The sequence below is a fragment of the Rhinolophus ferrumequinum genome, assembly GCF_004115265.2.
Source record: "Rhinolophus ferrumequinum isolate MPI-CBG mRhiFer1 chromosome 15 unlocalized genomic scaffold, mRhiFer1_v1.p scaffold_54_arrow_ctg1_1, whole genome shotgun sequence".
Lineage (NCBI taxonomy): Eukaryota > Metazoa > Chordata > Mammalia > Chiroptera > Rhinolophidae > Rhinolophus > Rhinolophus ferrumequinum.
Window position 1 is genome coordinate 1,980,573 of NW_022680357.1, and position 61,545 is coordinate 2,042,117.

The 61,545-nt window shown below is 49.8% G+C and overlaps 1 protein-coding gene and 1 long non-coding RNA gene across 3 annotated transcripts; one reads left to right on the forward strand and one right to left on the reverse strand.

The window, feature by feature from the left end:
• Positions 1–977: 977 nt before the first annotated feature.
• Positions 978–28,513, reverse strand: IL21R (interleukin 21 receptor). 2 transcript variants are annotated; one of them, XM_033100995.1, is made up of 10 exons: positions 28,460–28,513; positions 27,963–28,068; positions 14,111–14,178; positions 11,288–11,390; positions 9,747–9,946; positions 7,214–7,359; positions 6,038–6,215; positions 5,523–5,622; positions 4,434–4,515; positions 982–2,945 (listed from the first exon to the last, which is right to left on the reverse strand). In XM_033100995.1, exons 3-10 carry the CDS (start codon positions 14,160–14,162, stop codon positions 2,181–2,183), a joined length of 1,626 nt encoding a protein of 541 aa, XP_032956886.1. In that variant the 5' UTR covers positions 14,163–14,178; positions 27,963–28,068; positions 28,460–28,513; the 3' UTR covers positions 982–2,180. The 2 variants fall into 2 exon arrangements, with proteins under 2 accessions (XP_032956887.1, XP_032956886.1); XM_033100996.1 differs by lacking the exon at positions 9,747–9,946 and having other exon boundaries at positions 978–2,945.
• Positions 6,222–10,948, forward strand: LOC117019358 (uncharacterized). Its single transcript, XR_004422481.1, has 3 exons — positions 6,222–6,916; positions 7,217–7,392; positions 10,520–10,948. It is a non-coding gene; the product is annotated as an uncharacterized LOC117019358 (long non-coding RNA).
• Positions 28,514–61,545: the final 33,032 nt, after the last annotated feature.

The following is a 61,545-nucleotide window of genomic DNA, read 5'->3' on the forward strand; positions in this document are numbered from 1 at the left end:
GATTACAGTTACCAAGTGAGGCTGGTTGGCAGGCAAGAGAGGTGGACGGTGGGTTGCAGATCGCATGGTTCCTGCTTCCTGTGTCTCCAACCCAGCCGCCAGCCAGAATATAGTGGTCTGACTCCCCTATCTCTGGCTCTGTGGGTGTTCCTTTTTGGCCTCACCATGTCCTGCGTTCTTATGTGGGGAGTGGGACCAGAGACCCCACATGACACCCTGCTTGACATCATCCATCCTCCCACCAATGGATTCCCTCCTACGAATCCATCCTCCCAGGTACACGAGCTATCGTCTTCGTCTTGCACCCATAGTCATGAGCTGAGCCCTTTCAAAGATGGAGCCGGTCAAGAGCCACGTCTGGCCCAGGCCAGAGCCACCCCCTCCCCCCCGTGCAACCCTGGGCCTGGCACCGGCCAGTCTCCCAGGTGTACCCCTCCCCCTCCACCAGCACAGAGCTGTGTGTGGAGAGCTGAGCTGCTGCCCCTGGGAGCCTGCTGCCCCAGGTGGCACCTGGAAGCTGTTGCCCACAAGAGGGTGTGAAAACCACAACACACCTTGGCCCAAGTGTCTCCAGGGTGATGGAGGGGGGTGAGGGCTGTTCACACATGCGGAAGCTGTGGTTTCGTATTTGTGTTCCCATCTGAGCCTCACACAACCTGATGGAGGTGAAAAGTTCCACTATATGTTGTAGGATACAAGGACTCAGTGACTTTTCTCGATCACCCTGAGTCACAGAAATGCTTTCAGCTGGACCGACTTCTGCCGACTTCTAGCTCAGACGCGTCCAAAAGGAGGAACAAGCACCAGCTGTCTCCTGAGAGCACTGCCCTGCAACCCGGCCTCAGGGGAGCATGACAGACAGGGGGGTTCCAGGCGGGGTGGGGATTCCCCTCCGGCTCTGGGTGCGGGTGTCTGAATCAGTCTCCCCACCGCCTTCACTGGCCCGGTGGTCTTGAAAGGCCACTTCTAAAGGTCAGTACCCACTGGGGGAAAACAATCTATTTTCTTAAAAAAAAACAACCAGTGTGAGCTGTGTGCAGTGTGTAGCATTTATATCTGCCCTCATGCAAATCTGAAGTCCAGTAAGGTGCCTTCACAATATGGCAATTTTCTCGGCTTTTTATTCACATTTCAACAGACTATGACAAATGAACAAGAACTTGACTTCCCTCTAATTTCCCAAGATGAGTAAACAAGATGCCAGGGGAATGGGAGTGCCTGTGTCACAACTGCTGCGTCCTCTCTGCCCCCATCCCTACCGTAAGCACCAAGGGGGGGGTCTTGGGGGCCCTCACCCTGTCCCTCAACACTCGACACAATGCCCAGCCCATACCGTGCTCAATAAATATTTCTTGGGTATAAAAAGGGAATTTATAAATGGGCAGCAGGAGCCAGAGGAAAAAAAAAATCTTGGTTGGTGGGGGGCTGTCTTAAAAGATCACAGCTGCCTGATGTTAAGCCCGGAAACTCCTCCAGTGGCCTCCTGCAGGGTGGGGTCAGCCCGGCCCCCAGGCAGGCCGGGCTGTGGCTGTTTTCTCACCCCCACCCACCTGCAGCGCAAGCCCTGGTCCTGCCACAGAAGGAAGGAAGCTGACGTTTATTGAGGGTCTACTCTGGGCTGCACGCTACGTGGGTAAGCTCACTGATCTCCCCCAAACGGTGGTCATGCCATCCACATTGTCCACACAGGAAACCCCAGCCCAGAGACGGGGAGAGAGTTGGCCCAGCTGGGCTCAAGGTGGCCCAGCCAGGAGGCGTCAGACTTGGGACTCAGACCTAGGTCCACGGACCCCCTCCAATCTCCCCCCACCCAGGGTCACTGTGGGCTCACTCCATCCCCTGGATAAGGAACAGTATGGCTTCTTGTGGCTCCTGGGGACACAGGACCTGGAGTCTGTCACAGGCACTGCCCTGGTCCCAGGAAGCCCTGTGGGTAGAACTGGACCAGCTTCTCAGCACGTGACCCTGGAGCCACCCCATGTGCCAGGCAGGGAGGGAGGCGGCCACCGTGTGCACAGGCTCGCGTGATGCTGACACACGCAGACACCAGTGTGCACCTGAGCCGCACACACACGTCATATACTCCAGGCTTGGGGCCCGGACAAGGAGACCAAAGGCTGCAGACCTCTTCACACCGCAGCCCAGGGGCACGGCCCGCTCTGGACGGCCAGTCAGCCTCACTAGCTGGCCTGGGGTGCAGGTCCCTCAGGGGGAGGGGCCATGACCACCCACTGGCGGAGGTAGCTCCTGGGGGGCCCCTCGTCCCTGGGGCTGCTGAAGTCACACTCCACGGGGCTGCCGCAGTCTGAGCCTGCGAAACCGCTGTCAAACGTGTCCATGTCCAGGCCCGCGGGGGGCGAGCCCACCTCGCTGTCCGACACCCCTCGGGGCGGCCGGCCACCCCAGGGCGGCCCCGGCGCCCAACCCGCCTCTTCCTCAAGGGGCAGCTTTAGTCTGTCCAGGAAGCTGCCCAGCGGGTCCCCCAGCCCAGCAGGCCCATCAGCTGCCACGCAGCCACAGGACAGAACTGTGGCCCCCATGCCCAAGAGCGGGTCCTCGGTGCCCGGGCCCGGCTCCAGGCTGGCGTCCAGGTTCAGCGCTGGGTAGCCATCGTCCTCACAGGTGCAGGGCCACGTGCACGGCTCTTCTGCACCCCCCACCAGCACTGTGCTGATGGACACCACGCCGTACGGCCGATCTGGCTCCTGGCTGAAGGCTGAGCCGGCCAAGCTGCCCACAGTGGAGGGGGCCGGGCCCCAGGAGCCCGGCGGAGGCACCCCGTCTGATTCCACCAAATCCACAGGCCCTGGAAGTACCGTAAGCACCAGCCCCTTGGCTGCACTCAGTGGTGGGCAGCAGTTGTGCACCTCCAGGGCCGACAGCGCCCCTGGGCTCCAGGGGCCCAGCTCCAGGCTGGAGGCAGCAAAGGGAGTGCCCACCCATTTCTGTGAGAGAGAACAGGGAGAGTCATGAATGGGACAGCATCAGGTGGGCTGTAAACCCAGGTTATTGGTGGCTCTATGGCCTGGGGTCTGTGTGGGTGCAGTGCTGTGGGGACCGGGGTGCAGGCAAGTCTGGGGTCTGAGTGACAAAGCCCTTACCAGGTCCCCTGTGTCAGCTCCTCCAGACAGGTCTTGAAACCCAGCCTTCTACTGTTTGTGTCTGCACTGGAGTGGATATTGCCAGGGCAGAAGCCCCAGTTCTTCTGGTCACAGCTCTGTCCCCAGAGGCTCACGCTGTGCGTGGCACAAAGTTACTGCCCAATAAATGTTTGTTCACTAAATAAATAAGCAGAGTGAATCAACGACCAGCCACTTGAAACGGCCTCTGGGTGTGGGATGCAGAAGGGCTGTGGGGTCGTGATGGACCGAGGCAGTGAGCGGCCCCTAAGCTTTGAGGACCCCCCTCATGACACGGGGTCTTCATCCAAGCAGCAGAAAGAATCTCTGAGAACTGGAAGCTCCCAGATTGGAGCCTACCGCCCTTGGAAAGCTCATTTTAGCACCCTAACTTCTCAGCTGCGTGGCCCTCTGCCTGTGGTGTACCCTCTCTGTGCCTCAGTTTTCTCATCTGTAAAGTGGGCCGGCTAACACCCACTCACAGGGTTGGTGTGAGGATTCAATGAGTTGCCATCTGGGAAGCTCCTCGTGGAGTACCCCGTCATATGGCGAGGGTTCTCTGTGCATGCTGGGAAAACGAAACAGCTGTGAACTTTGAGCTTCCAGGAAGGTGCAGAGAAAAGAGTCAGCCCTGTGTGGGCCGGAGTCCAGGTCCCTCCCCTGCCCACTGAGGCCACTTTCCCCATCTGAGGGGGTCCCCTGCAGTTGGTGGCGCACCCACCCTGCAGGGGCTGTGTGAAATGAGGGGCCTGGAGGCACAGAGGGAGCTGGCAAAGCGTCAGACGGCAGGAGCTCAGCTGCTCTACTCCACATTTCCTGACTTCCAGGCTCAGCGGGGCAGGCGCCCCTCCCATTGTCACCACATCCTCTCTGTGGGTGTGTGGGGGGGTGCTCTCTCGCCACTGGGTGGGTGTCGAGCAGTAAATGGGCCCAGAGAACCCGTGGGTGCCAGCAGTGGTGGCTGTGGTTGGAGCTTGGCAGGGGGTGGTGTATTTTGCAGGCAGGTCCATACCCTTCCCCAGAACCTTCTCCCTCTCCACCCTCCTATCAAAGGCACCTAAGAAAGGACCAGGGGGCCCCACCTGGCTCACCCCCTCCCCTTCCTTGCGCTGGAAAAGGCTGCACGATCTTGTTTCATTCTTATGCCAGTTCTGCCTCCAGAATTACTTCCTGCACTTTGCAGAGATCAAGGGCACCTCCGGGCCTGGCTGGGCCTGTGGTCTAGGGTTGGGGCTTCTGAAGTGAGGGTGGAGGCGGCTCCAGAGAGGGTAAGAGGCTCCAAGGGGCTCGTCACAGGGTGGGGACAGCACTTACCTTGAAGTCTCCACTGTGGCCCTCATAGAGGGGTTGGAAGAATGGCTTTGGGCTGGGCACCTGCACCCACACCTTCCACAGCCTGGGGAGGCAGACATGAGGTAAGCCCCCCACCTCTCGATGAGGGCAGTCCGGCCTCCCCCTCAGATGCTCCCCAGCTTGGTCCTGCAGGAGACTCAGCACCTCCCGAGACACCCCCAGTTCCCTCCGTTCCACCCCGCCCCCCACCTGCCCTTGCCTCAAGGTCCACATCTGAAATTTGGGGCAGCACATTTCCTCCAGGCTCCGGAAGGGGCGTGGGGTGGGAGGGCTGGGCTGCCTGTTCTGTGCTGGGCCAGTGCAGCCCTGCTGAGACGGTCTCCTCTAGGGCGGGGTGGGCAAAGGGCCCACTTCCCCAGGGCTGTAGAGGACTCGGGCAGTGACCCAGCGCCCAGCACCGAGAGCCCATGACGGCCGTGCACCCCCCTCGCCCTCTCTCTCCTGAAGCGTCTCTGCCTCTGTGCGTCCCAGTCTCTGGGGGACGATGACCTGCCACTGGCAAGGGTTCAGCACACGGCAGCTGTGACCCTGCCGCCGCCAGCACGTGAACGGAGGCCACACGAGCTTCCATGTGCTTTTTAATCAGCAGCTCCCTTTCTCCCCATGGCCAGAGGCAGCAGAACCCAGTATATAAACGGATGAAAACAAAACCTCTAGTTGAGATGGAGGGGGCTGGGGGGGGTGGGTTATCACACCCACCCTTCACCCCACCTGGCAGACCCGCAATGCTTAAAATTCACTGGGTGCTGTTGAGAGCCCCGGGCTCAAAGCCCACCTCACTCGTTTCATAGCCACGAGACCCTGGGGCCACTTCCTGAATGGCTCTGTGCCTCAGTTTCCCCATTTGTCAGCGGAAGTCATGGCTGTGCCTCGAGCTCACAGGGCTGCCGTGAGGGCTAAGCGAGTGGGAACGGGAGCTGCTCGTCATCAATGTCATCACGACGTCACTTGTCCCGGTGACAAGTGCGCCCCCAGCCAGTGCACAGGCGGCTCATAGAGGGGCGGTGGCCCAGGCTGACCCCTCCCCCGTCCCTGACTCCCTGGTCTCACCTCCCAGGCAGGCAGGTCTTCAGGCCCAGGTAGACAAGCACGGTGAGTGTGAAGACCACGGGGAGATACCGCAGCACCGTGAACCAGCCTCCCTCTGTCTCTGGAAAAGAAGCCAACACAGGGTCAGATGGAACCTCCTCCCTCCAGGAGAGGCCACACAGGGTGGGAGTGAAGGGCTGGGGAAGGCCGCTGGTGCCTCGAAGTGAGATGGATCTGGGTGCAAATTCCACTCCCACCCCCACCCCAGGCAAGTGACTTCCTCTCTCAGAGCCTCAGTTTTCTCATCTGCAAAATGGAGAAATGACTTCTTCATCACAGAGCTATTAGGAGGATGGCACACCTTGCCAGGAGAACACCTGGCACCCCATGCAGGGCAAGCAGGGGTTCCAGAAATGTCAAATGGCTACAACTGGGGATCCACTGAGCGGCTTCCTTCCAGCCATGCTGGAAAGCTCATGGCAGGGTTTGGGATAAGATTTGGCACAGAGTGGTGTGTGCCCCAGCTCCACACCTACCTTCCGACTGGGTATGAAAGATGACTGGGACACTCCACTCGCTCCAGGTCCCCTGGAAAGAGGAGCCAGGCTGGGGCCCTGCCCGTACCTGCAGCTCATATTTGGAGTTTTTGTGGAACTCCAAGGGAAGGAGGGAGACACTTCTGGAATCCACCGAGATCAGCTTTCTGCCTGGACTCTGTCGGCACAGGGAAGGGACACAGTGGGCCCGGGGCAACCAGCACAGCCCCTGCCTCCAGCACAACCCCTGCACCAGCCCCCACGAAAGGGGCTGAGTTTCTCCTGCAAAGTCTCCAGCCTGAGTTCTGGCCACTCCAGAGCCACGGGCACTGTCTCCACCTTGCCTGTGGTACAAAGCTTTGTTCCGTTTCTCTGGGATCCCACAGGAGGGGGCCCTCCCAGTTGGGACTGGGAATGTCTCAGGAACAGCCCTGGCCACCTGGGAATCTTTAACTGGCAACATGCCAGACGGCGGACACTTGGAATGTTTCGACTGTGGCCCTTCTTGGTGGTGGGCATTTCACTGTCTTCAATTACAGGCACTTCAGCAATGGACACCTCTGGAAGCCTTCGGCCGGGGACATTTTAATCAATGGCATTAGGGAAAATCTTCAACTGGGACCGTTCTAAAGGATGGACGATTCTAGAACTCTTCAGCTGTGACTGTTCTAACGAGTGGGCCATTCTGGGACTTTCCACCGCGGAACAAAGGACACCACGGGAGCTTCACGCTGGAAGCAACGGTCCCTCCCACGCTGGACCTTTGGTTATTGGTACTTCTGAAACTCTCCCACTACGGCCATCCGGAGAAAGTATGAGAGTTCCAGAGGCGATCGCCCGATTTCTGAAATTTCTTCGACTGTCACTACTAGATGCCAGGTGGGACCTGGGGAAGTGCAAGTCCCTTCCTCTTTGGCCTGCTGATACGGGAGGGTCAGGGAGGGACAGGAAGGAAAGAATTTCAAGGGGTCTCCTACCCCAGGGAGGTACGAGGAGAGGGCAGCCCCACGTGAAAGAGTGTAAAGGGGAACTTCCATCCTTGGTGTGTCCTTGGTTTCCATTCCTGGCTGTGAATTACACGCTCACCTGCCTCTCAGACACTCCCCTCCCCCACCTGGATGTTCTGCACTCTCCCTCCCCTTCCCCACCCTCCTTGATTCTCCTTGATTCTCTTACCAGAGTCCAGGGGTCTCCCAGCCTCCTGTACTGCAGCTCATACTGAAGCTTGCCCTTGAGGGCGAAGGACTCATAATTGGAGCTCCAGGAGATGTTATAATGTCCCGAGAAGGTCACGGTCACGTTGAAAGGAGGAGATGGTTTGACTAAAAGGAAAAAGCCAGAAAGATAAGACGGAGGTGAGAAAGATTTGGTGATTCCTTCTTTATGAGATCAGGATTAATAACCCCGAGTGCCTTTGGGTGAAGCACCACCCACTGTCCCTGGCCTCAGTTTCTCCATCTGAAAAAATGAGAAATTTAGACTAGATGGGGGTTCCAAGCTCAAGGGTGGGCCAGTGACAGAAATGAGTGAGGCAGGTTTGGGGACTGAACTACAAAGAGGCCCCCAGGCTAAAGGGGGATGCATGAGGCAAGCCAGCCCCTGGTGTCCTGGCAGGAATGCAGACCAGGGTGGGCAGGAAGAAAAAAATCCCTCAGAATCCAGATTATTGTGGGAAATCTCTCAAATGTTAAAGTTCGCTACGAATCCAAAAACTTTCTAAGCTACCTGTTGGCCAGACCCATGGGTCCGCTAATTTCTGCTCTAAATATAGTGTCAATTCTTCGAGTCTGAATGACTTATAAGACTCGAATTAGCACAGGTGCTAATTAATTATGCTGTGCATAATTATACTCTAATTATACTATGCATTATGGTAATGAGGAAAGCCACCACTGCTGAGTACCAGCAGGGCTGCTCTGCTCTGAGCGCTTTGACACCCGCAGTGGCCCTGCGAGCGTCTGGTGTGACGGTCCTTGTGTCACAGACATTTTCTGGAAAAATGCAAGAGCAGGGATCTGGACCACAAACCCTCCAGGTGCCCCCCAGGCAAAGGTCAAAGTCAGGCTTCCCTTCCACGCCACGGGATGAAAATTCATGGGACCCAACTAAGTAGCAGAAGGTTGTGTTAGTGTAAAAGAGGGGACAGGTGCCTGCCACACCCCCGCCTCCCCCGAGCTCTATTTGCCACCATCTAACATTCTCTCTGTCTCCCTCTGTCACCAGCCACCTTCCATCTCTGGGACCTTAGCTCCTCGAGGTGGAGGTTTTGTTCTCCTGGGTCCGTGCTGTGCCCTCACACAGTAGGCCCTCCAGAGCTGTTTGTTAAATTCAGGGCTTCCAGAAGGAGCTCTGGTGATGCTTATAACTCTGCCCCAGGGCCTGAGGTGGGAGAAGGCACAGGGCCCCCAGGCCGTGGTGAGTGCTGCATTGTCGCTGCTATTTCAGTGACGGGTCCTTGTGGACTGGAATAGTCAGTCCCTCAGCCCTTCTCTCTCTTCCCCAGGCCGGTGGATGCCAGCTACTTGGCTTCCTTCTGTGGCCTCGGCTGGCTGGGGAGGACCACTTAGGGAGGAACTCAGGAGATGGGGGACCCCAGGGTCAAAGAGGGAGCTTAGCCCAGGGAGGCCCAGGGTTCAAGAGGAGAAAGAAGCGTGGGCGGGGGGGAAGTGGGCTGTGCAGGGGGCAGAATCCACTTCCTACCAAGTCTGGGCACAGGCCTGGCCTCAGACCCTGGCAGACAGGGCAGGAAGGAGGGGGGACAGAGAGAAATGTGGCTTGGAACCCCCGCAAGGCAGAGTGGCCGTCCTGCCCTGAGTGCTCGTCTGCTGCCTGCCCAGCTCTGTCAGGGAGGTAGGAGGCACCCTTGCTCGGTGAATTCACCTCAGCTAGAACCACAGGGCTGAGACGTGTGTGTGTGTGTGTGTGTGTGTGTGTGTGTGTGTGTGTGTGTGTGTGTGTGAAGCTGTGCTCACACCCTCTGGGGTGTGATACCCACTCAGCAGAGGGGTGCAAAGCTGGACCCCAGAGCACGAATAACAGATACTCTCTCGTCCTCTGGCCCCATCCCCTGGGGATCTAGAGACAAAAACTCCCAAACTCCAGTCCTTCCCAAGGGTAGGAGTCTCTTTGCAGTCTATGTTTCCCTGCCTCTGGGGCTGGCCCTTACCCCCTCCATGGACACCCCACTTTGGGCGCGCACACACACACCGTAAAAGCTGCCTCCTGTGCCCCTCCCTGTCCCCCCCTGCTTCTGGACCCACAAAGAAAACTGTTTCCACCAGCCAGACCCCTTCTGCCGCTTGGTCTCCTCCCTTCCTCCAGCCTGGAGGGAAATTCTAGGCTTCATTGGAGCTAATGGATGGGAGAAAACGGGGACGTTTTCTCTTGTGACTCAGTGTCCCCTACCTGCCTCATAATGGGACAGAATCCTAGAGGGGCAGGGTTAAAAGAGCCCTCATGCTACAGTCCAAGGTCACCGACAGGGAGAGGCTGGGCCAGAACCGAAACCCTACGTCCTGGTCCAGTCCCGCTCCTTTCCTACCTCTGCTGCCTCTCACTGGGTCGGGCCCAAGCCCCAGCTGTCACCCGTCACACCTTAGTCAACAGTCGTGCCTCTGAAGGGCACGTCAGTTTGGGTGGGGGGGGGAGGGCCATCCCAGGGAGCGTGGGACCCAGTGCCCCCGGGTTCTCCTCAGTGACGGGTACTCACTGCTCTCAGCCAGCATAAAGCTGCCGCACTCCTGGGAGTGGTTGCCAGACTGGTCTGTCATGTTGACACTGAAAATGTCGTCGCCCACGAAGGAAAACACATCCATGTGGCACGTGTACTTGGCATGTGTTGCATTGTGGCTGGACCGGCGGAGGCTGCAGGAGGTGACCTCATCCTTCAGGTCTTCTTCCGGGTCTTGCCTTCAAGGACAGAGCAGCCGGTCAAGGCTGGAGGCCGGCGGGGCTCCACGCACGGGATCAGAGCAGACGCCCAGAATCGTGGGAAGGAGGGACTTGAGGTGTGGCTGGGGATGCCCTAGTCCAACCAACCCTTTCCCAGGGAAGGACTCCCTCCCTGGAAGCATCGCTGATGGATTGTGTCCTGGCTCGGCTTGCTTGCCTCCAAGAAACCAGGAACTCACTACCTAACTGAGGGCAACAACTCTCAACTTTGGAAATTTGGGCCATTTTTGTCTGGACTGAGCCTAAATCTGCCCCTGTCAGTTCCATCTTCTGCCTCACTGTCCTCCTGGAAGGGTGCTAAGCATTTCAGGTCTCCTTCCCTCCCTCCTTCCGTCCAACACCCACTGAATACCTAACAAGTGCCTGGGCAGAGGGCCCAGATAAGAGCCAAATGAACCTCCTTCCCTGCTCTGGGTCCAGGGAGGCTGTTGACTGGGGGAAAAGCTCTGGCTTTATGACTCCCATTGGGCAGAAACAATGGGTTTTGCAGTACGTAGAGGAGTTCACCAGCATTTATTTTCCTACCTACAGATTCAGGCTTTGAACAAGACCACCCTCCAGGACGTGTGGATTCAGATCTCTGTTAAATATTTGTTGGCACAGAAACTTCTCCTGCGTGAATGCTCTCCAAGCCTCTGGCCTGGACCACTGGCTGTTTGGCGGCGCCCTGGCCTTGCCAGCCCTCCCTGCAATCCATCCCACTTGCACAGCAGCCAGAGGCATAGTTAAAAACCCCCTGTCCCTCCCCTGCCTGAAACCCTGCGATAGCTTCTCATCACCACACAACAGAATCGGGTCCCTGCCAAGCTCTCACCTCCTTTGCTTGTTATTCTCCCTCAGGCTGGCTCACTCCCGCCACGGCCACACAGACCTCCTCACCATTCCTCAAACTCACCATCACTTCCTGCCTCAGGGCCTTTGCATGTGCAGCGCCCGCTGCTTGGAATGCCCTTTCAGCAGCTCTCTCCTTCCCATCCCGAGAGGCCTGCCCTGACCCCCCTGGCTAAAATAGGCCCTCCCTCCCGTCACTCACTCTCTGCCCCTGGTCCAGCTTCCTGCTCTTGATAGCCCCGTTGTTACCAGAAAGCATCCTGTTGGCTGTTGAGTATTTATCGGTAGGTCTCCCCAGCCACTCCCCCTGCAGTGGGTCCCTTCCGGGACACCTGGAATCTCATCAGTTTTGGGGCTCTGCTGAGTCCCCAGTGCCTGCAAGGGAGTCCCCTAGCAGGAGGAGCTTAATAAATGTGTTCTGAATGAATGAATGAATAAATGAAAGGCTAGCGATGCTGGGCCACTTACCAGGTGAGGGTGAGCGTGCTGGGGTGGAGGTTCCATGTCTCCAGGATGCAGGTGATCGTCTGGAAGTAATCACTGTAGCAAACAAGGTCTGAGCAACCCCAGGCTGGAGGGTGAGGGAAGAGAGCAAGAGAGCTTGGTGGGGGTGGGGCTGTGGGGCTCCTCATTCCCTCACCGCCCCCAGGGCTGGACAACGAGTGGATGTGGGGGTCCCAGGGCCAGGATGAATATGGTGACACAGGGGGGGCGAGGGGGTCCCTGCCACCTTGGCTGGGGAGATTCCTTGTTTGAGACCCCAAAGTTTCAAGGCTGGCTATGGCGACAAGACCCTCCTAATGTGACACATGATAAAGTAAGCAGGTCCTCCCCTCAGCTCTCTCCCCACGAGCCCTGTGTCCAGCCACCAGGTCAGGGTCCTCCCTGGCCAGTGTCCCTCTCAGGGCGGGGCATCCCGAACTCCCCAGATACAGGGCAAACCCACACATCACTCGAGAGGCATTCACGAAGTCAAGGGAAGCGCTGATGAAAACGCCTCCGTCCCTGACAAAGGAGGAGCCCTCTGTCCACGGCAGCTGGTCCGAAGCCGGACACGGACCTCAGAGATGCCACAAACGCTTTGGAGAATACGGAGGCTTCAGAAAACTGAGAAACCTTCGAATGCTTTTGCCAAAATGTCTGTATTGCCCTGCTGACCAGACCAACACTGCTAGTGACACATGGACTGCCTGCTCTCACAGTTTCGGTGACAGATGTAACTCTCTCCCACCCCCATCATTCATTGCTTTACTTCATCCTAAAAATATAGGTGTGATCATAATCTAAATTTTGTGCAATGTTTGACAAAATGAATTTAATAGTTTTAGTTTTGTGAGATCAAATGCCAACACTGTTTTTTACCCCCACTATTGACTAGAAATGTGCTCCTCTTTTTAAATGGATTCAATAGGAAAATGGCTTTTTCCTATTTTCCCTTCCTGGGCCTCACTCTCTAGGTCAGAAGCTGGATGTGGAGCCAAGTACACTGCTGCTGGAACGTCCTTTAGTCCACTCCCACGCCCATTTTCCAGATGAGAACACTGAGGCTCCGAGACCACCTGACATCTCTCGTCTCTCTTGGTCTGGGCTGCTGAGACTCTCGCCCAGGAAATCTAATCTGTGCGTGTTCTTCCCATCACACACATGGCAGACATCGCTAATCGATCGTGACACTCCCTCCCCTGAGTGTGACCTCAGAATCCTTCTAAACACAGTTCTCCCAGCAGCCACTCCCATGGGACCTGAGTCATGGAAATGAATCCTGCTCTAGGAGGCAGCTTCCCTCAGGGAGGAGCCCAAGGCCAGTGTGTGTGTGTGGGGGGAATGGGGGGCCCAGGAGTGTTAGTCCAGCACTTAGTGGAGAAGGGAGGACTGATTTTGACAGGAGGCACTTAATACATGGCCTGGCTACATGCATGGCTGTGTCCCCCGAGTTTATGTCCTGCCAGTTCTCTCTCAGGGCTCCAGACTTTGGAGAGGATCTGCCATTTCTCGCTGGCTGAAGGCCACCAAGGGACAGGGTTTGTCCCAAACTTGGAATGAAACATTGGGGAGGGCACAGCAGCCCCTAAACCAGCATGGAGGCGGCATCTGGGACCAGAGGGAATGAAAACCCAGTCGCCTGGTCAGTATGCTGACCTTGGGCAGAGAGCCCTGGGGTCATCCGGTCTGGGGTTATCAAAGCATGGACATGTGACTCACAACTGCTCACGTCCCTATCTGCAAGCTGGGGATACTGGCCCCCTTGGAGGGTGTGGAGGCAGGTCTATGATATCACGCCAGCGCAGCCCATGCTGCCTGCATGTGGCACTCATGCAATAAGAGCAGCAAAGCCGGGTGGTAAAACCACAACCATCAGGCAGATTTGGGGGCCAAGCCCAGCTGTGCTGTTGTGGGTTGTGTGGACCTGTCCCTTCTCTCTGAGCTTTGGTTTCCTCAATGGAGAACGGGGCGTCATTGCAGCATGGACTTCACGCGTCTGTCGGGAGAATGGCATGACTGATACTCAGCTCCCCGTCCACAGCAGGGGTTGTTATTTGTGCCCACAGGGTGAACCCAAAGACCCACTGGAGCCAGGATGGAGGGCTGGTCACTCAGAAAGGGAAAATAGAGGAACCTGACATCTGTTTCCTGAAGGAACTATTCGAGGCTCTGGGCCTTTTGGTGAAAACCAGAGAGAAATGCCGATGGTCAGCAGAGTGGTGGTGGCTGAGGGCTCCCCAGCCCCATTCAAGCCTGTGTGCTGTGTCCACCTCCTCTGGGAAGGCTTCCTGGATTTCTCAGCCCTGGCTGTCTCTGACATCACCCCCTGACTGCTTCATCTCCTGGTCGTCCGAGGGCACCTTCCAAGGCTCTGGCAGCTTTTGTCTGCCCTGGGGAACATCAGTGCCTGCGGAGGGCCCAGTGATTGTTGAAGAACCTCCCCTAGGAAGGGCATTGCATGAGGAGACACTGAGGTTAGACCAAAGGCAGAACTTCCTCATTCTGAGGGCCGGAGCTGGCCAAGGCAGATGGCCATAGGAACGCAGGATGAAGTTCTGTCATCACCCCAGTGAGACCTGAAGACCCAAAGGGGGGGCTGGGGCTGGGCCTCTTGGGACGCACCTGAACCACTCTGGCTAGCGGAGCTCTCTGGTCAGAGGGGTTCTGGTTCATGGAGACCTGGCTGCTCCCCTTTGTCGGCCTCAAGTGAACAGACGCCAGAGACTCCAATGCTGGGGCCGCTCGCCACGCCTGGGGGCACACAGGCCAGCCTGGCCCTCCCCCCGCAGAGCCCGGGCAGCTACTCACCATCACCCTGGAGCATCAGTAGGAAGAGAGAGGTGGCCCACGCGAGCGGCATGCTGACTTCCGGGGGCCTGGAAGAGACACACAACAGAGGGTAGGCCCAGGCCTGGGGACCAAAGGACCCAAACAGCCTCCCGCTGGTCCTTGTCTGTCTCCCTTGGAAGACTTGCCTCAGGAGCTTGGATTTGTCTCCGCAAAAACAAGTTTGAGAAGTCCATGGACCCTCCCACGGGTTCCTGTCCCTTGGCTGACGTGCCCTGTGGCTCCTTCCCCACCTCTCCCACCTTCTTCCGTCCCCCTCACGCAGTCACAAAGGACAGGTGAATGCAAAGAGGGAGGGGCTCGCTGCTTCCCTCACCCCCACAGTTAGCCTATATTGTGAGTGGAATTAAATATGGGCATTTATACAGCTAAGAAAAGGAGGGAGGGAAGGGGAAAGAGGGAGGGACGGAAGGGGAGGGAGGGAGGGAGGTGTTGCTTGCCACCAAAGAAACGTGGTGGGATCAAGCAAAGGGCCCAGAATTTGAAGCCGGAGAATCTTGGAGCGTCTCTGGCCCTTCTACTCTTCGACCTCCGTTGACATCTCTAAAGTGGGGACAACAATACCCACAGCCCCTGGCAGTTAAGAAGAGTCCGTGGGACAGCAGAGGTGGCGGTGCTCTGTGAACTGTAAGTTACTGTACAGGGGTGCTGGATCCCTCCCCTTCCTGACCCATTGATTTTAATCAGCTCACCACCCCCCAGCCCCCCAGGCCCACCATGCCTCTCTGCCTTGGCACGGGGCAAATTCACGTGCTGCGTCTTCTCCTTGAACACACATTCCTCTCCCATCACGCTAGACTCAGTCTTCACGGCCCTCCTGCTCTATCCCTGCATCCGTGAAGCCACGTTGGAATGTTCCAGAATGCCTACCGCTCACTGCATTCGGGGTTTTCACCCCTGCTATGAATCTTTATTTCACCTCCCATTTTTCGCTCCAATACGCATGTCTCCAAAGAAAATAGGACGTCGCCACCATCAACAAGGTCACTAGTATGACATGGAGAGGCAGTATGGTGCCACAGTGGTGAAAATACAGACTTGCAGCCAGCCTGCCTCGGTTCAAATCCCCACACTGCCATTTACAGGCTGTGTGATCTTGGGAAGTTTACTCAACCTTTCTGGGCCTCAGAGTCCTCATCTGTGAAATGGAGACAATACTATTAATAACAGTACCAGCCTCATGGGGGTCTTTGGGCGAATTAAATTTCGTTAATATTTGTAAAGCATGTGGAACAGGGCCTGACATATAGTAGGTGTTATTTAAGGGGTTCCTGCACCAATCAACTTACCCTAATACTAAATACAGTGGGATGTAAAAACTAGATACAAGGTAAACAAAAGACAGTAAAGGAATATTAGGAAGATACTGTCCCCTGCCTGAGATACTTAGGATTTCAGACCTTGTTTGCCTTTGTTTAGAAAGCAGGATCAGAGTGTGAGAGGGGTGTTTAAGACATACGAGCACCAGTCTGAGAGTCTCACGCCCTCCCTCATCAGAGGATTGAAAGAAGGTTGAAAACGGTCCACGAAGGGCCCAGGGACATTTAACACCATCTAAACTAAGCGGGGGAAACATCAGCCTTGAAGAAACGCATCTATCTCGTCCTGCCTTCCACAGCGCGACGTGGGAACTCCTCCCCCACCCCCGTCCCACTGGGCTCCCTGCCCGGAATCCATTTCTTTATGGGTCTTCCCACTCAAGCGGACTCCTGAGAGCAATAGCAGCTTACTCACCGCGATGCACATGAGAGCACAAGGTGTGTTTTCTAAGTGAAGGACAGAGGGGGGCCCTACAGGGGGCTTCCTGCTCTGGGAAGCCCTGCAGCAGCACCCTACCTCTACAGTCTCCTAAGAGCAGGGAAAAGCACCTGGCCTGGAACCAGCCAGCTCCCAGCTGGGTGTCATTGGGCAAGTTCCTCACCCCTCTGATTCTGTCTTTTCTCATCTAGAAAATGGGAGTTCTGACTCTTTACTGCAGGTTCAGTGTAAGCACTAAACGCATCGTTGCATGGGAGGGATTCTAGCACAGTCCTGGATGGGATGGAGCCCTGGAGAGGTGTTTACACACCAGGCCCCATTGCTGAGAAATGACTTCCAGGCTTGTGGTAATTCAGAGGAAAAGTTGGCCAAATTTCAGGAGATTCTGGGGAAGCAGAGAAGCTTGGGGGTAGGAAATCAGATTGAAATAGGTGCTATGGAGACTAGAAAGGGCTTAACTGCACAGTCAACAGAGAAATGCAAATAAAAACCACAATGGCATGCCATTTTAATTTTATCAGATTGGCAAACACTAAGTCTAACATCACATGTGGCGGAGGACGTGGTGTGAAGGGTGAACGCAGCTCAACCGGGAAACAGCTTGGCATGAGCTAATCAACTGAGCAAGTGACGTGTTCTAAGACCCAGTGATTTCACCCTTATGTACACCACAAAAGAAACCGCCACCTATGTACTAGAAGCAGATAGCAGCATTGATTTTCATAGCCAAAAGCTGGAAACAACCTAAATATCCATCATCAAGAGAAGGGAAAGGTAAATTGTGAGGGAATCGCTCAAAGTGAAAGTGAATCATAGCATCACAGCCAAAGAGCGAATGACTCTCACTACAACACGTGAAAGAAACCCCCCCCAAAAAAAGTAAGTTAGAAAAGAAGACATGTGTAATAGTACTGTTTATGTCACACTTAACACCGTGTAAAACAGCTCTCTCTGTTGTTTAGGTGAACATACCTGTGTCCTAAAAGCATGGAGAAATTCAAGGGGGCAATAAACCTCAAACTTCAAATAGTGGAGAAACAGAGGGGGTGTCATGAACAGGGGGTGTTCATGGGTCTCAACAGGTTGGTAAAACTAAGTGACGTCACCGCTGGTGTTTGTTATAGTAGTCTTTATATCTTTTTTGTATGCCCCGACTATTTCATAACAGTTTAAATGTAAGTGAATCTTAAGTTTGTAAAATAAAATGTGGAAGGGGACTTTCACTCCTCTCCTGGCTCTGATGGAGTAGCTGGTAATCAGACTAATCCCCCTACTGGAACAACTACTAAGTAGGAAAAAAAAGACATGAGAGAGCATCCAAGTAAGATAGTACTTGGGAATCCAGAGTATCAGAGAGAAGGAAAATGCGTTGAAATTCTGTATGCAGTTTCCCCTCAAATACTTTGACAAGTCATTGCAAATGACTGGCCTATCAAGAAATCTAGCAGAACTCATCTGGCAATAGGCTAAAAAGCTAACAATGGATTTTGGCAGTTTCGCGATGCTGAGGAAGGAACTAGAGTTCCAGGGCTGGCAAGAAAAAATACCCAGTTGTTCAGGAGAGGCTACGCTTTAAGGATAAGGAAAAATGAGAAATAGTGTGGCCTTGACGGCATCGAGTTGATCTGCCTATATAAGTCTCTACATTTTTCATACACAGTGGTCAGCATTCACTTAAATTGACAAGGAAAACCAAGAAACAATACCAAATGACCAAAAATCAAAAGGAAAAGAGACAATGGAAACAGACACAGAGATGATTGAGAAAATGATATTATTAGACCTGATTTACAATAGCTATGATTAGTATGTTCAAGAATTCCACCAGCAATATAAAATCTATTTAAAAGTAGAAACCCTAGAAATGAAAAATACGATAATTGAAATTTATAAGAACTGAATTGGTGGATTTAGCAAATATTAGAAACATTACAAGAGAGGGTTGGTGAACTAGAAGACTGGCCAATAGAAAATACCAAGATTTAAAGATGCAGAGAAAAAAATGTTTTAAAATACAGAAAAAAAGAGACATATGAGATATTGTGAAAAGGTCCAACGTACATGTGTTTGGAGTTAAGAAAGAGAGAACTACTCAGAAGCAATAAGAGAGATACAAGTTAAGAAAAGCCCCCAAAAGACAAATACAAAGAAAACCACATCTAGACACATCATAGAAAAACTTTTCTAAAAATTACAGATAAATACATACTTAAAAGGCATCTTAAATTTTATATCCTGCAAAAATAGCCTTCCAAAAAAAAATAGAAGTCAAGCTCAGTATATGATAAAGGGATTGACTAAAATCCCATAGTTAATATCATACTTAATGGGGAAAAACCAAAAACTTTCCCTCTGAGATCATAAACAAGACAAGACTGTCCAATCTCGTAACTTCTATAAAACATTATCCTGAAGGTTCTAGTACAGGTGATAAGTCAACTAAAAGAAAAAAAGGCATCCATATGGGAAAAGAAGAAGTAAAGTGTTTCTGTTTGCAGATTATATAATTTTATATATACAACATCCTAAGGGATTCACACCAAAAGACAAAATGAAGCAAAACAAATAAAGAACCAAACAAAAACAACCAAACACAATAGTTTCTTAGATAGGACACCAAAAGCACAAGTAACCAAAGAAAAAAATAGATATATTGGACTATTTCAAATTTAAAACTTTTGTACTTCAATAGACACTATAAGAAAATGGAAAGATAATCTACAGAGTGAGAAAAATATTCGCAAATCATATATTTGTTAGGGGTCTAGGATTCAGAATACAAAGGTGTATCTGCTGTGGAAAACAATTTTGCAGTTACTCAAAAAATTAATACAGTATAGTATTATCACATGACCAAGCAAGTTGACTCTTAGTATGTAACAAAAAGAGTTGAAAACATATGTCCGCAGAAAAACTCTTGTACACAAAGGTTCATAGCAGCATTATTCATATTAGCCCCAAATTAGAAGCAACCCAAATGTCCATCAGTTGATGAATGGACAAAATGTAGGATGTTATTCAGCCATAAAAATGAATGCAGCAGTCACACATGCTACATCAAGGATGAGCCTTAAAAATTTATGCTAAGGTGAAGAAACCAGAAACAAAAAGCCACATATCGTATGATTCCATTTATATATGAAATGTCCAGAACAGGCAAGTCCATAGAGACAGGGAGTAGGTTAGTGGTTGCCAGGGGCTAGAGCTTTGGAGGGAGGAGAAATGGGGAGTGACTGGTAATTGATATGGGGGTTTTTGGGGTGATAAAAATGTGCTGCAGTTAGATAGGGGTGATGGTTGCACAACTCTGTGAATATACTAAAAACCACTTAATTATACACTTTAAAAGAGTGAATTTTATGTGTAAATGAATTTTTAATTAAAAATTGTTTAAATGAAAGCAAAATAAACATATTTTCAGACCAAAAAAAAAGCTGATAGAATTTGTCACTAATAGATCTGCATCAAAATATATACTGAGTGAGTTATCCAGGCAAAAGAAAAAGAATCCCAGATGGTACTACAGGAAGAAATGAAGAGCAATAGATAGTATTATAAATATAAATGAATATTAATTGCTTAAAAGAGAAATTATGATAATATCTTATGAAGTTTAAACTACCAAAGCAATGCCATTTACAATAACCTCAAAAAGAAGAACATATTTAGGAGTAAACTTAACCAAAGTGATGAAAGACTTATACACTGAAAACGACAAACCATTGCTGAAAGAAATTCAAGAAGACACAAATAAATGGAAAAACACTCCATGTTCATGGATTGGAAGACAATATTTTTTTAATGTCCAAAGCAATCTACTGATTCAATACAGTTTTTGTCAAAATCCCAGTGGCATTATTTGCAGAAACAGAAAAACAATCTTAAAATTCACATGGAATCTCAAAAAACCCCAAATAACCAAAGCAATCTTGAGAAAGAAAAACAAAGCTGGAGGCCTGACACTTCCTGATTTCAAAACATATTACCAAGCTGCAGTAATCAAAGTAGATATTGGCATAAAATCAGGCATAGACCAATGAAACAGAATAGGGAACCCAGAAATAAACACTTATGTGCCTGGTCAAATGATTTTTGACAAGACTACACAATGGGAAAAGGAAGGTCTCTTCAACAAATGGTGCTGGGAATACTGGATAGCCACGTGTCAAAGAATGAAGATGGACTCTTATCTTACATCGTACACAAAAATTAACTCAAAATGGATTAAAGACTTACATGTAAGACCCAAAACTATAAAACTCCTAAAAGAAAACATAAGAAAAAACTTCATGACATTGGGCTTGGCAGTTATTTCTTGGATGTGACACTTAAAGCACAAGCAACAAGCAAATACAGATAGAACAACATCAAACTTAAAAACTTTTGTGCAGCAGAGGAAACAACCAACAGAGTGAAAGAGCAACCTACAGAATGATAGAAAATGTTTACAAACCATATATTGGATATATTCAGAATTTATAAAGTAACAAACAAAAAACAAAAGCCTAATTGAAAAAAATGGGCAAAAGATTTGAGTAGATATGCGTCCAAGAGAAGATAAACGAATGGCCTACAGACACATGAGAAGATGCTCAATATCACTAGTTATCAGAGAAATGCAAATCAAAACCACAGTGAGTTATTGTTTCACACCTGTTAAGATGACTACTAGATTGGTGAGGATGTGGAAAAATTGGATTCCTTGTACCCTTTTGGTGGGCTTGTAAAACGGTGAAATGCTATAGAAAACAGGATGGAGTTTCCTGTTAAAATTAAAAATAGAACTACCATGTAATCCAGCAATATCACTTCTGGGTACATATCCAAAAGAATTGAAAACAAGATCTCAAAGAGATATTTGCACACCCGTCTTCATTTCGATACTCTCCTTACTCATAATACACCCATTACTGACAATAGTGGTTGATGAGAAAGCAATCTAAATTCATTACCTTGTGAATGGATAAAGGAAAGGTGGTATACATACAATAAAATATCATTTAGCCTTAAAAAAGAAAAAAAATTCTGCCAGATGCTACAACATGAATAATTTTTGAGGACATTATGCTAAAGGTGAATAAGCCAATCACAAAAGACAAATATTGCATGATTCCACTTATATGACATATCTAAAGTAATCAAACTCATAGAAATAGGACGTGAAATGGGTATTGCCAGGGGCTGCAGGGAAGGGAAATAATGGGGGTTGTTCCATGGGTATAGCGTTCCAGTCGTGCCTGATAAAAAAGTTTTAAAGATCTGTTGTCCAGCAATTTGCATCGAGTTCACAATCCTGGACTGTTCTGTATTGTACACTTAAAAATTGTTAAGAGGGTAAAAGAATATTTACTGGTTTATGAAGTCCCAGGCTCGGACGTGCTGCTTTCCACCACAAAACCCCTTCTCCTGGGATTAGCCGACGGAGAGGTCTACACACATTACAAAAGCAAAGGGAGGGAGGCGCCAGCTGGTGGTCGGTTGAAGTGGTCTGGGTTTCGCAGCTATTTCTTCTGGAACTCCAGCTTGAAAAAGTGTGTCCACAAAGTTAATAAAGTGTGTGTGTGGGGAAAAATCTATTGTATATACTAAGAACAAATATTCTAATCTATTTCTATATACTAAGAACAAACACGAAATTGAAAAAACGATCCAATTTACATTAGCATAAAAATCAAATACCCAAGAATGACTCGAATGAAAGATGCATAAGACCTCTGCACAGAAACCTACAAGATATTTGTACGATACACTTTAAAAAATATAAAGAAATGGAGGGACATACTATGCTCATGGATTGGAAAATTTAATATAGTTGGCCCTCCATATCTGTAGGTTTCACAAGGGATGGTGGGCTGCGCCCTCTGCAACTAACAACAGCAACTGGACCTGGAGCTGAGCTGCGCCCTCCACAACTAAGATTGAAAGGACAACAACTTGACTTCGAAAAGGCCCGCAAGTACACACTGTTCCCCAATAAAGTCCTGTTCCCCTTCCCCAATAAAATCTTTAAAACAAAAAAAATTGACAAAAAGCTTAAACAGACCCTTCAGGAAAGAAGACATCCAAATGGATAATAAGTATATTAAAAGGTGTTCAAAATCCTTATTCATCAAGAACATGCAAATTTATAGCCCAGTATGTTACCAATATCCATAATGGCTAAAATGAAAAAGACACACTATTCCAAGTGCAGGATAGGATCCAAAATAACTAGAACTCTCAGTCTTGACACAATTTTCTGGTAGGCGTGCACACTGGTGCACCAGGCTGGAAAAGTTCAGCTGAACAAGAGACCCAACTATTCCATTTCTAGGTCATGCGCCCAAGAGAAATGTGTACATATGTACACACGCAGACACACCAGAGTGTCCGTCGCATTATTTACAACCTCCCAAACTGGAAAGAACCCAAGTTCCTGGTTTCCCTCTATCGCCTTTCCCTCACAGATGATTCGGGAATGGGGTCCATTTAGTTCCTCAAGTCGGTCCTCCAATGTGACCCAGGTGGGGACCGAGGGGTGAAAGTGAAAGGTAGGGCGTGTGGTAAAGTAAAATGACCCGTTTCCCATAGGAACCAAGAAGAAATGGGGTGGGTGAAGAGGGACTCCCCAGAAAGGCCAGAACCAAGAGCCAGCAGGTCACCAGAAGGGGAAGTGTCAAAGACGGAGGGACTTCCCGAAAAGGAACACAGAAGAAAGGGCTCCGAGTTTATCCCTGGTCTTCAAGAAGTTTTGCCCACCTGTCCTACCGGCTGGCCTGCCTCCCTGGGGGGCCCCTCCAAACCAGTGCTCATTCCAACTATGGCATTCCGTGGCGCCCCATTGCTCTTCAGGGAAAACCCCAAATTCCTTAGCCCAGTGTCATGCAGGGTGTCATGCGGGGTCTCAGCTCCCGCTCCCCACATACTAACGCAGGACATGGGGAGGCCAAAAAGGAACACCCACGGAGCCATAGGTAGGGGAGTCAGACCACTGTACTCTCGCTGGCGGCTGGGTTGGAGACACAGGAAGCAGGAGCCACACGATCCGCAACCTCCCGTCCACTTCTCTGCCAACTGACCCCACTTGCCAACTGCAATCTGTAGTGCTGACTACAATCTTGCTAGTTCAGCCACAGCAGTTATATCCGTGCCTAATGGCTAACCGGTAACGGCTGATGGCCAACTAGTCACAGCTGACGGCCATCTACTGCCTGAGCCAGCACCTTCCCACGTGAGACCGAGAGCCTGGAACCTGCTCTCTGGGACTCTGTCCCCACACCCAGCATTCAAGACATTTCAGGATGTGCCCCCCAGTGTTCATCTTGGACTCCAGACACACCAGCTTCCTGACGGCTCCTCCCGCACCCCCATTCATCTGGTGTCCACGCCTTTGCACGTGCTGTTTCAGCCACCGGAACTCTCTGCCTACCTTGGCTGTCATGTCCCCTATAAATCTCTGACCTCTCCAAAGAGTATGAGTCACTCCTTCCTTTGGGGTCCATCCCTCCATCAAAGCACACTGCTCATGGTGCTTTCAGCGACATTCTGAGCAACCCCCAGGCAGGCACCATGTGTTTCTTGGTTTCTGCCAAATCCCCAGTGACTAACCAGTACCTGACACTTAGGTGCTAAAAAAACCATTGAGTGACTGAAAGAAAATGCTTTCTATCCTAATAGAGTTTGAAGCTTAACGTCAATGCTAAAACTTATGTAGACAGACCCTCCAAAGTGAAAGCTGCTTCTTTTTCACTCCTTATTAAATTCCGTGCATTGGGGATCTTTAGGAACTTGATAAGAATAAAAGCACCAATGCTCCAACTCTTTTTTTCCACCTCAGGACCTTTGCACATGCCATTCCCTCTGCCTAGGACACTTTTCCTCGTGCTTCATGTTTTCTCATCCTCAGGTTTGAACTACAATGTTGCCTCCTCAATGAGGCAATCTAGTCTGTCTGAAATGGGTCCCCCTGGCTGTTCTCTATGCCACGTATCCCTTTGTTCGTCTCCTTCACAATTGTAATACTAGGATTCGTTCAGTAAATGTTCCTGTTTTTGTGTTTATGACCTACTCGTATCTCAGTCCTGGAACAGACGCCCCCAGACACTGGGAAATTTCCCTGTGTTGTTCGCCACAGAATCCTCAGTGCCTAGAAGGAAGCCTGGGACACAGCAAGTGCTCAAAAAGTAGCTGAAGAAAAATGGGGGATGAATGAAGGAGGCTAAGAATTGCTGTGTCCAGTCATACAAAGAGCAGCCCGGAGGCAGCCCCCAAGAGGTCTCGGTTTCCCCATCAGCTTCATCACGGTCCCCAGGAACTTCCTCCCACCCTGGGCAACACCCAGGGTCTGAGCAATCACGTCTGCTGTCATCAGATTAGTAACTTTCAGAGGGGGGACAGTGGGCTGCTAGTTCTCACCTAAGCGGAGCTTTAGGCTGGGGGAGAACCAGCCTGGTGGCCCTGAATCAGAAAGAAGGCTCTGCCCCTCACTCCCAGTGAGACCCTTTCTCTGTACACTCCCAAGTTAAATCGTACTCAGTCTCACCCCTTCTCTGGCCTCAGTTTTCCTCATCTGTCAAATGGGGCAGTGCCCTGTGCCCTGAATTGGCTAAGGGAGTGTGAGGCAGGTGCTGGGAACACTGTAAGTGTTTGGGTAATGTTAGCTGCTTTTTGCTTTTTTGCCAGTGATGAGGGCGGCCTGTGGGTGTCTGAGGACACGTGTGCCAGGACTCTGGGCTTATTCCTTAGTCAGGAGGAGCTAACCATGAGGGGAAGGACCTGTCCCTTCTTCCCAGTCCCTCTGAGCCTGTGGAAACACTCAGTCTCTCTCTCTCTCTCCCAGGAGGGCCATGAATCCTCATCCACGAAACCTATCTTCACGAAACAACCTTTCCCTCCCGGAACTCCTCCCAGCCTGTGCAATCTCTACGTGCCCTGCCATCTCCACCAGGCTGGGCAACCTCGCCCAGACTGTACAACCTCTCTCGGCTCCCATCGCCACATCTCACTCCAGCTCCGTTGCCCCCAGCCCAGGAGGGGCTAGCGGTAAGGCAGAGAAAGAAAGGATGCTTTGAATCACAACTGCTTGAGGCCACGAGGTGGAAGGGGGACGGGGGTTGGGGCAACCTGCCTTTATTCCTTCCTTGCCCAGAAGGCCCCCACCAGCCTGCCCCGGCCCTGGACAAAGTAGCCAGAATGTTAATGATTCGCAGTGGAGAAAGTCTGCAGGCTCTGGTCCCGGTTTACATCATGGGCCCCCTGGCAGAGAAGGAAAGAAAAGCCCAGAGAAGTCCAGAGCCACGGCCATTGCTATATGGTGAGGAGGGGCCGTGGTCTGAGGGGGAGCCAGGCTGGGACCCTTGCCCCACCTCCGTGGGGACAATTTGCATAGCCAGATCCTCCCTAGGGGCTGTGGGACCAGCAGGCTGGCTGGGTCCCTGTTGCAGGTGTCCTGGCCTTTGGGGGGGCCCTCAGCGGGGCTCCTGCCCACACTCCGTGGAAGGGAATATTCTCAGGTTGTTTCAGAAGTTCCAAGTTTACTCAGAGCTCTCATTTGAGCTGTCATAAAAAGTCCCTTTGGCCGTGTGCCAGGCAGGGAGTGGGGGCGGTGGCACCTGTGAGCCTTGGGGTGGGGTGGGGCTTCTCCCATCTCCCCCTCCCCCTCCCCTCAGGTTTGGAGGGCACTGGGGGGCAGGAAAGGGAGAAACGTGAGGAAGGGGCCGTGAGGAAGTGCTTGTTCCCCTGTCTTCACAGCGTTTTCTTCTCTGTTTGTAAATGACTCCCTGGGTGACCCTAGATAACCCCACCCCTCCATGTGTCTCAGTTTCCCCATCTGTGAAAGTGGGGAGTAGAATCCTCTAAGAGCTGTCGTGCACTGAGGGCTTAGTATATATGCCACAAGCTATGCCAGATGTCCTAGCTAATAACACGACGATTATTACCAATAATATTGAAAGTCAAACATCGCCACTATTTCTTGTGAGTCATTGCTGTCCCCATTGCACTGGCTCTGTCTGTGCACCACTGCACCCCCAGGGCCCAGGACAGCGCCTGACACACAGTAGGTGCTCCATAAATACCTGTTGAACAAAACCTCACCACGAGACAGAGACAGGCCTTCTTATTTCCATGTAACAGATGAGGAAACCGAGGTTCACAGCTTATTCAAGGTCACGCAGGTACTAAGTGAGGGAGCTGGGACTCAAACCCAGGTCGGGCAGGTTCCAAAGCCCCACGGCCCCGTCAGCGGTGTGTTCGTAAACCAGACCCAGCGCCCCCACCTGACCACCAGGAACTGGCTCCTCTTCCTGGCTGAGGAAGGAATGACCTTCCTTCCTTGCATTCGTTTCTTTAGCAGGAACCAGGCAGGGAATGTGGTGCCTCTCAAAGCCTCTGGTGGCCTGCTTTCCTCTGTTCACCTCTCTTGAACTGGCCTCCCCTCCAACACGTCCCCACCCACTGCCCACAACCCCCACCTCCAGCTCCCCTCTCTTCCTCTCTGGATTGGTGCAAGCCTGCACGGCCAAGGGCTCAGCTCTCATCGTGTTTGCCCCCCTCTCCTGGCCCTGGATCTTGGCCACCTAGGGGTCTTAGCTTCCTCCACGCGGGGCTGTAAGGATCCAGACACCCTGCCAGGTGTGGGGAACAGGTGATCAGGGGCTCCCTGCTGGGGTCTGCCCAGCCCCTTTGATCAAAGCTTCTCCCTACTGAGCCTCAGTCTCCTCCTCTGTGAAATGGGATGAATGAGGCCAGCAACCTCACCTGGTGGTGTGAGGATTATGGGAGACCCTGAAGTGTTGGCAGCATGCTGAGCGCCTGTGTCAGGGGGACCAGGACTCAGGGGGCTGAGGGATGTGTCCCGGTACATTCTACTGCTCTTAGAAAGTGGCTCTTTTCCTCCCCAAGCTCCAGCTTCTTCACCATGCAAACTCCCTTCCTGGACAGACCTCCGGCCAGCAGCTTTCATATTTTTATGCCTTTGAATCCTCACAAACAGCCCCACGAGGATGGAGCTGCCTTTGTCCCCATTTTACAGATGAAAACACCGAGGCTCCACGTAGCTAGAAGAGGCAGAGACTCACCCAAGTTCACCCAGCTAGGAAATAGCATGGCTGGATCTTGAACCCCCAGGTTTTCCCCCACTCCACCATGTACTTCTATAACCCCCATACTTCCCCTAGGGGATTGCAGATGTCCTCCCAGGAGCAGCCCCTGACTGTGTAATGCCCTCTGCCCTGGTCCTCAGTTTCCGTGGACCAGCATCTTGCCCTTCCTTCTACAAATCCTAAGTTTCTACTCCGGGCCTTTAATTTCCCATCTCCTCTGCCAGGACCATGTCTGCCCGTTCCTTCCTTCCCCTCTATTTCACAAGTCAAAATTCAACCCATCTTTCCAGGCTGAGCCTCCCGCAGTCTCCCGCACGCCCCTCTCCTCCACACGTACACACAGAACCAGCCGGCCTCTCACCCTCAGCCCACCCCCGGGCTTTCACCAGCAAGATGAGGAGACAGCAGCGACCAAGTCACCTGCCCACCCTGCTACGTATTGGTTGAGTCACCTTAGGAAAATCACTCCACCTCTCAGAGCCTCAGTTTTTTTGTCTGTGAAATGGGCACACCAACTTGTTTTGAAGGATTCGATGAAATAAAGGAGATAAAACACAGAAGCTGGCACAACATTGATGCCTTTCTCCCACCCCCTAAGTGGCCCCCCTAGAAGTGTTATACATTCACACCCACGCCAGCCCTGCCCGGCTCAGCTGCCCAGAACCATAGTGACTGTGGAGTCATGCTCAGTCTGGAAGCACCTTTCTCTCCCCAGCCCCTGGCCTTTGGGGGGCTAGTTTCACAGACAGCTCACCGGGTCATCTCAGCCATGCCCGTGTCCTGAGCCTCTAGCAGACTCACACAAAGGCCCCCAGTCACCCCGAGTTGAGCTGAACAAGAGACTCTAACCCAACCCTGCTGGCCTCACTGTGCCCAGCTGTGATGAGGGCACAGGAGCCTCTGTCCCCTCCACCTTGGCCGGGGCAGAGAAATTGCCCGGTCCCCGCCGAGCTCAGTCGCTGGAGCCCAGTTACCTGCTCTTCCAGCTTCTCCCTCAGAAATCCATTCCGTGTGCTCGGAGCAATCCTGTGGGTTCCCACGGGTGGCAGCTGGGCTCAGCGAGGGCTGGGAGGTGAGGGTCTGGGAAAACAGTCAGGGACTCGGGGTGAGAATTCCACACGAACCGCTCTGAGTCCCCGGCACCGACGGCAGCTGGGCTCCAGGCAGGCAGGCCACACACCAGGAGCCAGCATGGCACTCAGGTAACCCAGAGAGGTCACACAGAGGCAGAAGACAGTCACTGTGGGGCGGGGAGTCATCCGCTGGGGATGGACAGACAGCAGACTAGGGCTGGGCAGGCAGGTAGCCGGACAGGGCAAGTCAATGAACAGGCAGGTAGCCAGTCAGGCAGACACACAGAGAGACAGACAGGCGGGCAGATAGGCTGTCAGTCACACTCAGGCAGAAGCAGACAGACATTCGGACCCCGAGCCCATCAGTCCCCTCGGCAGAGAGACACCAGTGGACGTACCAGAGGCAGTGGCTGCCATCCCTGCCCCAGCGCGTGTGCCGAGTTGGAAGAGGAGGATGTGGTGAGAGCACCCCGCCAGCCCCGCCCACAGCGCCGCTGGCTCCTCCCCGGAGAGAGTGAGAAAGAGGTGGGAGGGGGCCCCCGCCCCCTGACAGGGCCCACTGCTCCTGAAAGGTCACCTGCTAGGAATACATCGGGGCGCCAGGGTGACATCATCCCCACAGGCTTCAAGGTCATGACCCATGAGGCAGGCAGGACAGCTGTGAGCCGCTGCTTGTCACAGATGTGGAAACGGAAGCTCCGAGGGGTCGGGAAGAGCCATCACTGGACCGGGAAGCCCCTGGGGTCCTGAGAGTCCAACTCTCGGCTCAGAGAGAAGACAGAATCCAAGCCCAGAGCTTGCTCAAGGTCTCACGGAGACATGGTGGCAGTGACCCTCTTCCAGAGTTTGCAATCTGGTCTGTTTCATTCAGGCACACTGCCTGCCTGGCCCAGTAGAGGTTGGAGCTGGGGACTCCCTTCTAGACTCCTTGGCCCCCGTTTTCCTTTGAATCCAGCCTCCTGCTGCAGCACTGTGGGAAGTAGGACCCTGTCTCCACGCCCTTGAGAAGAGCATGTCATATTACGTCTCTGAATGCCCCGCTTTGTCCATCTGGCAAATGGGGACACTGAGCCAGGAGGGGAAGGGCAGCCGAAAACCCATGGGAACTCAGGAGGAAAACAGAGAAAAAATTCTCAAGAGAGTTTTCATCTTGCTGGCAAGCCAGGAGCCCATGAGAGGGTCAGATGTCTCTGGCAGACATTTAAGAAGCCAGGGGACAAAATTCAGCAGACTCACGCCCAGGAGCCTCAAAAGAAGAACAAGAGAAATGCTACTGCTGCGGCCACTATTACTCTCTTCCATTTTGTAGGCACCGAAGTGATCTCATTTTATCCTACAAACCCTGTGTGGCAGACAAGATTATTCCCATTTTACAGATGGAGAAACCAAGGCTCAGAGGGCTGAAATGTCACACAAGCTAAGAAGTATCCCAGCTGGGGTTTGAACCTGGGTGTATCTGATTCCTAAGCCTGCACCAGGGGCTGTGGAAATGGGCCCAAACCAGGATGAAAGGTGACCTACCAGGCAGATTGGGGGCTATTTGGTGTTGTTTTGGTGACACAGGTTGGCTCAAATGCACATGCCATCTCTCCCCAGCTGACTCATTTTGGGGAAACAATTTGCAGCTAACCCACATGACCGCTCCAAAGAAAAAGAGAAAGCATCTTGCTCTTTATTCCTTTTATTATTATTATTTTTTTTTTCTTTCTCTTGCTGTTTTTGAGGAACTTAGTACAAATTCCCCTGTGGCCAATTTGATGGATGTTTGCCCTATGGAAATTCTCTTCCCTACCAAGAAAATATCGGGTGTTCTCGGGAGAACAAATCTGGGAAGAAAGCCAGCTTTTCTTTTACTTTCTTTTGGCCCTCAGGGTGAGTGTTCTGACACCATGTATCCAATATTGGCAGTGATGGAAAAATCGAGAGAAGGAACAGTAAAACAGAGCTCCTGTTTGCGGAGAGCTGACTCTGTGCCCAGGTTTTCAGGATTTACAGGATGCAGCGTCTCCCTCAGAAGAATTCAAGAAAACGGTCATCACCATCATTCCTATTTTACAAGTAAGGAAACTGAGGCTCCGTGAGGTTAAGTGACATGTCCAAGGTCACACATCGGGTGAATGGCAGAGTTGGGATTGAACTCAGTCATTTGGGCTCCAGAGCTTACATTCTCGATCACTCACTACTCTGCTTCTGGACGTATGTCCACCCCAGAAGAGTCAGTCCCTCTGCCCTCCCACCTGCCCCCCCCGCCTACTTCCCTCCCTCCCCTTCTTCTCTCCACCCACCCCTGCACCCACCTACCCTCTCAGCCATTTTATGCACCCACCTGTCCAACCATCATTCTCTCCTTCCTGCCTCCTACCCACCAATACAGAGATGGCCCCTGCGTATGTCCTAGGGGTACCCCACAGGACAATACACAAGTGACAGCCCTCACAGAGCCTGTGAAGCCACAGACAAAAAGAAGCAATGGACAAACTAAACATACAGTACTAAGTGTCGTAGAAAACCAGGGAGAGGGCAAGGTAGTGACATTTAGGGGCACACTAGATGGTAAGAAGAAGCATCCAGCAGTCTGGGAAACTCATTTTATTTTATTTTATTTTATTGGGGAATATCGGGGAACAGAGAGTTTCTGGGAATTGAGCTGGCAACCTTGTTGTTGAGAGTTCGTGCTCCAACCAACGGAGCCATCGGCCACCCCCGGGGAAACATTTTACGCAGAAGTAACGACAAGTGCAAAGGCACTGAGGTGGGAGGGCACGTGGCTTGCTCCAGGAACTTGAGAACAGGGTGGCCCGATAGAGAGAACAAGCAAAGGGATACTAAGAATGATACTAGCTGCACCATTTATTTTATTACAGGGTCACAGAAGTCACACATGACGCACGCCACAGGGGACCTTGTAGGACCAGCAAGGAAGGTAGATTTGGTTCCAAGGGAATTGGGCAGTCTTCTGAGGTTTCCGTCAGAGGAGTGGCTTAGTCCAATTGACATTTTCAAAAGAATGCCCAGCTCAACAACTTAGAGAGTAGACGGCATGCAGCAGAGACCACTTAACCCCTTGTGTTTGAAAAGCAGATGCTTTTGAAGATGGACATTTAACAGCTACCGGGTCCGTTAGGATAAACATGAGGCCCCTCAGAATAGATTTGTGTTGAGGGAAGGGTCCCTTAAGCGGCCCCTTTGGGTCTATACATGTCTCAGGAGCGTGACCCCCAAGGTCTCGGAAAGAGGGTGTTACGGGATCTCTCAACACCCACCCAACACCCCTTAATGTTCAGAGCTGGTCAATAAGCAGGAAGTGGTTAAATTTGCATTTCAGCCAAGGGGCCTTAGAGGGAGTGGGGGGGGGGGAATAATTGAGACAACCCGTCCTGCAACCCATTTCCTCTTTATTTTTCATGGTTTGATCGAAGTATCATTTACATAGCATAAAATTCAGCCATTGCAAGCAACAATTCAATAAGTTGTAGAAAGTTGACTGAGTTGTGTAACCACCACCACAGTCTAATTACAGAACAGTTCCAGAAAGATCCCTCCTGCCTGTGTGCAGTCAGTCGTATTCCCACCCCCAGCCACAGGAACCAACTCTCTGTCTCTGCTGATTTTCCCTTTTCTTTGCTGGGCTCTTCGTATACACTGAGTCATCCAACATGGGGCCTTCTGTGTCTGGTATCTATTACTTAGCTTACTGCATTTGAGGTTCATTCCTGGTTATGGTTACATAATATTCCATTGCATGGATTCAGCGTGCCCTTCCACCAGCTGGTGGGCATTCCGCCCGTGTTCACGTCTTCTTTGTTATGGAAAACACTGTGATAAATACTGTCATGCACGTGATGGTGCAGACACGGGTTTTCAGATTGTTTGGGTCCATACCCCAGAGTGGATGGCTGAGTCATAAAGTAAGTCTATGTTTAACTTATGGAGGAGCTGACAAACTTTTCCACAGCAGCTGCACCATTTTATTCATTTTTAAAGATTTTTATTAAAATATAGCTAACATACAATATTATATGAGTTTCAGGGGTACCCCAGAGTTATTCAACATTTACATACCCAAAGAAGGGTAAGCCCAGCACCGTAAGCCCAGCACCGTAAGCCCAGCACCGGCTGACACCGTCCCACGCTGTCACAGTATTATTGACTGTATTCCCCAGGCTGTTCATTACATCCCCGTGACTTACTGTTTCATACCTGGAGATTTGGGCCTCTTATGCCCCTTCACCTTTTCTGTCCCTTCTACAATTTTTCAGTTCCAGTTGACATTCAATATTATTTCATATTAATGCTAGGTGTACAGCATAGTGGTTAGACGTTTATATAATTTAAGAAGTGATCCCCCGACTAGTGTAGGCCCCACCTGGCACTATACATGGTTATTACCATATTATTGACTATATTCCCTGTGCTTCACTTTACATTTACTTTACTTTGCTTTACATTACTTTATAATGACTATTTTGTAACTATTTATTTGTACTTCTTTTTTTTTTTTTTAAAGATTTTATTGGGGAAGGGGAACAGGACTTTATTGGGGAACAGTGTGTACTTCCAGGCCTGTTTTCCAAGTCAAGTTGTTGTCCTTTCAGTCTTAGTTGTGTCGGGCGCAGCTCAGCTCCAGCTCCGTTTTCTAGTTGCAGGGGGCACAGCCCACCATCCCTTGTGGGAGTTGAACCAGCAACCTTGTGGTTGAGAGGACGCACTCCAACCAACTGAGCCATCCGGGAGCTCAGCGGCAGCTCAGCCCAAGGTGCCGTGTTCAATCTTAGTTGCAGGGGGCGCTGCCCACCATCCCTTGCGGGACTCGAGGAATTGAACTGGCAACCTTGTGGTTGAGAGCCTACTGGCCCATGTGGGAATCGAACCGGCAGCCTTCGGAGTTAGGAGCATGGAGCTCTAACCACCTTAGCCACCGGGCCGGCCCTATTTGTACTTCTTAATGCCTTCACCTTTTTCACTGTCCCCCAACTCTCTCCCATCTATCACCCCAACAAATCTAGTCCCCATCTGACACCATAGTTATTACAATATTACTGACTATATTCCTTATGCTGTACCCTACATCCCCATGACTACTTTGTAACAACCAATTTGTACTTCTTCATCCCTTCCCCTTTTTCACCCACCCTCTCTGCCCCCCTCCCATCTGGCAACCATCAAAATGGTTTCTCTACCTACGAGTTTGTTTCTGTGTTGTTTGTGTGTTTGTTTTGTTCTTTAGATTCCACATATAAGTGAAATCACATTGCATCTGTCTTTCTCTGTCTGACCTACTCCACTCAGCACAGTGCCCTCCAGGTCCATCCATGTCACCACAGATGGTGAGAACCCATGCCCTTCCCTGGCCGAGCAATATTCCATTGTACATTGTACCACCTCCTCTTTATCCATTTATCCATCATCAGTGGACACCCAGGCTGCCTCCACATCTTGGCCATTGTAAACAAGGCTGCAATGAACATTTGGATGCTCACGTCCCCTCGAAGTACCATTTTGGGTTTTTTTGGATAAATACCCAGAAGTGGGATTACCGTGTCCTTCTTTGTCACTTCTTATAACCTTTTGTTTTAAAGTCTGTTTTGACTGGTATAAGTATTACTATCAGAACTTTGTTTGTTTGTTCGTTTCCATTTTCATGAAATATCTTTTTCCATCCCTTCACTTTCAGACTGCGTGTGTCTTTTGATCTGAAGTGAATCTCTTGTAGGCAGCATAGGTAAGGGTTTTGTTTTCTTATCCATTCAGCCACCCTATCTTTTGATTGGAGCATTTAATCCATTTATATTTAAAGCAGTTGTTGATAGATATGTAGTTATTGCTATTTACTATTCATTCATTCATTCATTCATTCATTCATTTATTTATTTGTAATACAGGTTTGGTGGTGGTGAACTTCCTTAGCATTTTCTTTTCTGGGAAGCTCCTTATCTGTCCTTTGATTCTAAATGATAGCTGTGCTGGGTAGAGTCATCTAGGTTGTAGGTCGTTGCTTTTCATCACTTTGAATATTTTGTGCCCATCCCTTCAGGCCTGCAAAGTTTCTATTGAGAAAATAGCTGACAATCTTATGGGAGCTCCCTTGTAGGTAACTAACTGCTTTTCTCTTGCTGCTTTTAAGATTCTCTCTTTGTCTTTAACGTTTGGCATTTTTCATTATGATGCATCTTGGTGTGGGCCTGTTTGGGTTCATCTTGTTTGGAACTCTCTGTGCTATCTGGGCTTGTATGTCTATTTCCTTTGCCAGGTTAGAGAAGTTTTCAGTCATTATTTCTTCAAATAGGTTTTCAATTCCTTGCTCTCTCTCTTCTCCTTCTGGTACCCCTGTGATGTGAATGTTGGCACGCTTAATGTTGTCCCAGAGACCCTTTAAACTCTCCTCACTTAAGGGGATTCTTTTTTCTTTTTGCTCTTCTGGTTGGGTGTTTTCTGCTACCTTCTCTTCTAAATCGCTGATTCGAACCTCTGCTTCAACTAATCTACTGTTGATTTCCTCTAATGTATTCTTCATTTCAGTTATCGTATTCTTCATTTCTGACTGATTCTTTTTTATGTTTTTTGATTTCCATTTTTATGTTTCCTTTGTTGAAGTTCTCCCTGAGATCATTCAGCATCCTTATAACTGGTGTTTGGAGCTCTGCACCTGGTAGATTTCTTGTCTCCATTTCCTTCAGTTCATTTTCTGGAGATTTGTTCTGTTTGTTTATTTGGGACATGTATCTTTGTCTCCCCATTTTAGCTGCCTCCCTGTGTTTGTCTTTAGGTATTAAGTAGAGCTGCTATGCCTTCTGGTCTCAGTAGAGTGGCCTTATGTAGTTGGTGTCCTGTGGGGCTCAGTGGCACAGTCTCCCTGGTCACCTGAGCTGGGTGCTCTAGGTGTGTCCCTTGTGTGGATTGTGTGTGCCCTCCTGTTGTAGTTGAGACTTGGTTGTTTGCACATTAGTGTGAGTGATTGACCAGCAGGCTAATTGGTTGTGAGGACTGCCTGTGACTACAGTGGAGGAGCTGTAGTGCAGGGACTGACCCTACAGAGCAGGATTCACTTTAGCGGGGCTCTGGTGCCTGCCCAGTGTGCCCTTTGGGTGTGTCATCGTTGGAGGTGGCCGGGTGATGCTCTGGCCCAGTCTAAAGCTGGCCACTGGGTCTGCCAGCCCCGGGGCCTCCTGGGAGGGGACCCACTGCAGGCCAAGTTCAGCCACAGTGTGTGCCCTGCCTGGGGGCACCTGGCATGAGCCACAAAGCAATCCAGAGATGGCTGCTGCTCACACTTGGCTTGGAGGTGCCTTGAGAGGCCAAGCCGCAAACCAAGGCAGCTGTTGCTAGTGATGGGCTTAGGGCTGCTCAGCCAGAGGTACGGGACATGCCAGAGCCAAATGCTGCTTGTTGGGATTTTGTGAACCTTTGAGAGATTTTAGGAAAGTCTGCAGCATGAGCCAAGGCAGGCTGTTCATACAGAAAGGCCACTGGAAGCGGCTTGGGTGTGCCCGAATGCTGGGTGGGGTGGGGTTTCAGACTCACCAGGGTGAGGCAGACAAAAGGTGTTACCCAGGTTGATGGAGACTCCAATATGGCAGCCACCTGTGTCTGCACGCAGGGAAGGGGAGGGCTCAACAAAGAAACCATGCCTTCCACCAGCTCCTTCCTCCGTGAGAAAGCTGCCCCTCCAGCCCTCAGCCTGAAGCTAAACACTTCAGTTCCTCCCGTAGGTCCCTTCTGCCTTTCCAGCTGCTGCCCCAGCGCTGGAGCTCAGAGGGAGTGGTTCCGTCCGTCAGCGAGTAAGTCTGTGTATGGTCCCTTTAAGAGGAGAGCCTGGGAGTGCAGCCTCCCTCCATCTCACTCAGCCACAGGCTCTGCTGGATTTTACAACCAGAAGTAATGGGGACTTCTCCTCTGAGCACTGAAACCCTGGGCTGGGGAGCCTGATGTGGGGCTGGGACCCCTCACTCCTCGGGGAGGACCTCCACAGCTGAGATACCCATCCCCGTTTTTAATGGTCACAGGCGCGTGTGGGACCAGCCCGCTCCTCGTCTCTGCCCCTCCTCCAGTCTCGAGGTGGCTTCTTCTGTATGTCCGTGGTTGTAGGGCTTCGGTTCAGCTAGACTTCAGGCAATACTCACTGATGGTTGTTCTGTGGTTTAGTTGTAATTGATGTGGTCCTGAAATGAGGTGAGGACAGCATTCACCTAGTCTGCCATCTTGACCGAAAATCACAGCTGCACCCTTTGTCCACACTCACTGTTTTCTTCTTTTTATTCGAGCCGTCCTAATGGGTGTGAAATGTTATCTCCTTGTGGTTTTGCTTCGCATTTCCCTAATAGCTGAACATCTTTTTGTGTGTTCGGTCATCATTTGTGTACCTTCTTTGGAGAAACGTCTATTCCCATCCTTTGCCCATTTTTAAATTGGGTTGTACTATCGGCTGTATGTTTGTGTCTCTCCCCCAAGTTTATATGTTGAAATCTTGGCCCCCAGTGTGATGGTATTTACGAGGTTGGGCCTCTGTGAGGTGATTCAGCCTCATGAATGGGCTTAGGGCCTTTATATTTGTAGTAAGTCTTGAAATTGGGAGTTTGAGTCCTTCAACTTTGTTGTTGTTGTTGTTGTTTTAAGATTGTTTTGGCTACTCCGGGTTCCTTGTAATTCTACATGAATTTAAAATCAACTTTTCCATTTTGGAAAAAAAAAATGTTATTAGGATTTTGATAAAAATTTCATTGAATCTGTAGACTGCACTGAGGAATATTTCCATCTCAACAATGTTAATTATTCTGTTACATGAGTATGGGGTATGTTGTTTTGTTTTGTTTTGTTTTTTTCATTTCGATCTTCTTTAATTTCTTTCAGCAATATTTTGTAGCTCCCATTGTGCAAGTCTTTCACCTCCTTTGTTAAATCTATTCCTAAGAATCTTATTCTGTTTGGTGCTATTGTATATGGAATTGTTTTATTGATATTCTTTTTGGATCGTTCATTACTAGTGTATAGAAACACAATTAATTTTTTTATGTTGATCTTGTACCCTGCCATTTTGTGTAACTTTTTATCTCTATTATCTCTAATAATTTCTTTGTGGATTGTTAGATATGGTATTATGACATCTGTAAATTGAAGTAGTTTTACTTTTTAAAAAAATTTCTTTTATTTATTTTGTTTTGTTGAATTGCTCTGGCTAAAATTTTCAGCACAGTGTTGAATAACAGTGGTAAAAGTGGGCGTCCTTGTTCCTGATCTTGGAACTGTTTATTTCTCCATTCAATTCGGCCCACGTTTGCTGCATTTATTTTGGGGCTCTGCTGTTTAATGCATATATGTTTATAATTATGTTTTCTTGATGAATTGACACTTTGTTTTTTAAGTGGTGAAAGAGTAGTTTATTAGAAGCTATAGTATATTTCAAAGAAGCAGAAGCGGACCTGAGAGAATGGCTCAAAGATGGGATTATTAGGAGAAAAAGTACACACTAATGTGTTTGGAGCAAGCCAAGCAAAAGAAGAGGCTCAAAAGGCTTTAACAAATTGACACTTTTATTAACATATAATGTTGAATTGACACTTGATGAATTGATGCTTTTATCAACATATAATGTTCTTCTTTGTCTCTTGTAGCAATTTTTGACATAAAGCCTAGTTTACTGATATTATTATAGTCACTCTAGCACTAGTCTGGTTACTATTTGCATAGGATATCTTTTCCCAATTTTTCACTTTCCAGTTATTTGTATCTTTGTATCTAGAGTAAATCTCTTGTCATAGCATATAGTTGGATTGTTTTTTATTCATTCTGTCAATATCTATGTTTTAACCAGTGAGTTTAATCCATTTACATTTAAAGTGATTACTGATAAGGAAGGACTTGCTTCTGCCATTTTGCTATTTGTTTTATATATTTTATATCTTTTTTTGCTATTCACTTCCTCCATTACTGTCTTCATTTGTGTTTGATTGACTTTTTCTAAGGTACCATTCTGAGTCTTTTCTCATTTCCTTTTTTGTATATTTTTAGCTATTCTCTTAGTGGTTACTCTGGGGGTTACAATTAATCTAAATTTATAATACTCTAGCTTGAACTGATACCAACTTAGCTTCAATAGCTAAAAACTCTGCTCCTATACAGCTCCACCCTCACCCCTTTTATGTTGCTATTGTCACAACTTATACATTATGTGCTCATTAAAATTGATTTGTAATTATTGTTTATGCATTTTTCTCTTAAATCATGGAGGAAACAAAAAGAGAGGTTATAACCAAAAATATAATAATACATACTGGCATTTTCATTTATGTATGTATTTACCTATACTGGTGTTTTTATTTATTCATATAACTTCAAGTTAATATCTAGTGCCCTTTCACTTCAGCCTGAAAGACTCCCTTTTAACATTTCTTGTAGGGCAGGTCTACTAGTGATGAACTCCCTCAGTTTATCTTCGATGTCTTAATTTCACCTTCATTTTGGAAAGATACAGTTTTGCCAAATACAGCATTCTTGGCTGGTTGACAGTTTTTTCTTTCACCATGTCATCCCACTGCCTTCTGGCATCTATGGTTTCTGAAGAAAAATCAGCAGTTAATCGTATCGAGTATTCCTTGTATGTGACAGAACAGAAGTCACTTCTCTCTTCTGTTTTCAAGATTCTCTCTGTGTATGCAACAATTTGATTATAATGCGTCTTATGTAGATTTCTTTACATTCATCCTAGTTGAAGTTTTCTGAGTTATTTAGATGTTTCGATTCACATCTGTCATTAAATTTGGAAAGCTTTTGACCATTATTTCTTCAAATATTCTTTCTGGCCCTTTCTCTCCTCTCCTTCTGAGACTCTTATAATGTTAATACACTTAATAGTGTCCCATAAGTCCCATAGGCTCTGTTTATTTTTCTTCACTCTATTTTTTATGTACCTCAAACTGGGTAATTTCAATTAGTCTATCTTTAAGTCACTGATTCTTTCTTCTGCCTGCTTTATATTAAATGTTGAACCCCTCTGGTAAAGGTTTCAGCTCCAGAATTTCTACTTGGTTCCCTTTTATAATTTCTATTTCTTTATTGATATTCTCTATTTTTTTCATATAGTATTCTAGTTTCCCTTCATCTATGGTTTCCTTCAGCCCCTTGAACATATTTTATACAATTGATTTTAAAACTTTGTCTAGTAAGTCCAAAGTCTGGACTTCCCCAGGATAGTTTCTGTTGATTTCTTTCCCCTGTGAATGGACTGACCTTTCTTATTTCTTTGTAGGTTTTATAAGTTTCTGTTGAAAACTGGACATTTTGACTATTATAATGGGAGAACTCTGAAAATCAGAGTCTCCCCACCCCTCTGCCTCAACAGGGTTTGCTTTTGTTGTTTGTTGTGGGCTGTACTCATCCATTTGTTTAGTGACTTTTTCAACCTATTTTTGCAACTACTGTATTATTTGCACGTTCACTGAAGTCTCTGTCCCATTGTCTCAGAGGTCAGCCAGTGATCTGACAGAAATTGCCTTAAACACCTAGAGCCAAAAAGAAAGAAACAAACAAACAAATGAAACAGAAAAAAATTTTCTCAGCCTTTGTAAATTGCCTCTGAACTGAGACACTTCTTCGATGCTTAGCCAGACTGACTACAACTCTGTCTTAGCTTTCACCTGCTTGTACAGAGCACAGAGATCAGCTGGAGGCACCACTCAGGTCTTTTTGGCACAAGCATTGGACCTTGGGCGTATGCACTGTACCCCAGACTCCCTGGTACGTGTGGAAGACTTTCAAAGCCCTGGATCTTCCCCTTCAGCCTCCTCTTTCTCAGGCTTTTTGGTCTGTCTGCTGCTTACCCTGTCCATCATCCCTTGCCCCAGCTGGATAGTATATGTCCTTCAATTCTTTCAGTAGACACTGCCTAGGAACTGTCCAACCCTGAGAGAGTTTCCAGGGCAGCAAAACACAGGTAAGTGCCTGAACCAATCCATCAGGAAGTCTAAGACCGATCAACCTGCACAACCACAATTTTTTGAGAACTAGGTCTTTTTTGCCCTTTCTTGTACTGGCAAGGCACACCAGTAATGCAGGCTACGGTTCCCACAGACACCACTGACCTGGGGAATGGAAGATGGTAAGCACATAAGCAAAAATGCTTATTTTTCTTTCTTACCAAAGATCACCAGTCTTTATATTCATTAAGCACTTCCCTGGTTTCTGTAAAGTTTAATCAGAGTCCAGACTTCCAAAAAAGTTTATTCTGACCGTTTTTGCCAGCTTAATGATTACTTCAGTGGAAGGACTGATTTTTAGGGTTCCCTATTCTGCTATGTGTTCTTGGTGATATTTAATGGTGTTTTTTGAAGAATAAACATTTTACATTGTATTGCAGTCCAATTTACAAAATTTTTTTTAATTCTGTGGATTACACTTTTGGTGCCATACCTAAGAATGCTTTGCCTAACCCAAGGAAACAGAATTTTCCTCTTAAGTCTTCTTCTAAAAGTTTTATTGTTTTAGTTTTACATTTAGAACTATGACTCACTTTAAGTTAATTTTTGTGAATCATGTGAGATAATGATCTAAATTTATCTTTTTGCATGTGGCTATCCAATTGTCCCAATATGCTATGTTGAAAAGCTTATCCTTTCCCATTGAATTACCTTGACACTTATTTTGAAAATTAATTGACTATAAATGTATGGCTTTATTTCTAGACTCTCTATTCTGTTTCATGGCTTTATATGTCTATATATATGCCAGTGTCACACCGTCTCGATTACAGTAACTTTGTAGTAAGTTTTGAAATTGGGAGGTGAAAGTCATCCGACTTTATTCTGCTGTTTTAGAACTGCTTAGGTTATTCTGGATCCTTTAGATGTCCATATGTAGTTTAAGATTGGCTTGTTTCTGAAAAAAATACCTGCTGGGATTTTGACAAAGATTGTGCTGAATCTATTGTATCAAGTTGAGGAAATTCGCCATCTTAAAAATATTGAGTCTTCTGATCCATGAACAGGGACTCTCTCTCCATTTATTTCGATCTTTGAAAATTTCTCTCAGGCACCCCCTTCCTCATCTATTTCCTTTTAAGGTCCAACATTGGTCCTCCGATGGACCAAATGATCTGCTGAGCACCACAACTCACGAAGGACAGGAGGTGTTTCACTAGAACCTCACCTCAAAGGAAGACCACGTCTAGAGGGTTGTGGAAGGAAGGTTGGGTTGTACACACATGTGACGGACGCTGGGAACCCTCCTGAGACCGTGGGCTTATTTCAAGAGCAATGACTGAATATAAAGTAAAAACTAATAACTAGGACCCTCAGTTATAAGTAACACAGACTGGATATAATTACACTGCTGTAAAAACTCACGTTGGTTTGTGTGAGGCTCTGGACCAATAGGGGTATGATTCGGGTAGATAGTAAGAATATCTTAAAATTTTATAAATCTCTTGCCAGAATTAGGCTGTCTGGTGAGCTGATAGCTCCCTTAGCCACTGACCACACAGATTGATGTTTGGGGCACGAGGGGGACCTCTGTTCCTCCAGAAGCAACTTCTAAGACAAGGATTGAGGTTCAAGTAGAAGATTTGGGAGGTGATCCCAGGAAACACTTGCAGGGTAATGAGGAAATGAGGTAGGGGAGGAAGCGAATACAGGTGATGTAAAGGGCAGGTTTCTGCTGTGGGAACTTAATTCCATTGAGGACCTATGGAAGACCGTGTAGAACATTCTTCCAAATTGTCCCTCACAAGAAACAGGGACGCGAGGGGATGTTTCCACTACAACCCCTTCTGTCATGAATGGAAGGCTGCTTCTAGGGACATAACGCTAGCCCTTCAAGCTGGCCAACGATATGTAGCTGCAGCCAGAAACAAGCCCTCAAGCAGAGATTTGCAGGTATTTGCAGGAAGGATGCCTCAGTGTGAGCACTGAGAGGGGGAAGAGCGAGACTTCAACATTTGCTACTGGCCAAACGGCAGCAACCACTAGTTGTCACCCAGCTACCAGCCTGTCCTTCTTCGTATCAGAACCACGGTGTCATTCTGGACAGCAACATGCCCACCTAACAGACCACTTCCCATCCTCCCTTGCAGCTCGTGATGGAAGCGGATGGAAATTCTGAGAGCTCCCTTTGACCCTTCTACTCGTCTTCCTTTCTCCTCCCTAAAATGTAGCTGTGAGGGCTGGAGCTGAAGCAGCCATTTGAAACCAAAGGGAAAGACCAAGAGAATCACACTTGGCCCTGAAATCACTTGCCTCCAGGCTTCACATTACACGGGAGAATAAAACCCTTTAGTGTTTTAGCCACTGCGGTTGGTCTGTTATAGTATCCGAATGCAATCTCTAACTCCACAAAGGGCTTGAACGACCACCACAAAGAGAAAGGGGCTTATCTGTGTACTTTACCCAACCAAACGGGTAAAGTACGTTATGCCAGGTACATATAAAAACACGGACAGTGTTGAAATAAACTAGGAAAAGAGTGTTGAGTCCCTAACCCTCAATGTGACTGTTTCTGCAGGTAGGGTTTTTAGGAGGTAATTAAAGTTAAATGGGATCACAAGGGTGGGGCCCTAATTTGGTAAGACTGTGAGTTTATAAGAAGAAAAAGAGACCCCAGAGTTCTCTCTCTCTCTCTCTCTCTCTCTCTCTCCCCCCCCCCATCTCCACCATGTAAGGACACAGCAAGAAGGTGGCTTCTGCAAGCCAGAATGAGAGTCCTCACCAGAAAATAACACACTGACACCTCGATGTCAGACTTCTAGCCTCCAGTACTGTGAGAAAATTAATTTTTGTGGTTTAAACTCCCCCTGCTTTGAGTCTATGGTATTTTGTTATGAAAGCCTGAGCAGGCTAGGACTGATTTATCTGTATTAGTCAGAGTTCTCCAAAGAAACAGAACCCTGACTAATCCAATTATTAATAACAAAAAATAACGGGCATTTACATTTTTTTAAGGAACTTACCATCTAGCAGACACTGTGATAAGCTATCACAACCACCTTTTCCTATCCTCATTTTAGACACAAGGAAAGAGCAACTTACCCATCACAGAGCTAGTTAGTGGCAGAGTCAGGATTTGAACCCGGGCAGTGTAGCTCCAAGTGTTAACAGAGCCATTTCTGAGTGATGGGAACCTTTTTTTTTTTAATTGTGTACTTTTCTGTACTGATCTTTTACATGGTATATCACTCCTAGAATCTAGGAAAAATCATAAAGCTCTTTCCACTTTGGGAATATAAAAAAGAAGAGGAAGGTAACAAAGCATCCGCCTGCTGGGGAGACAGCGCAGTAGGGAGGAAAGGCATTAAAAATCAATAGACATGTGAGCACTGACCTTTAGGTCCAGACCAGAGCAGTCAATGTTGCTTATCTAGGGTAAATGGTGAGCTTCCTGTCCCTGGTCGTATGCAAACTGAGGCTCGGCCGCCTCTTGATGTGGGTGATTGTGTGGTTGGACCGCAGGGCCATGGCGGCTACTTTTATGCTGAATGTCTGTGTGTCACTAATTTTTGGAAATATGTGGGAGGGCTTACCCTGGAAGGAGAGTACAAGGGACTGACTATTCATGTTCCCCCCAATATCATATGTTGAAGTTCTGACTCCCTGTGTGGCTGTATATGGAGATGGGCCCCTAAGGAAGCCATTAAAGATTGCATTAGTGTCCCTACAAATAGAAGAGAGCTCTCTCTCTCTCTCTCTCTCTCTCTCTCTCTCTCTCTCTCTCTCTCTCTCTCCACATGCACCAAGGAAGAGCCATGTGAGGGCACAGCAAAAAAGCAGCCATCTGCAAGCAAGGAAGCAGGTCCTCAGAGGAACCGAATCAGCCAGCATCTTGATCTTGGACTTCCAGCCTCCACAACTGTGAGAAATAAATGTCTTGTTTAAGCCACCGAGTCTGTGGTATTTTGTTACAGCAGCCCGAACTAAGACAGAGAGTTCATCAAGTGCTTCTGCTAGATCCAGGGCATCTAGGAGCTGACATCCCACCCTTGAAGCGCCAGCCTCCAAGGTCCAGAGGGCAGGCTGATGAGGGTCGAGAAGGAGTTGCCCCTCTTCTCCCTCCCCGTTGCCTCCGTTTTCTCAGTTCATGGAACAGACATTCCCTTCACTGTCGAAGGTCTCAAGTCCAGTAGGGAACGGACATACAGGATGGTAAGTAAAGCACTTGAGATGGTGGCATGCAGTGAGTATAAGAGTGACTTTTTTGGGGGGAAAGTGGCTTTCTAGCACTGATTTACTCTTCTCTGATAATTGTATCCTAATTTTTTATGGGGTATCAGCCTTCCTCTACTCTCAGCTTCTTTCCCAAGGGAGCCCATGATGCTGTCCCAAGCCAATCCACTATACCCCAGGCCATATGAATTGCTACAGTCAGAGTACGTAACCCAGTCAGAGCCAGTGAGACCCCATGAAACTTTTGATGGGCCTATGGGGGCAAAGATCCAGACATGAAACAGGGAGGCAGTGCTTTCTGCAGCTACTGTAGATATTGTGTGACCACAACAGGAAACTTGCCGCAGAATGGAGTCAACATACAGAAATGACCCAAGAGATGAATTGAGTCATTAGAAGGCAGGACCCCTTGATCCAGCTATGCCTGAAAGCCACACATTTTGGTGAAATGAGACAATAGTTCCCTTTTGGTTTCAGCCAGTTTGGATCAGTTTTCTTTCACTTGAAACTGAAAGTCTTGACAGATACACTTCTCTGTGCCTAAAAGTGCAACAAGGACGGTCTGTACAAAGTGCTACAGGAGCAGAAGGGAGGCAACTGCTAATTATGTGCCTGGAGGGGTGTGGACGCAGAGTCCAGGGAAGGCTTCTCAGAGGAGGGGGGTCACATGAACTGGACTTGGAAGGATGAAGAAAAGTTCATCATGTTGACAAGATAGAAGAGGCCATTCCAAAACTTTTCAAACCTGTGGATGAGGAAATTAAGAAAGACACTTTTTTTTCCTTTTTTTTTTTTTTTTGTAAAGACATACACTTCTAAATAACCTGAGGGACAATGAGAAAAATCACAATGGAAAAATTAGGAAACATTTTGAATGCTATAGAAAGTACATATCACAACTTGTGGGTTGCAGCTAAAACAATACCTAGAGGGAAAATTGTAGCCTTAAAAAATCATAAATTAGAAAAGAAGAAAATGAATGTTCCCCACATCCCTCTCAAGAAGTTAGAAAAAGAGCAGCCAGAGAACACAGAAGAAAGTAAAAGAAGGGAAATACGATACAAACAGACTGAAAGAGGAAGGAAGCATACCCTGGAGAGGATCAACAGAGCCCCAGTTGGGTCGTTGGTTAGCCAGAGACACGGGGCGTGACTGCATCTCCTGTTCGGGAAATGAGTGCTTGACGTGGGTGGACTGGCTGCAGGGGCCAGAGAGCAAGAGGGAAGTGAGGCGGCCACAGGCTGCAGGGGAAGGTGGTGCCAGAGCCCAGAGGATGGGACCCCACCCCTTGCACGGTGGAAGCCAGGGAAGGTTCTCCGCAGGGTAGTGGGCCAGGGCCACGCTGGGCCGTTGGAGACCGTCTTCAGATGAGGAGCCGTGGCCCCGCTGCCTGGGGTGTTTGAAAAGGAGAAGAAAAGCCACCAGGAGGTCAAGTTCAGTTTTCCAGGAACCAGCCTCTATCATGGGGAACACTGCCACCCCAGCTGCCTGCTGCCCACTGCCACCTTGGCACAGGCTCACTTCCCTTTCAGGGAGGTCTCTGAGGAAGCCATCGAAGGTTGGGGGAGCGGTGTTTCTCAACCTCAGCGCTGTGGACATTTGGGCTGGATCATTCTTTGCTGTGGGGCTGTCCTGCACCTGGGAGAATATGAAGCAGCCCAGGCCTCTACCCACGAGATGCCAGCAGCACCTCTTCCCACATGGGACGGCCAACAGTGTCTCCAGACACTGCCAGGTGTCCCCTGGAGGAGGCCACCAATTAGTGTTCTGATAGGAGGAGCACAAGACCCACGGTCCTGACTGGGAATCCCAGCCCTTGGGATGGCCTCTCGAGCCTCTACAGCCCCACCCCCCGAATGGGGCCGGGAGACCCACACACAGGTTATAATAAGGAGGAGCAAGACATCGTGGCACCTGGCAGAGTCAGGGCGCAACAAACAGTAGAGGTTCTGAGGACGCTCCTCAGTGATAATTATTCCACCGGCCCCCGGGACCAGACCACAGGGGGGAAGGCGGGTGGGGCTGGGTCCCCAGGGTGGCCGCAGGGCAGGGTCATCGTTGCCTTGTTGCTTTCTCTCACCCCCCTACATCCACCCATTGGGAAGTCCTGCTGGTTGCCCCTTCAAAACCCACCCAGAATCCATGGCCACGACCACCCCCTGCCCCACGCCACCAGCAGCCCTCCCCTGCACAATCACAGCAGCTGCTAGCCGGTTTCCCCACTTCCACCTCCACCCCTGCCACCCCCAAATCCGGCTGGCCTATCAGTGACAAGACCTGTTCAGTCTCAAATGCCACATGCGACTCACATGGCTCCAGCATCCCCTCCCACCTCACCCATCTCCCATCGCGTGGCCAAGCCAGGTTGGGCTGTTTCCTCTAGGCCTTTGCATCTGCTGGGCCCTCTGCCTGGTGCCTTCTTTCCCCTGCCATCTTCTGAACTAGTTCTGGTCCTTCCGGTTTCAACAGAGATGTCACCTCCTGCGGGGTGCTTTCCCGGATGCCCCAAATCTGGGTGAGTGGTCCCTCCTGTGGGTCCACACGTCCCTCATCACGTCACGACCATACTGCATGATGGGTACTCGTAGGCTTGACCCCACGTTCCCATACAGGCAGGGACCTGTCTTGGATCCGCCAGGGTCTAGACATGGGATTTGAGGGAGTCAGTGATGAATTAGCCTCAGCGGTCACTTCCTGTCCTCCAGGTTCTCCCAGGGCCTGGGCCGGTCCCCTCCCCCTGAATCACTCTGTGGGTGCCAGTCTCCTCTGATGCCATCTGAGGGAAGTGAGTCCTTCCTGAGCATGACAGCTCCTTTCAAACTCCTCAAAGGCACCTGGCTCTGTTTGTTTTATGGGCATTTGGGGAAGAACCTGGCCTCCTGGGCACACCCAGAACCACCCCCGAAGGACACCGTGGGCACATCCTGGCATCATCTATTCCTTGGAGTGGCCTCTGCACCCATCGTCTCATTTCTGCCTCCTCAGAGCCCAGTGAGCTGGTCTGGCCAAGACTGACCTCTCCAGGCTGGAGGATGGAGTCCTGCGACCAAGGACAGACCAAGTTCTCCTTGGTGAGTGGGGAGGAAGGATGGCTTCGCACACAGGCACGCGTGTCCCATTTCACAGAGTCCAGACAGTTTCCCACGGGCCTTTCCCCTCTGCCCACCCGACCTCCAATCATCATGGACCAGAAGCTTGATCAGCTCCCTGTAACCGTCATGCAAATCTAGGTGCCCAGCAGATAGGTCCTCATCTCTCTAGGGCTACGGTGGGGGATTTGTCGGGGGGCACAGATGTGCTTATACAGGCACGTGCAACACACAGATGGGAGCAGCCACAGGTATCCTGACGGAGCACACACTGTGTGCCGGGCGCTAGTATCTTATGGCCCCCAAATGGCTCTAGGAGGCAGGCAGATGCATTGTTATCCCTCTCTCAAGATGAAGAAACGGAAGGACCAACACTTTCGGTAACTTGTCCATCGCTGTGCAAATAAGAAACGAAACTAGGATTCCAACCGGGACGGTTTGGCTCCGGAGCCTGAGCTGTTAAACCACGGCATCAGGATCTTTCTCACAAATATCCACGCAAGTCCCGTGTGTACATAGGAGCGAAGCTCGCCATAGGCACATGAAATCACACCCTTGCTCACGCACCCACGTGCACAGACAGCCCAAGCCCCCAGACACAGATTTCTCATAGCATGAGACTCACCACGCGTGGTTCTGCAGACCTGCAAGGACTCAGCCTGCTCACTCACAGACTGGCTTCAATACACCCACACCCGGCATGCACGGCCCTGCCTGCGTGGGAGGCATGCGACACCCCCAGCAACCCAGGGTCACACCTGGGCAAGTACACACACGTTGTCTCGTGAGCGCACTTGCTTATGAAGAAATATTTATGGAGCACCTACTATGTGCTTCATATGTGGAGCTCCTACTATGGAGCTCCTACTATGTGCCAGCCATCTAACAGTGAAGAAACAGAGTTCCGACCCTCCCCGTGTGTGGCATCTAGCGGGGCGCATGCATAGACATGCAAGTTCCATGGTCAGATCACATGGGTACTGGTTACGGAGCACCTACTATGTGTCAGATGTAGAGCTGAACCCTCCCAGATGTTAGCGGTCTCTGAGCACCGCCACCCCCTTCAGTACATGCACACGCGTGAGTACGTACCTCCCTCTCGGCAGGAGCCAGGGGCACGTGGGTCTCGGCAGGGGGTGGATGGGGTGCAGGGGACAGAGATCAGTGTTATTTTCAGCATGCCCTGTGGTCTGAGGATTCCCGAGCCTCTGTCCATTCTGCTGGGACAGACCATGATCCAAGAGACAAATGCCACACGCATTTGCAGCCATGTGAACACCCCACATAAGCTCCTGAGTGTGCACATGTGTGTGCAAGCCCCCCAGCACTCCCTCAGTCCTTCCAGAGCCTCCCACCCCATCAGGAGCCTTTGCCCTCAAGACCTCCACCCTCTCCTCTGCCCCCATCTTGCTCATTAGGGAGCCGTGGCCCAGAGACACCTGTGTCTTCCAAGAGTCTGCACGCTCAGGGAGGAAGGGCTGCAATGACTCGGCTTCCAGGCAGCTGTGGTGAGTTTCTGCAAAGACTCCCTTCCTCAAACAGGCCCTTCTTTACTGAAAGTTCAGGCTGCCGTGGTTTCCCCACATTCACACAGGGGAAAGATCAGACTCACAAAAATATTTACCGAGAGCTGTCCGTCAGTCAATCAACAAGCTTTTACTGACAGCTGCAGCTTTCACACTGGACCAGGCACAGTACAGGGAAAGGGGGGAAGAAATACACACAGGCCTTGTCCTGCAGAAGGTCAGGGGCCATGAGGGAGCTGTGGTCGGTGGGAGAGGGGGTGGGGTGGGGTGGGGGAGGGGGTGGGGTGGGCTGGGGGATGGCAGTGTGCAGGGGCAGCCGTATGCACGAAAACCTGGCAGTGGGAAAGCATTCTTGTAGCCCCAAATCACAACTGGCAGTGTGCTGGTAAGCCCACCATCAAAACCCCAAAAAACAAAAACCTGATACGGGGTGTCTGCTGCTTTCCGTGGTGTAAATATTCCCACCACGGCCAATTCCAAGCTACCAACGTGACGTCGCAGAACGCAGAGCTGACAAAAGGCGTGCACAAGGGGTTCTCAGGAGCTGTTGTGTGTTGGCCTCAGCTCCCCACTGACTCACAACCTCTTCCCAGGGACACACGGGACGGAGCCAGAGCCTTGGTGCCCAGGGCAGGGCAAGAGCCCCAGTGAGAGGGGCCAGGGACGAGAACAAAACCACTTGTTCAGCCTTCAATGCGTGTTCTGATCTGTCCTTTCATTAACTCAGTACCCACCCTGTGTTGGGCACCCTGAGGTGTCTCAGGCCATCCTTACGTGTGCTGGACACTGGGCACCCCCAGGAGGGGCACCTAACCAAGGCCTGAGTGGACCAGAGATCTTCCCGGAGGAGGTGGCATCTAAGTTGAAACGTAATGGAGTGTGGCAGTAAGACTACAAAATAGTTATTTCCAAGCAGAGGAAATCGCATATGCAATGGCTTAGCGATCTCATGTACTTTTTTGGTTAACACAACAAAAGCATCCTGTTTAACAGACTTCTTAAATGAGCCAGCACTGCGTAAGTACTGTACCCGCCTTCACTCATTGAATCCTCAGATGACCCTATGAGGTATTTAACTATTTTTAATCCCATTGTACAGATGGGACAACTGAGACCAGGAGCAGTTAAATCAATGTGGCCACGATCACCGGTTTGCTCCGCCCCCCCTCCTACCCCACCCTTAAGCATCTGAAGTGGGTGCGGCTTGGGGAAATTTTAGGGGGTACCCAGACACAGCAACCAACTGTAAGTTTAGTTTGGGGTTTAATTAAATGTCAGAGTGTGGGAAGTGATCTGTTCAGCTAAAGCATGCTCCCCCACCCCCTTCACACACAAACAAGGCAAGAATGTTATTCAGTGTGGAAGAGTTCATCCACCAAGATGTCAATCAGACAATCAACAAACACGTGCCAGCATCTTCATGTTTTGGCCCGGCCGGGACTGGGGTGTTTAGGGGGAGACTTTGTTCATCTTTTGTTTTGTTATTTTTTTCACTGAACACTTCATTTGGGCCAGGCCCTGGGCTGGGTGTGGGGACAGAGTCCCAGAGAGCAGTTTCCAGGCTCTCGGCCTCACATGGAAAGGTGCTGGCTCGGGTAGTAGTTGGTCATCAGCTGTGACTAGTTGGCCGTCAGCTGTTACCAGTTAGCCATTGGCCACTAATATAACTGCCGTGGCTAAGCTAGCAAGTGTGAATTGCAGTTAGCAAGTGAGTTTGGTTGGCAGAGAAGTGGACAGCGGGTTGCGGATCGTGTGGCTCCTGCCTCCTGTGTCTCCAACCCAGCCGCCAGCGAGACTATAGTGGTCTGACTCCCCTACCTGTGGCTCCGTGGGTGTTCCTTTTTGGCCTCACCATGTCCTGCGTTCTTACGTGGGGAGCGGGAGCTGAGACCCCGCATAACACCCTGCATGACACTGGGGATGGGAGACACAAGAAGAAATAGTTATAACATGAAGGAGTCTAACAGGAGTCCTGTGGGTAGTGATTTTATGTATGTTCAAATCAGTCTATTATTAAAAACAAAAAATAAAATTGAATATTACAAGTGGTAATAACGGGATGTGCACAGAACAATTCTGCCCTGTGTTTAGGTAACGTTTCAGAGAAATGCCCATTGTAACTGGGTCTGAAAAGATGACGTTTCATTAGTGGTTACCAGGGAATGGGGGCAGGGGAAACTGGGGGTCACTCCTATTGGGTTAAAGGTTTTATTTGGCAAAGGGTGGTGATGGGTATGCATCATTTGGAATATACTAAAGCCCACTAAATTGTGTATTTTTCAATGATCAAAATGGAAAGTTTTATATGAATTCTATCTCAATAAAAAAAATAAGTTGTTTCAACGAGGATCATTGTGGTTGCAAGTGAGAGCTTTTAAAATGGGTTTACTGGCTCACAAAATAACATTTTGAAATTCAAGAAATAGTTTCAGGCATGGATGAATCACGGTTCTCAAATAATTTTTTTTTCAGGTTGGAAGTCTCCACCTCTTCGGGGGGGGCGGGGGGGAGGCTCTCAGAAGTCCCACCAGCTTATAATCCACCAGCTTAGGAAGCACAAAGAAAAGATCTTTTTTCCCAATCATCCCAATGATCATACCAGGAAAGGCTCTTATTGGTCAGTTTTAATTACATGCCTGTCCCTAAACCAATCACAATATAAACACGGGAAGAAATGTTCTTATTGGCCAAGCCTGAGTCATGTGTCCTATGGCAAAGCTGGGAGTGAATGTAGATCATGGAAAAAGCAGGAACTAAGAGTAGGGAGAGATTGTCTCCAAGGAAAACCAGGTGCTATTATCAGAAGAAGAAGGAGTGGATGCTGGATAGATATTATCAGGGTCCTGTTGCATGAGGGTAGAGATGCCTGATGGAGAACTGGGGGAGGCATACTTGGTAGAGGGAAGAGCAAGAATAAAGCCTTGGGGGTTTGCAAATGTGTAGTGTAGTCTGGGTACATTGGCCAGGTCACGGTGGCTAGAGGTCACAGGTCATGGTGACTAGAGGTCACAGGTCATGGTGTCTAGAGGTCACAGGTCATGATATCTCAAGAATGGCCAGGTCAAGGTGTCGCAGGGTACCCAGGAACAATTCTGACATCAATTCCAATGTGTGTGTGTGTGTGTGTGTACCATGTTTCTCCGAAATAAGACCTAGCCGGGCAATCAGCTCTAATGTGTCTTTGGAGAAAAATTAATATGAGATCTGGTCTTATTTTACTATAATATAAGACTGGGTCTTACCTAATATGATATAAGACCAGGTCTTACATTAATTTTTTCTCCAAAAGACGCATTAGAGCTGATTGTCCGGCTAGGTCTTATTTTCAGGGAAACAGGGTACTTGTGTGTGTTTCACACCATCAAGCAATTAACTCAGTGCTGACCCTATCCACCTGGAGACAGGATCAGACCCCACAGGGCTCAGTCCTACAAGCCTCCTCCCCCTACACTTCAGACCCCAGTTGTCGCCTGTGCTTCTGAGCAGCGAGCAGTAGATAAAAAGTTCCAGCACCCCCCTCCTGAAGTTAAATTATTTGCCAGAGCGGCTCACAAACTCAGAGAAACAGTTACTTATTAGATCTCCCGTTTATTATGAAAGGATACAGCTCAGGAACAGCCTGATGGCAAATTATGTGGGAAGGGGCTCCGAGCCTCCGTGCCCTCGCCAGAGTTTAACTATCTCCCAGCACCTCCACACATTCACAACCCAGAAGACCCCAAACCACGTCATTTAGGTTTTGTATGGAAGCTTCATTACATACTCATAATTGATTAAATCATTGGCCGGATGGGGTTGAACTCTAGCCCCTCTCCATTCCCCAGAGGTTGAGGGGTAGGACTGACAGTTTCCCTCTAATCACCATGGTTGGTTCCCCTGGCAACCAGACCTTAATTTTAGGTGACCTAGGGGCTTCCCAAAGGTCACTTTATTAACAAAACAAAACACACTACAGGTTCTCATCACTTAGGAAATTCCAAGAATTTTAGGAGCTCTGCGCCAGGAACAGGGACCAAAACCAAATATATATTTATTATAAATCACAAATCACCACAGGTCATGGATTCTAGAGGTGACAGGCCATGGATTCTAGGGGTCACAAACATCGTATCCAGGGAGCAGGGAGGTGAGAACGGAGGGAGCCAGGAGCCAGGTTGCAAAAGGGTTTGGACTCAGATCTGCAGATCAGAGTCTTCCAAACTTGCGGCCCTCTCACGCTCACTAGTGATTTCTTCCATGTTTACATTTTTTTCTCCATCATTATTGACTCCAACTTGTTTTTCATATTGGCTTATTTGTTTTGTTTGAATGGCTTTATTTTAAAAAGAGACACTGTCGTCATCACGAATGGACAACCAGCATCCTTTCTCATACGTAGAAAGGGCTGGAAAACAAAAACAATGAAACCAAAACGAGGAGTTAGTATTAAATTCTAGCTCCGTGGGGTATGGCCGGTGGCAGGTTAGTCAGAAGGAAAGAGAATTGAAAAAGGAACCACCTTCTTTGTTGGATGCCGTTTTGCATCCAGGCCCATGTCACACAAGCTTTGATCCTCCATATCCACTATCCACGTGCCACCTGAAGTCCCTTAGGGACCCCAAAGGTATGGGAACCAGGAGGTTCTGGTCCTGGTGGGGAGAGCTTGAGAAGAAAGATGCTATTTGCCTAATTCCAGATGTGGAAAAGGAGGCGGCTGACTTGTGTAAACAGACTTGCTGTCGATCAGGAGTCCTAGGGTCCGTCCTGCCTGAATCTCCGTAGGGAGGGAGGAGGAAGTGGGCATCCTGGGGTGACGCCCGTTCTGTAGCCTTAGCAACTGAAACCAGGACCCACGAGGAGGAGGAGGGCTGGGGAGAACATGGAGGGCTCAGCTTTGGATCTACGGGGTCCGAGATGGGGGGACATCCATGTATTTGTTCAGAAAGTATTTCTTGAGCACCTACTGTGTACCTTGCACTGTTCTAAGTCCCCAGGATACAGCCGAGAACCAACCAACACAAAAATCTCTGTCCCCAGGGGTTCCACCTTCTAGTGGGGGAGGCGTGAAAGACCCAATAAGAAATACAGGACTTAATAATACTATATGCAATCTCTCATCATATACGTCACATCAGACAGAAATGTGCACAAGATAGGACATGGGAAACGTCTGGGTAGGAGATGTGGAATTTGAGATGGATACATGGATATAAAGTTCAGCAGGCAAGAGATCTGGCTGGGGACGGACTGAGAAGGTATCATTCATTCAGCAAATGTTGACTGAGCACATTCTACGTGCCAGGTGCTGGGCGACAGTCCCTGCCTCATGGACCTGCAGTCTAGATTTAGGAAAGGTTGTAGTTAACTATGGAAACAGTGAGATTGCCCATGGGGTGTGGGAGGAAGAGGAGAGAGAGAGACAGAGAGAGAGAGAGACAGAGAGAGACACAGAGAGAGAGGCAGGCCCAAGATGGGCCCCAAGGACCCCCAATGTTTCAGGAAGAGCAGACGAGAAACCCCAAGGCCAGGTGTCTGGGCAGGAGTCAGCAGGCGGCAGCAGGAGAGCCACAGAGGTCCAAGAACGCGGGAGGGCGGGGCTTGTGCTGCAGAAAGATGTACTGAAACGGGCCTGGACTTGGAGGCTGGTGTCAGTGAAAGCGGTTTCATGGCAGAAGTGCACGCAGGTTCTGCACAGAGAGGGTTGAGGAGTGGGTGTGCAGGGAGGAAGTAGAGACAGAGAAGAGACAGCTTTCGAGAACTGTGTCTGGGTAGGAAGGAGAGAGGCGGAGAAGTAGGAGGAGGGGTGGAGGGGACCTTTGCTTGTTTGCAGATGGAAGGGAATGGAACAGGTGACCACAGTGATGGGAAGAAGTCTGCAGAAGAGACTGGAACATGGAGGGGGGACTGTCGGCGTTTGGGGTCCAGAGGGAGTGGCGTTAAGAATGCCTGCATAATTTGAGGGGCTGGGTGCATAATAAAATGTCAGGGCTTCTTGTCCCCAAAGTACTAAGAATTCAAGATGGGGACTCTTGATAACCCAGATCAGGAGCGGGCAACTGGCTGACGTGGCCTCTGGCGACCTGGCACGACACACGAGAGGCAGGGACGACCACCACCGAGCTCCAGCCCAAGCCCTTGTGCCTGAGCCTGGGCTCCTCTAGGGTTGCTGGGCAAGGGTGGAAAGGGGGCGGTGGACTGGGGTGCAGGGTGCCAGAGGCTAGAAGAGCAGGTGGTCAAGGACCCGTCCCAGGGAAGCAGACCACGTGGGAGCCGAGGCTGCAAGCCCTGGGGGAATGCGCCATTGTCCCATGGGCTTCCCTGACCACACACACAGCTCCAAACAGAAAGTTATCGAGAAGTTCAAGACAAGGAACTCAGAGCATCCAATTCTGAGCACGGTGCTACTGCCCGGGTGGCACGTCCCGAGGCCCGCCCCACCCCACAGTCACTTTACTGAGGTGATGGATGCCGATGGAGGCAGGTAGCAGGCAGCATTTGACAGAATCCTCTAGAAGTGGAGACTGAGTGCTCCTCCTGACTGAAAGAATGGAGACGCGGGGAAGGGGCTTGAAGAAAAGAAGGCTGGGGTGTGTCCAGAACCTAGAATCAAAGGCATGAAAGCATCTGTATGTTCGTTTCCTACTGCTGCTGTACCAAGTTGCTACAAATAGAGTGGCTCGAGACATGAAAATTTATTATCTTAACAGGGCTGGAGGTCCGAGGTCCGACCTGGGGGTCCCTGAACCAAAAACCAAGGTGTCCGCAGGGATGACTTCCTTCTGGAGACTGCAGGGCAGGAACTGTCCCTTGATTTTCCAGCTTCTACGGCTCGTGGCCACTTCTTCCATCGTCAAAGCCAGCAGCATATCAGTCTCTCTCTGACTCTAACCACCCCCCCCACACCCCGCTTTCACTTAGAAGGACCCTCTTGTAATTATATTGGGCCCACCCCAATAATCTCTCCAGCGCCAGGTCAGCCGATGAGCAGTGTCCATTCCAACCTGAATCCTCCCTTGCAATGGGCCACAACACGTTTGCAGTTTCCCGGGATTAGGATGTGACCATCTGTGGAGGTCCACGATTCCACCTACCACAATCTTGAAAGCTGCTTTATGGCGGCAAAAGCAACTCCACAGTGGTTTCAACAAAAGTAGATGTGTGGTTTATGGAAGATTCCAGAGTTCGGTTTGATCACTGAGTGTTGTAATCAAGGACCCAGGCGGTGCCTTTCTTTATCCATTCTGCCACCGTCAGAACATTATCTTTCACCCACATACTGTCTCCTCATGGTCACAAGATGGCTGCCAAACCACCAAAGCAGAAGGAAGGTGGCAAGGGGCTTCTGCTAACGCTGCTCCCTTTGGTGAAAAGGAGAACCGTCAGCTTGCCCTGCGGTTCCATGGCCGGGAGGAAGGACAGACTGACCAGATATGGTGACCAACTCAAGCTGAATTTACCAGCTGGAAATCAGGAAATGCCAGTTCCCGGATTGGGTGGGGTGTCTGTGTACAGTGGTGAGGGATTTAGAATCCGTCTATGGACAGGGTCCAAAATTAGTCTGGGCCCGGGCTGGGGGTCAGCATGTGCCTGGGTCAATCTGCAGCCAAGAGCACAACTAGGTCCGCAGCGTGGGTCAGAAATCAGTCTAGGGCTTGAGTCAGAAGTCATCCGTGGCTGGAGTCAGGTATCCACCTGAAGCTCGGATCAGAAGTCGGATTCCGTGTTTCTCTCTCGCTGCATCTCCGTCTCGCTTATCTTGGTCTCCTTCTCTGGAAAGACCTGCTGGAAGCCCAGCGAGTTGGGTCTATGGGGAGGAGAAAAGCAGAACTGGGCAAGATCCCGTAAGGCGGTATATGGAACAACAGAAGGGAAGAGAAAAAGGGCAAGGGCGGGAGGGAGCAAATAGATATAATGTGTATTTATATGCAGGCTATAAAGCTCTGCAAACACACACAAACGGTGGCTCTGCAAAGGGACGTCTACAAGTCAGGTGCACAGACAGAAACATGAGTTGGTGGCACAATGCCATGGGGACCATTTGTCTTGGATTTCTGTTGTTCCAGTCTGTCCTTTTTTTTTTCTTTTTGCAGAAAAGTAACATTAAATTTGGAATGTCCTTATTTCTTTTCAGTATGTCTTATGCCCTCACCTCCACAATACCACGGACCCATGCAGTATAGTGAGAAGAACACTAGCAAACCTTTGGAGAGCATTAACTACGTACAGGACCATTGTACATCTTACATGTATTAACATATTTAATTCTATCAAGGGCTCCACGCGGCCAGTGGTATTATTACTCCTATTTTACAGATGAGGAAGCAAGCACAGAGAGGTTGCCTGACTGACCCCACGTCACACAGCTGGTCCTTGGAGCACCCTGAGTTCCTAACGTATGCCAGTCAAGCCCTTTTACCAGGTGCTAGAACGGGTGGGAGAAATGCAAAGATGAACGAGAGGGTGGGGTCGCACGGCTGGGGTGGCAGGCCTCGTTTTCTGGGCGTGGCACCCTGGAGCTGGACCTGGAGCTGGGAGAGCAGAGGCAGGCGCTGGAGCCAGAGTGAGCCACTAGGGGGCAGCAGGGACCAGGGAGCTGGCCTCCCGCCAATCTGATCCTACGGGGTCCCTGCCTCGCCCTTGGCCGTTTTGTCAGCAGACATCCTGGGAAAAGGTGACATTTTGAGGCAGAACTGGCACTGTCTGCTGCTGCCAGATACTTAAGCAAGTGAATCACAAGAACAGCTGGCACCACCCGGCCTTCACCCCTGGAGACATCTGCTGCTCACCCCTCCGCTATGGGCTGCTGTGAACCGCTCTCATCTGTCTTTGGTCTGGAAGGACACTGAGGCCCAGAGTGGTCAAGTACCTCGCCCGAGGTCACACAGCTCTATTGGCAAAGGCAGGTTCAAACAGAGGCAAGATGAGGGTAGAGCCCTTGCTCCTCTGACTCTCAAGGTTCTCACCTGTGAAAGGTTAGGGGTCAGGGTTGCATCCTGGGCAAGTCCCACACCACGTCTCTGTCTCCTGTGAGGAGCCAGGGAGGTCATGCCTCCCTCGCAGTGGGACCTCAAAAACGTCACGCTGGGTTTTTTGTTTTTAATTAATAAATTTCGTAGGAAAATATCAGAAAGGTTACTCAACAGGATGTTGACGGAGACACATCTTCAGAAACAAACATTCATTGGTGACCGCCCACACGGGGCCAGGTGCTGGGGCGGGGCATGGGATTTCCGGTGGTTTTCACTTTCCTATTTATACCTTTAGGTTTTCTCTGAATCAGAGAAGGCTGGCACGTGCCAATTTAGTAATCAGGAAAAAAAGCAATAAGTAGGTTTTAAAAAAAAAACACACACACAAAAAAAAAAAATTAAAGAAGACGTACCCACCCCTCACCCGCTCCTTAGGAAAACTCTTTGTAAAATCGAAGTCGGGGGTGTGCAGGGCTGGGGCAGGGGACCCCTGACATCAGTGGCTCTGGAGGTCTCCCCGGGTCTCCACGCCCATGCCTCTGCACTTCTCCCCCCCACCCCCACTCCGTGCCCCTACTGCTTTCTGGACCTCCGGACTAGAGGCGCTGGGGAAGTCCGCAGACAGCGTCTCTCTACCTGCATCCACCCCCTACTTCCAGCTCCGGGGTGGGGTGTGGGTGGGGGTGGGGTAGGGGGCTGGCCTGAGTTGGGCCCACCTGATCCACTAGAACCCTGCCTCTCATGGCTCTTGGGGCAAACATTTGGTGCAATCCGTTATCCTCTTCTCTCTTCCTTCGTCTCCCTGGATCTTTTCCCTCTGCCCCCCACGTTGAGGAAATTCACTAAGTTGTACCTTGAGCTTCACTGATCTACTGCTCTGTCCAACACTGTAATCACTAGCCACGTGTGGCTATTGAAATGTAAAGGTGAATCATTCAGTAAAGTTTGAAAATCATTTCCTCAGTCATACTAGCCACGTATCAAGTGCCTGATAGCCACACGTGGCGAGTGGCGGCTGTACCGGGCAGCGGCAAATGTTTCCATCACAGTAAATGTTCTGCCAGCACGGCCCTGGCCTCATTCGTCTTGAAAACAATCCCTTCCTAAGATCGTTCTTTGAGCCAATGTTCTCTTTCTCTTCTTTTTCTGATTCCTTTCCTGCAAATCTCAAAACTGATCCATGCTCATAATTTGAGAAATTTACTTTTAACAATTGTCTCTCGGGGAGACAAAAAACGCAATAATTAACATTTGGATGAATGAATGAGTCGCCCCTGGTCAGGAAGGAGTCGGCAGAAACTAACGAGTTCAGGGACAGAGGGAGGCCATGGGCTGGGGGGCTCCCACATCAGGATTGGGGGGCTCCCATTTCAGGACTAACCAGCTGCAGCGGGAGCCATCAGAGCCTTAAGAGGTGTTGGGAAGAAGCCCAGAGGAGTGGCTGGGGCTGAAAATTCTAGATTTCTGTTTGTAGCTTTTCATTCTTGTCACCTGTGCCCCAGCCAGGTTGGAGTAAACCCAAGAGAGGATGAAGGTGATAATAATAGAGGCTATTTTCAGGACAACACTACTGTGGGGACAGAGTCCCAGGGAGCAGGTTCCAGGCTCTCGGCCTCACGTGGGAAGGTGCTGGCTCGGGCAGTAGATGGTCGTCAGCTGTGACTAGTTGGCCGTCAGCTGTAACCGGTTAGCCATTGGCCACTGATATAACTGCCATGGCTGGTTGGTTGGTTGGTTGGCAGAGAATCGGATGGCAGATTGCAGCTCCTGCTTCCTGTGTCTCCAACCCGGCCGCCAGCGAGACTATACTGGTCTGACTCCCCTGTGTATGGCTCCGTGGGTGTTCCTTTTTGGCCTCACCATGTCCTGCGTTCTTGTGCGGGAAACGGGACCAGAGACCCCGCATGACACCCTGCATGACCCTACGATGCAGATTTCATTATCCTTCCCGTTTTACAAATGAGGAAATGAAGGCCCAGGCAGGAGAAAGGGGACACAGAAAACAGGGACGGGGTCTAGGGCTCCACACCCCAAAGACCTTTGGGGGTTCCATGCCTAATTTGAGGAGCAGTGCCTGGAAGGGCTAGGACCAGATTTTAAGGGGATTTGAAAAAGTCTTTTGGCAAAGAAATTCCAAGGAAGGCCCTGGCAGCCAGCCATTCCCTCGTGTAAATCAAGTCATTCCTGGTGGGGAGTCCCTTGGCACCTGGGTGAGACTATCAGCCGTGAGAATTTGAACCACTCCAGTCAGTGGGAAACTTAGTTCTTTCCCCAAGTCTGTGAGGTGAGAAAGAGTCCTATCAGAGGAACACTTCCAGGGGCTCCCTGTTCTCTCGTTGGCTCCTGCTTATGGGCGGGTTATGTTTTGGGACCGGGAAGATTGAAGAGAAAACGGTGTCTATCCGACCGTGTTTCTCAGTGGGTGGGGCTAATGTGCATTTAAGCCAGAATATAAGTGCCTAAGTCCAGCCCCCATTACGCCTGCACCTCCATAAACACCTCCCGTTAGATCCCCATGTCTTGGACCCTGATTTTCTTCCTATCACCCATCAGTGTTGGCAATTTTCCCTTTTATCTGTTTGTCTCCACTACGGAACTGTAAGATCCAGGAGGGAAGAGACCCTGTCTCACTCAGTTTCCTCGGCACCCAGTGGTGCCTGACATAATAGGTGTTCAGTAAATATCGGTGGGGTATGTGGCCTTCCTGCTCTCTGCTTTTCTGTCTCTGGGAAAGCAAGCACAGTGGCCTTTCTCCAGCTTCCCTGAGCCTGGGAGGGTGGGTTTAAATTTGGAGGAGAGATGGGAGGTGTCTCTGTCTAGTTCTCCATTCTAGCTTCCCAAAGGCCCCTTCCAACCCCCCCAATTCTGTGCTATGAGCCTCTGCTGAGAACTCCGGTCTCTTTCTCCTAAAATCCAGAGGAAACAATGACTCTGGCCTCGGTTCCATTGGACGTCAATTCAACTGCGTCTCCACCACTCATACAAATGTATTTTCTCTGTTTGCTGCTCAATTTTTTAATTGGATTTTCTGAGACAGTGCTCAGGCAAAGAGGATGAAAGCTAACATTTGATAGGTCCCATGCTGTACCTGAGCTGGCATCCCATGGGGGCTGGGAGCTCCAAAGTCAGACCTGGGGTTCAAATCCTGGCTCCAGGACTTTCTAGCTGTGTGACCCTAAGCTAAACCTCCACCTCTCTGAGCCTGCTTCCTCATCTGTAAAACTGGGATAATATTTCAACCTGCCTACGAGAGCGGACGTAGTGGGTGGACAGCCCTTAGCATATGGCTTGGCCCTAAATAGTTATTTTATTTTAAATTATTGTATTTTCTTATAGAAACTCTTGGAGGCAAAAAGTCCGGAGGGGTAGTTCAGGCTCTGCCATTCACTGTTGACCTTCGCAAGTCCTTTTTGCCCATCTGTACACCGTGTGTGTAGGGGGGGGGGCGGGGGTGAAGGGGGGTGACTTGGGCCACAAAATCACTTGGGTGATTTTGTGCTCAGCACAAAGGCGGCACCTCTAACAAACATCAAGCTGCGTGTAAGGTAGTGAGCTCCCCGTCACCTCCAGTGCGGTGTAGAAAGCCAGAGCAGGAAGGAACCCCAAACAGCCAGGCCCCTCATTTTGCAAGTGTGACAGTCAGGGCATCTACTCAGAGAAACAGAGTGAACACAGACGGGGGAGTGTAAGATTCCCTGCCTGCCTGGGTCTAGCGACAGGCCTGGCACTAACTAGCTGTGTGACCTTGGCAAAGTGTCACAGTTGCTGCCAATGCCCCC

Excerpts from the sequence above, each read along its gene's own strand:
- IL21R (XM_033100995.1), bottom strand. The coding sequence starts at position 14,162 with ATGCCGCTCGCGTGGGCCACCTCTCTCTTCCTACTGATGCTCCAGGGT. Across the intron at positions 7,360-9,746 it reads CTTTATGCTGGCTGAGAGCA|TCAAACCATCTCCTCCTTTC; the intron begins GTGAGTACCCGT and ends TTTTCCTTTTAG. Across the intron at positions 4,516-5,522 it reads AAGACCTGCCTGCCTGGGAG|GCTGTGGAAGGTGTGGGTGC; the intron begins GTGAGACCAGGG and ends CTGCCTCCCCAG.